We start from the raw sequence: 72,089 nt of genomic DNA on the forward strand, positions 1-72,089 counted from the left end.
TGAAGTATACCTTTCTAACCCCATGTGCCCAGATATATTTGTGGTCACATTTACCTTCCCTTGTCATAGGACAAAACAGTCTAAGAGGGCATATTTCGGGCCGCAGACTTCCTGGGCGTGCCCCCTGCAAGTTGTGCGGAATGGTTTTTTTTTTGCCAATTGTGATAAGCCAACTAGGCTGCAAGAAAGCCTTATTTCGGTTAGACTTCCTTTTGCGCCACGGACGAATAGCTTCAAAAGCACTTATCAAGCCGTCTTGCATTCAGAAACATACTCCCAAGCACTCAAAATATTGTACAAGCCGAGGTGCTCCGGCCCAGGTCATTGTACAGTGCACACGGGGAGGTTGAGAATTCTTAGAGCCACTGGAACGTTGGCACTAATCTCCCTCGAAATATTAATGTGGTAAAGTTGGTAGGCTGTCTCAGCGCTTTCTAGGTGCACAAATGAACATCAGGCGTGTGCACACACGCCTATTAACCTAAACTGACACCACCTCCTTCAGTGTCATTTATTAAAAAATATGGCGGAAATATTTTCCGAGAAATACACATTTCCAGGGTCAGAAGTCAAAGAAAGTGGGGTTTAATTCTACAACTTCTCAAATTAATTTTGAAATCCCTAACACCCTTGTCACCGTGGCAGGCACTGTTGCCCAAACGATGGGTGGCGACATTCGGTTTGCTGCTGCCCATAACGTTCATCTTAGGCACATAAAAACACCCGGACACAGGAGAGAAGGACAAGCGCTACCTCCAACTGAGTTTTGTTGAATCAGGGTGAAATATATACCAGCAAACAGACAAGAGATACAGAAAAGGACACGAATATACAAAGATAAGAATAACGAAATTACCCTGCATTGTCCCACATGTGTCAGTTATTACCACGACCAGTTCTTTTTTAAGAACGCTGCCTCCTTATCGGACAAGACTACCCATGTTGTTCTGACACACTCGAAACCACCTAGTTGCATTTCAGCTGCTTCCATTATCTCACGCGTGCGCTGATCAGAGTCATAAGACAAAATCACGGAATTTTGAAAGTACGGCTCACACTGGGGCCATTAACCGCAGTAAGGTAAAGGTTCGCATCCTTTCTTTTGTGCACATTATTTTGATGCTCGCGTAACCTGTAGTTGACACACCGTGCCGTCTGACCTACTTATACCCTTCCGCAGGCCAACCGAACACGGTACACAACCCCTCTATCGCATTCTACGTACTTGTTTTGTTGCCCAACGCTACAGCCAGGGTTTTGTTTTTGTACAGGATATGTATCTCTGCAAAGCCTTGTGAACCTGATTGGTGCGGACATTACAACGCGAACTCTAGGCCTCTGCCCTATTTTCTTCAGCCGATGTGCGATACCGTGCACACACGGTGTAAGAGCCGTCTTACGGCGGTCGTTGCCATCGTGCGCACTTGCTTCAGCCGCATTTATTGCCTGCTTCTCACGCCTGTGGGGAGCCTCAACGACTACCACAATAACGTGTTCAGGATACCCTGACCCTCTCAGCCGAGAAAGCTGCGCCTCCACAGCGCTCTCCACACGATGCGCGGCGCTCATAGAATATACTCTTTGAAGTAGTGAGGCTGTCGTATTCTCACTCATATTCCCCAACAGGACGACATTGTACGCTTTCCGGAAAACGACTTAAGCCAAGCAGATGTGTGCAAATGTACTGCGTTGGGATTTACATCTGATTTTTTTAAAGTTTGTTGACTGAAATGTTATATTTTTTGTTTCCACGATAGAACGCTCCCTAAGTATTCAAAATACTCTGTTCGGAGACATTTCTGCTAGCTCTGGAGCGATTTCACAGCAGCAAGAAAATTTGTATGAAAGACCAAAGTAGCGCACCTGATTCCGACATTGGAAGTCCTCGAATGGGTAGCGATGGCGGTTTCAGACGCAGCGCTTGAGGTTCATGCTCTCTAGTGACGCTTACCAGGCAGGCATCAGGTTTAGCAGCGTAGTTGAAAATTTCAACGAATAAATGCACGGAACTCGCAAAGACAACGAATTTGTGTTAGACGGAATGGACTTCATACAACGTAAATCAAGGTTGTAAAGTACCACAATTGGAAGTGTGAGGTATGAAGCTTTCATAAGTTGGTTCGAGTGTTTAGCTGACGTGCGTGTAAACAAATAAATTTCATTTTAACAATTGCATGTTGGCTTGTATCGCACCACCACTGGTGGCGAAGTTAGCGTGCCACTCAAAAATTAGCTTTATGACAGTTGTACGATGGTTTGTGACAGACAACATCAAACAGTCTACTTAGCACAGCACCTAAAATGTAGTGTGATGTGTCACCTCTCACACATCAATAAATACTCTAGTGAGCGTAAAATTTACTTTTATGACAATGTCATGGTGGCTTGCTATAGACAATAAGCGCTGTAGTTAGCGTATGATTTCATGTTTATTTTTATACTTTTATTTACAACAAAGCCGGCATTTTGCGACGTATTTTTCTTCATGTTAGATGAATAAGTAGAAATTTTATAGTTCGTCGTTTCTTTATAGGTTTGTACTTAAAAGTAAATTCTCGAAACCCTTTTTGCACCCGTCCACCGTAAAACGTGCTTTACCTCAATATTAGGCGTATATAGTGCATTACGCTAATTGAAGTTTATTTGAAGTTTTATTGAACCAGGGCGCGCTACATAGAAGCTACCGACAGAGCAATCTCTTTAGACCAGCTGCTTCTAAGTATCAGCCACGAATCTTCTGGTGCCTAAATAAAAGGCTTCCGGGGATTCATTAAACGCCACTGTTGTTTGAAACTGCGATAAACTACGTTTCCAATGCAAACATTCTAAGTAAGATTTCAGTAGCGGTCAGTATACAGCGTAACCAGGCCATTTATGTCCATGAAAACGAAGACTACTCATCACCAAAACTGCATCTTTCTAATTCACTCCCGTCCCTTGAATTTGCGTGTATGATGGTTTCACATCATTTTTGCCGTTTCCCTCTTATTTATTCCCGTTCTTGAATTCCATTTTGTTACGCAATTTTACCACCGGTCGTCAGTATTTTGCCGTAACCCATTGGTTCAACTCTGCCTAATGAATTCACGCTGACGTTTTTCTCACAAGTTTGTTAACACATGATGATGATGATGATGATTCCTATTGGTTTCCCCTTTGAAGCGGGGTGATGACATGTCATCTTAGCAAAAAGGACTAATATAACCATGTTTTACACTCTTGGTTTAATACTAGCGCTGCTTAGGGCAGGCACTAAAGCTTATTAGGCCCGAAATACTTTCTTTTCCCCGTTACAGGTGGTAACTGTCCTAGGCAATATTCCCCTCTCTGCTTTTCGTCCACCAGCATTCTAATCTTCTTTTCGTCCCTTCGACAGCCTTGAAGTTAACTTCCTCTCTGATACCCTTACATCCTCGAAACGTCCTCGAAACGTCGAAACATCCCCGAAACGTCCTCGAAACGTTGAAACATCCCCGAAACGTCCTGTTCCTCCCTTCGCATTATTCTTCTCATACGCCTTTGCGTGATGGGTTCGATTGGTTTCGTTGAAGATTTTTCGCCCGAGTGTTGGCCTTGTAAGGAAGGGCAAAAGCCGGACAGTGCGTGTATACTTTTATGTTTTCTAGCGGGAACCCAATAGTAAAATATTTGCTTGGGCTTGCAGGCACACGTCATTTCTGCCGTAATTTTTTAGGTTACAAAAATTGCGTAAATCATTCATTGTCTTACTTAAAAATAATGTGCTGAACCGTAGCTTTTATTTACGGCTTCTTGCCGGTTCTTTTTTTTTTCTGATACAAAACTTTTCACTACGAGGGCATTTCAGTGCCATTGATGAAGGCAAAAGTGCTTTGTTGAAGGGCAACGCAATCACGTTTTGTTTGTCGTCTTTGCATAATGAATAGCTGGGGCAGCTTCCCAATTACTCAATACTTTTGGGTTAAAATTGTGCACTCACTTTATTCCAACCCCTCCCTAGGAGACACAGGATAGACACAGAAATTATCCGAAACTATTTGGTAGGAAACATAAATACAGATACTATTACATGCTTTGAATTCCTAGCTCGTGGGAGGCGAGCTTTCAGTCGAATTTGCGAAGCGACTTTGGATCTACGTCGGACTTTTATCAACCACGCCTAATTTCGGATCGGCTTGTTGCCGTGAAATTCAAGTGTTTTCTACTGTGCTGTCGCAACGCAGAATGGAAGCCTGGTACAACCCCACCAGCGTGCTCAGCATACCCATAATCACAAATCTGGCACACACGGCTCTGCTGCGTACTTACTCCGGGAAGCCGCGCTCGTCCATTTCAACCGACGTGGCCCTGTACGCTCTTCCACATGAAGATGTCGATTACATTGTTTCCCACTCATCGAGACCGAATAAGTACTACCTTCTAGAAGAATCGGAGACGCGACTGCGGAAACTGATGGGGCTGGTGCGACAGTCGTGGCTCTACTGGGGCTGCGTGGTGACCATCAGCGTAGGCCTCATCCTGTCCTCATTCGTCGTCTTTCCGGCTGCAGAGGTACACAATGGCGCCCGTAACCTTCAGCTCATGACGGGTGTTCCAGCCTGCGTGTACCTCAAGGCGCACTTCTTCTTTGACCTGGTCTTCTACTTCGTTCCAATGGCGGCCATATACGGAACCTTCATCTACCTGCAGCAGCTTTCGTCGCAGACGATAAGTAAGCTCAGCAAGGCTATTGTCAAAGGCGTTCGCTCTGTATGCGACCTGTTTGCTTGGTAGGCTTCACATGATAACTATGGATCTAAAGAGAAGCTTTACAATGCTGTAAGAAAGAAAAATTTGGTGGCTACGCGAAAAGAAAATCTTTTGGAACTTGAACATCTGGATAGATACCTGACATTGCCAAACAAAATTTCGGAAGTAAGCTGCCACCCAGCTATAACAACGTCTTTATAACTACATTTACGAAATACATCATCCTGATAATCATAGTGAAACCAAAAAAGAATTTTTCCTGCGCGGTGTCTGCCTTAGCTCTAGTTTCCTTTGGGCAGCCCCTGGCGAAACTACGTAGAAACATTTTAGAAGCAGGTAGGGTAGAGTTATAAGAGCATTAGGGATATGTTGTCCATATGGCTTGTTTAGGATGAAGAAACGCCCAGTTCAGGTACAGCTAAAGGGTCGCATTCCTAATCAGTGGTTTTGCCTTCTCTCCGAATGGGTGATACTTTGTAGAAACAATCAAGGGAGGCCGCCTTGGATGCCGAAGGGGAGACTCCCGCACTAACAAAAATTTAGGAGCAGTGTCACTTCGTTTATGAGGCAAAGCAAGCGCCATAACCAGCTCGTAAGAATGAGTGTTTCACCCGTAGTTTCACATCCAGCAACAGAAACGGTAGCGAATTTCTTATGAAAGTTGCGGCAGTGCAGACGGTAGTCACTTAGCGATAGGACCTTCTCTTTCGGGGCAAAGATTTGTCGGGCCGTCTTTGCTTTTCATATTCTATGTGTTTTTGCTTTGTCGCAGTCGCTCTGGTGGCTATCATCGTCTCATTCGCACCACTGGGAATACTTTTGCCTTACTGTGTCACGGATTGTATCGAATCTGACAGCACCGCACACTCCGTAATCGTGGGGCTCTTTTCGATTGGAGGTGAGTGGAAAAGTAGTGCTGTATCAAGCTCCGCATGATTTTTGGCATAAGAACAGTTTTGCTAAAGAGGGACTCACAACTGGCAAGATGGAATCGCATGTAAAAAACATTGGTTGATAGTTACAAGCGTAGTGGTGACACCACCCATAAATAAACGTGGCTTGGCGAAACTAACAGATACTTATACTTCGCGTTGGCTTTATAAAACTGCAATAAAAAAGCCCAGTATAAAAATCATTTCTAGTCGACATGGGTATCTTGTAAAATAGCCATCTTTTTGTAAGGTACGAAGCATCAAAGTAATTGAAGGGAACTAGTTTCCTACCTAAATCAATATTATTTCTTTAACATGGTTCACCCTTTTCGAATATTCATGCAGCTGTTCAGCATTTTCCTCGTCCTTGTCTCCTCCTTTATATGCGTAATCTTTGGCACGAGGTTTTTACAGTGCTTGAGCTGCTTGCCTGCCTACTTTGAACAATTCGTAAGCTATTTATCTATCCAGAGAGAAGGTTGTACATTTACACACCGAATCTTACTGGTGACGCCTACCATGCACAACCTGCGTAATTGTAAATCGCTTTTGTTCCGAACCAAGTAGCTCTTTTCATGTCCCCGCCTTAAAGAGGTCACGTTGTCTTACCGTCGCACCTTTGCCCCCACTTGCCGTAGTGGCTCAGTGGCACAGGCGTTCTGCAGCTGAACATGAAGACGTGGGTTCGATACCCGGCAGAGGCTGCCGCTTTTATAATGGAGGCGAAAAGCGAAACCTCTCGTGTGTTCGAGATTTCGGCGCACGTAAAGATACCCAAATGGTCAAAGTTAACCAGGAGTCCTCCACTACCACCCGCCTCAGTGCCTGTGAAGCGTCGGCGCGTTAAACCCCACAGCCAATGAATCGTCTTTCCCCATTTTCCCCTATCCCCCGTTTTTTCATCGGGCCTACCCCGGTTGGTCCCGTTCTTGGTGGCGAGTGGATTTTTTTCCTGGTCTTCTTCGTTACCTATCGTTTCTAAAAGCCTTGTCTACACTCCTGTAACGGAATTCTCCCGGGGACTATAAAAACACACCTATAATGGTGAAATACTACGCATCCTCAACTTATGGAACAGCTGGTTGCTCTAGGAAGCTCAAATTGTGGCCACGAACCATATTTTAGCTTTGTTTCTCTCTTACCAGCGCATGCTCGCTCTCCGCTCTCACCCCGTCTTTCATGCGTAGAACACTTTTTCTTGTTTCCCACGCTGCATAAGCAATCTTGTTTGATACGGAAAGGTGTTAGGTATGTGGCCACTATCGCAGAAGCTGTTTATGTTCTGATCGACAGTGTTCTTGTTCGATCTGCATGTTTATCCGGAAAGGAAAGCCATTGGAGTGATTCCGTGCAGAGCAAGCGCTGAAACATTCGATTCCTCGACGTTTGACAGTGCACGTCAATTTATTGACTGCTTTTTCGACGCTCGTGTTTTTCTTCTAGTTTACTGCGGGGCGCAAGTTCGCTCCAATACATGCGATTCAGTTGAACTATGTTGCGTTCTCCATCGCTACATGACAGCATCAACAAACCGCATATGAGTGGATTAGGTATGAACAACATAACGCTAAATCACAAGGTCGATGGTTATGTGCCTGCCGGAAACTGCTGCGCACGCTCGTTCCACCAGTTGCTATACAGTTGGAGTGTTCCTCAAGGGGAGATTTCCGAGCATGCGGGCCATTGTAGTTCACGCGGACGGTTGGGACTATTTTGTTTTACAATACACGATGCATATGGCCAAAATTGACATAAAAGACGTTACACTCCTTGCCAAGGTACATTTTTACCATTGAAGTCATAGGACACGCGTACTTGCCTACAGAGTGACTGGAAAATGTTCATGTGGGCTCTATGACCACTTTAGGATGTCTCTGAGGCAATTAACCGTCCTAGAAAGAGATTCGGATACCGAAGTAGGGCGTGAAAAACAGCAACGGGATCATGAGTGCCAAGCTTCTCGGATGCTTTGAGCACACTCCTCTGTTCCCGTCAACTACCCAAGAAGCGCAATGGGACATGTTGCTGCCCAGCTCTCTCTGCCTACCCAGCTTCAGCTGGTGGACAGAGCACAGGCGGCGCGGAATGCATATGGGCTCCAGTGAAGAAGGAACCACTCCCCTGGCCCGCTCTTTGGGCCGTTCAAAAATCTGAATAAAAGTATTTCCTTCTCCTCTCCCGTTTCCTCCATCTCTCGCAAACGTCGTCGCCTCTGTCGGCGGCGGCAGAGATGGAGAAGTGAGATCGTCCAACACTGGGTTTGAGCTTCCTTTATTTTATAAAAAAAGAGTTTCCACTCATGTTCTACACCAATACATGTCAAACAAACACCATTCACGAATATAGCATTTATAACCCTTGTCAAGGAGTATCTCCGAAGTAATAAATGATGTCGGTAAGTGCATTTCACTTGCCTGTGGTTTCACATTTTGTAGAGCCACGGGTGTGAGTTTAAGTGATGTCGCATGGGTAATCATTGTGAGTGTCACTTGCGGCTTTGCTTTCCAAGCACGTTCACAGGGTAGATTGACGGAATTTTTTATACCCCGCCCGATTTTTGAATCAGAAAGCTGAAGCGAATATTTATACTTTTGTTAAGATACTTTCCGGCGTGTGGCTGGTGCATCTCTTTTAAAATCCAACGTTTTCATCGTCCATCCAGCCTCGGTTGTCTGTGCCGGAAGTTGTGGAGCAGCCTACCCTGTTTTTGTTTGTTTTGTGAATGGTTCAGAGACTACACTGAAATATTTTTCACTCTTTTCTGATCACACGTAAATTTTTAAAGCATGTTTGTACCATAGAAATTGTAGCAATTTTGAAATATACGTGGGCGAAATTGCCCACGTATGTTTCGAAATTCCTTCAAGTGCTACAGCAACCTTGAAGCAAACATGGTTCAAAGAGCTTTATGTAGGTACGCAACAAAGGCCGAAGAATTATCAGCACACAACGCACCCTGTGAGTGCGTATACATTGGTTCTACACCGTTACGAAGAGCCACTACCTATCGGCAATAAAGTTTTACCAGTGGGTGTAGTGGATCAATGGCGTCACCGTGTGAGCCGGTTGCAGGGTGCTCCCCATGCGGATGTTGAAGACAGTGGTGGAACGAGCGAGTCCTGCTTGCGGAACAACTTTTGGTCTGCTACCATGCGTTACCCCCACTTGATTGCAAACATCAACTCCCCCTTAGCAGCGATGTAGAGTGCGTCACGTCTCCCGATAGACTCGCAAATGTTTCACTACTATGCTCGCGATGCTTTGCTTTCACTCCAAGTTACACAACCACAGGTCTTGGAATTCTCTTTGATGATGAGCTTACGTGTTTCCTGTACGTTGCAAGTCCACAAAAATCGAGTTCCTCGTGACTTCTTTGGCGAATTCGCAGGATATAGTGAAGTGGTCAGCGCTCAATTCCTCTTGAAAACGTTCCCGTGCCCCTGTCACCAAGTTCTGAAATATTTCACCACCAATGGGTCTATGCGATAACTAAAAACGTATAAAATGTTTTATTGTCAGCCATCTACACTCTTAGGCAAAAAGGACTAAAAGTTCGTCCTTTCGGGGACTAACGGCCTCTGCCACAATCATTAGTCCCTTTGGGGACTAACTGCGAGGGGACGAACGGTTACTCCCCCACCCGGATGGTCCGTTCCGATACTACCCAAGGACGAACTGCGTAGAGTGCAGAAAAAATAAAAAAAACTCCTCCACCGGCAGGGATCGAACCCCCGACGCCCGGGAACATACAGAAGGAGCCTGACGCCCTATCCGCTGGACCACGCCGCCCGGTGGTTGCAGCGGTAGATAATACTCAAGTGTACAGCGTGTAGTTCTGTGCATAACGCAACAGATCCATTGACACTGGTGCCCGAATTTCTATCTGTGCAAGCGAACGTGACCGCGTTTTGCGCGTTGCACTTAGCGCTTTGCTAGGTTTAGGGACTATTGCTCAGTTCGATTCGAAGGAGAGCCTCACAACCATAGTTTTTCTCGTAAATAACAATCAACTCGTCGTTGCCTAGTTGAGATAGGTAGCTGGGCGATCGGACGACTCATTTGTTTCCGCACAAATTAGCACAAGCTAAGTGCTTTCTTAGTGTTCGATACATATGTTAAGTGCTCTATGTAACGTATGTGAAAGTTGTCGTCTGTGTGAGTGTCAGAATAAGGAAACATGCCATATTTTCCTGCATCGGCGAAAGCGAATTCGCTATTTCTTAGCCTGAATTCTTCAAATTCGCGTCGCTAGACGATTGCAACTGGGAAATGCAAGCGGGTTTTACAGCAGTTGCAGCATTGTCATAGCTTTGGTGCCCAAGGCAATTATGTGTCGAGTGTAAAAGATAACTTCGAGACGCTTACCTGTAGCGAGCATTTTTGTTTTGCAGTTGTCATCTGCAACATGCGTTTTTTCTCGTCTGTTAAACATATACATATTCAGTACGCTCAGGAATCCACTTTTGCTATTGTCACTAATTTTGCGTTACTGTTAAGGCGCTTGAAAGGTTTCATTGGCCGTTATTACCTCGCACGAATCGTATGCAACACAGCGTATCAGAAATACCTCGCCGAGAAGCGTATGGCAATCGCGCTTCGCCGCTCCTTGGAATTACCCGCCGCTCTACTAACCCTAGGCGATTTTCTTATAACTAACATCAATATTTTCTCCCGTGGCCCCATCTAAAGCACCCAGTGACTGCCATCGCTTGTGTTTTGGAAATATAAAACTGCTCGCAGACATATGCGCGAAAGGGCAACGACGACGCCATTAGGGGATTAACGACGCAGCAAAGAGACTAACTGCATGCGTTTCGTCTTCCCGTTACTCATTATAGATCGGCGGGGACGAACAGTTAGTCCGCATTTATGCACACGGCACGTACTCTGCCGCAGATACTCCCCTTGAAGATGAACGGTCGCCCGCGAAGACTAACGGCTGTAATTTAGTCCCTATTTTAGTCCTTTTTGCCTAAGAGTGTAGCAGTCGCCTAACTCCGAAGATTAACGTAATCGATTTATAATTACTGTATTCCAGAGAGCGGCGTTCTGTCAAAGGAGGGCTCCATGGAGCAATGTTTTATGTGAGCGTATCAATCGGAGTGTTAGCTGTGATCACTCATTCACTCGGTCTTACAAATTATCATTCGTCCTACTACAAGAGGACGTCGCTCTCTCCATTCTTTTATGTTTCTAACGGGTAACTTTTTTCGCAGTGGTGGTACTGGCAGAGTGACATTTTGCTCCTGTATTCTTAAAATAATGTCTAGTGTGTGTGATCGAATTCATTTGTCTGCCACGCAAGTTCAGTTGCTGGTTTTCCTGATTCCATCACCGACGCGGATGTTATCTCACTGCGTCGTTTTTTTTTAATTTTCACCTTCGTCGGGGGATTATACACCCATCTGATTTCCTTGACAAAACCATTTCACCATTGTCACCATAAAGACCGTGTGCTGTTGCGTTGCTTGTAGTGTGTGCATTGGCCATGTGAACTGCAGTTGAGCTGTGTTTTTCGATGTTATCGCACTTGTTGAGAAGTTGTTGAATGTTCTGAGCCTTCATCCAAAGTAGAAGATACATTTTAGTTATTTGTTGATATTTGCGATTTAAACCGATACAGCACCTATATCTTGTAGGTCCTGCCACCTTCCTTCTGTACATTCTGGTCGCCATCGCCACTGGCAGCGCCATTCCGCGGCTCCCCATGCTCCTGTTTCCGCCGTTCCTGCTGGGCGCCTCAACGATTCGTGCCGTCAACCTTGAATTCGAGGCTGAAATGTGCGAAGAGATGATTGATCAGGAGAAGCGCTATGGTTTTAATACAAAATTTTGCGAGGAAATTAACCCATTTGGGTCTGGAATTATCTACTGCTGCAAAAGTAAGCGATCCAGTTATTTGTTAGGGCAGACATCTATATGGAAATCAGGGCATGTGTGCGTAACCGAGCCTAATTTCTTTATTGAACAACTTCTTGATATGTGAACGCGAAAATTTTGTTGGGTTTGGATTTACCTAGACTCAACTTGCCGGCCGAAAGTTAAACGAACTGTGTAACGCAACATTTATATCCGCAAATATTTTCTAAATACTTCATCTTATAATTTATTTTATAGCTGTCAACATTGCTTTAAAAGAGAAAACACAGAAGTTTGAAGCAATACAGAAATATACAACTTCTACTTGCACTGCTTTTCAGTTAAAAATAAACGGGACCGAGCTTTTTCTATAGCAAACCACAGAATTGCAACACAAGTACGGTTGAAGCGCAAACAACCTCACAACCCCCAGCAGCACCTTACCAAGCAAAACAACAAAGCGCTCGCGCCTGAGCTTCGAGAACGAGGCTCGAGCGACAAGCACAACAGCAACAGATGTCCGACCAGATGGCCCGCCATACAGCTGCGCGAACGAGCGGCAATAGAGTTGACTTGACCAATGTCCCATTACTTTTGTTTGTGGGAGGACCAAGACAGGAGGGGTGGGCGCAAAAGGTGGGCGGGGGAGAGGGGAGAGGGTGTTATGTGTCTGCAGCACCAGAAGGCTATTGTCATTAGACGACATCTTGAGCAAGCCGAGCTGATATGCGGGCAATTTAATTATTTACTTGCTTATTTCAGCTGCAATCAGGGCAGCGAGGGCATTGCAAAGGGAGAAGGAAGAATAACGGTAAAAACTAAGAAAAATATCAGTGGCATTCCACACTACAGAAGGATGACCGGTGGAGCAGTGTGTAGGTTGCTACAGCGTAAACACACACCTGATCGAGAAAATGCGATGTCACACTGTGCTGTAACATCATGAACGCACGCCCAACCGGTTGAACGTGACGCACTGCGCGAACAAGTCAGGTCCCCACGGACACAGACACCACGCATGAGCGACTCCTTATTGGTTGACCACAAACTATCGCTTCAACTGCGTCACCGAGCTGGAGAAGCATTCAGCGAATTTGTGGCCACGCAAAGGCCTTGGTTTTTCCGCTACGTGTTCATCAGCGTGCCTAAGAGCATCGCTGTTACGCTAGGCGTCGTGGCCCGCTTGCCGTCGGGGGTCTCTTTCGGACCCAATCGCGCCAATTGCCGTTTCTCCTCACAACGCGTTCCTCGAAGGCACACCATTCTTCCTCGCTGCGAACAACTAGCGTCCATCCGCTAGCTCAACCCAAACGAAACTGCGATAACTGTGCTAGGCGACTTCTGTAACAGCCCATAGCGACGCACATTGAGGAGGCACAATTGGCGAGAGATCGCGGGAGGCGAACATTTGGCCTCTGTTGAAGTGAGGCGGATAATACACAAGGGCTTTTCTCTGCCTAAGAAATCATAAAATAGGTAGCTGTACTATAACTGCTCCTTTGTAAAAAACGTAGTTACAGCAATGAAGGGGCGCAGTATCTGCAGCATCAGCGAACTGTTGTTATTGTTATGAAGCAGTAGAACGCAGGCGACACAAGCCGGGTCGAGGTGAGGACAAATGTTCAGACAGAAATATACGCTGGAGATAGTCCTTTCTACCAAGGAGGACTATGAAGGGGTTGGTAAACACCGCCCTATGGAATGACGCATCTCCCAGGATACTTAGAACACACCGAAGAACAGGGCTTGCGAATGTCATCGTCCAATGGGCAGATCTGTGCTGGTCATATCGGCTGTTCCGAGCGGTTCCCTGCAAATCAGAGGTTGAGGACACCACGTGCGCTTTGGTGCGCATTTCGGTTACCGGGGCTAGGGCGGGCCGACAAAATTCAAGCGCCTTAAGTCATCGCTTCTGAAGCAAAGCCACAGTGAAGCTGTGGGCACGTGTGGAATGGACAGCGTACCCTGCGCCAAAGATGCTATGTAGCGGTGGAACAAAGCTGCCAGGAACCATAGAAGATGCGAGCGATGTATCCTGAGATATTTAAAATTCGGCCTTAAGCGAGTCCGAGTAACTCGTCATTTAAAATATATCTTCGTTGCCATCGCCGAAAGATAGGCAAAAGTAAAATCGAATAAAAAAAATAAAAAGAGTTGTAGGCAGTGCAATACTAGAGTTTTACTAGAAGAGAGTGAGAGAACGGAAGATTGAGCGTCAGGCGGTCAGTGTGTTTGTCCAATTTTCCTTTAACGTTTTTGTGAAGTTTTGAAAGTAGCACTCATACTGGTGAGTGGTTTTGTGCAGAAGTTCTTTGTATGAAATAATGAGGGTATCTTGTGTTTAAACAATGACTGACACGGATTTTATAAGGATAATCGGACATGCACAAGGCGATATACGAGTAAGTTTTCGTGGTTCGTCTTCCACGTGGAAGCAAGCACATTCATATAGGTGGAATGCTGTAAGCCTGATTTTGATGTGAATTATAGTGATGTAACTTGAAAAACGACGAAAGTGGATGTAACAACTTTCCATGCAGTTCGAGAGTTGTAATAATAAGCATGGTCTCACGAGCCAGGATCCGAGTTAACGAAACGACCTTTGTGGTTTTGTGTCGCTTCGCCACCATTGATAGTTACAGCAGTACGCGAAGAGGCCCATTTGTGTAATTATGGCAGCTGCGAACGAATGTTCCGTGGCGATGATTACCCCTTAGGTTCGTGCTTCGCCAGCTTTGCTGACGCGCCATATGTTACCACAGAAACGCCGCTTTGTTGCCCAATACGCCATAGATATCTGGAATATGCATGGGATACGAAACCTTAGACGACTATTCACTTAGGGTAATGCGCGGGCAGCACACATACCTTTTTGGCAACCTCCCCTTCACGCGCCATGAAGGGTTTTCACTGTGTGACTTCCACCTGTGTATATAACCCCATATACATGCTTTTCTGGCCTTCAAATAGTCTTGTGAAGTGCGTGACAGATTTTGCTGTTGAAATAGACAACAAAAATGGGTATGTGCGCCGTCAAGTGTGCACTCTTTCTCACTCCATGTTCGCATCTCGTTACAGTGCTCTCGATTGAGCAATCAAAAAGGGAGCTGTTGCTAGTGACAACGCCCTTTACAGTCGACTCGTACGGAATCATGTTCGACCTAAGCATCATGATCGTGCTGGCAGTACCGGTCTTCTGCGTTGTGTTTTTCAACCTGAACAGCGCATACGAAGGTGAACCAAAGCCACGCGACCTCCACACGCCCGAGCTAGACGACGATGTAGCCGAAGAGAAAGAGCTGGTAAACCGTCTCTGCCGCAAGAAGAAGTTTCGCGACCACGTCATGCTCGTCCGGAACCTGCACAAGTTCTTCGGGGAGTTCTATGCAGTGCGTGGCGTTTTCCTGGCCCTGCCGCCCGGCGAATGCTTCGGCCTGGTTGGAATCAACGGTGCAGGAAAGAGCACCACTTTCCAGATGCTGGCCGCCCTTCTTGAGATGAGCGACGGCAACGCCTACATGAACTCCCTCGTTCTCTCGAAGCAGCCACGCGAGGTGAACCTGGATCAAAGCCTCCATATATGCCTTGAGAATTGTTGCATCGGACGTACGCATAGGAAAATAGTTAACATAAAAAAACTGGCTTAATATGCAATGAGAAATGTTGCATCGGACGCACCCGTACGAATTTAGTCAAAATAAAAAAACTGGCTTAATGTACACCCTGAAGTGTTGCATAGAACGTACACGTAGAAAGATGGTTAAAATAAAACAACTGGTTAATATGCACTGAGAAGTGTTGTATTGGACTTACGCGTAGGAAGATATTTGCAATAAAAGAACTGGCTTAATACACAACTGAGAAATGTTGCGTTGAACGTACGCGTAGGAAGAGAGTGTAATGTAAAAGAACTGGCTTATTATACACTGAGAAATGTTGCAACGGACGTACGCGTAGGAAGAAAGCTAAAGTAAAGTAACTGGCCTAATATACACTGAGAAGTGTTGCATCGGACGTACGCGTAGGAAGATAGTTAAATAAAATAACTGGTTTAATATGCACTGAGAAAGAATACATCGGACGTACGTGTAAAAGGATAGTTAAAATAAAAGAACTGATTTAATATGCAATGAGAAGTGTTGCCTTGGACGTACACGTAGGAATAAATACAAATTAAAACAACTGGCTCTACATGCACTTATAAATGTTCAATCGGAAGTTCGCGTAGGAAGAGAGTTAAAGTAAAAGAAATGGCTTAGTGTACAATGAGGAGTGTTGCAATGCACGTACACGTGGGAAGATAGTTAAAAAACTGGCTTAGTATTATTGAGGACTGTTGCATCGGAAGTACACGTAGGAAGATAGTTAAAATAAAAGAACAGGCTTAATATGCACGGTGAAATGTTGCATCGGAAGTACATGTAGGAAGACAGTTAAAATAAAAGAACTGGCTTAATATGCACTGAGAAGTGCAGGCCGACTTTACGGTGTCAATGGGAGGGGTTATTTTCTTCCGCTATCCAGTTCGTGATTTCCCTTTTCTCACCCCTGCGCTTTGCAGTGGCAGGCCTTCATCGGGTACTGCCCTCAGAGCGACGCCCTCTTGAGAAAGCTGAACGCGTACGAGACGCTCCGCTTGTTTGGACGACTACGCGGCGTTCCGGACGACCAGATGGACAGCATGGTGGAGCGGCTCATCAAGTTGGTTGACTTAGAAGACCATGCCAGCGAGCCATGCGAGCACTACAGGTACTCGACCCAGAAGTTGCGATAATGTTTGGAGCTCCGCACGGTGTCGCAGATTTCTTTACCGTTCGGTATCAGCCTTTTCATTTTCGATCTAGCCAAAAGTTGGTCGGAAGTGCGCAACTCTAAAAGACCTTTAAGGTTCGCAAGTGCAAGAAGTGTTTGTGGAGCTGCCACTTTTTTACTTCCGTTCTCAAGTCCTCTAAGTGGTCAAACTAGAGGTTCAGATCGGCATCATTGTTATTATGAGAGTGCAACATTTGAAAGCAACGATTTACGGATCTCGTAGAGCGCTTTCGCCGCAACAATAGGTTTGGCCTCTATTTGACCGCAGCTGCGCCGTATCCTTGGCAACGCACCACGTGACTCGCCGGGCCGCGTATTCCCAAACCATATCCCGTAGGAGCCCAGTCCGACCACACCCCCTAAGCAGGGGCGCAGCCAAAGAGATTAAAAAATTCCAATTTTTTAACCTCCTTGGACCCAGTACCGTGACGTCTCTACCTATATGTGCGCAACTTCATGCGAGGCGGATTTCTTCTTTTTTCCCCCTCCCGTCGTTTCGACTGCTTGGCAGGCGGCCGATGGTTTCGCTCCGTGGGCGGGTCTGGCCTGCGGCGCTGGGAAAGCTGACGCACATGTGGTAGAAGCTAACCTTTTGTACCTGAGCCCCTGATCTCTCCGCGCTCTTCTTGCGTACCTGCAAGTTGACGGTGACCTCTGATCGTGTTCCTAAATAAGCGCTCGGCTCGGTGCTCGAAGTGCGCGCACACGGATGGACGCTTTCACGCGCATGGGGCAATTATACACGATCCGGAAAGCAAACGCCCTCATTGAAGGCTCATTCTACAGCACACAGAAGGGTATACAATTGAGTTGGGTACTCTTTCACTATATACAGAGCTCAAAACACCATTCGGTGCTGCAGGTAAGGATTACAAGAAAGGCAGCCAATTACCCATGACTACATTTACAAACTGTCCTACTCTTGCGAAATATTACAGCTGCATGAGCTGCTACATTTTGGCACTTTCATAAGCACTATTACATTGAATTTCGTTAACATTAACTTCATTGCATTATTCTTTATCATGAACAGTGCCACTAAGGAAAACATTGACATTTTGTTAACAGCAATGGAAGGTGTGAATCGTTCTTGCAAGGGTCATACATTGATAAGAAAGACATCAGCTCAAACGTACACGTTTTACACTCGGTCATGCATTCTGCATAATTTACACTGCTGGTCATAACAATTTAGGGAAACAATATCGGAAATATATACCAACCAAGGACTCAGTAATAGTTGGATTGTACAGCAACTGAAGTACTCGAGGAGTTTGATATATGTCTTCTGTACAGGGCTATTGACCACAGTCTCTTCACTGAAGCCACCAGGCCGAGTTTGATATCAGTAATCATGCGTGCTACGCACTCACGCTGTTGCCAATGTCGATTAGTTATTTTTAACAATTTGTGCTTCATGCACACATAGATTTTGCTGCATAAGATACGTTATTTATAAATAGACAGCTCCAGCAGGATCCGAATAGCGCTGATTCCCCCCTGTAATCGGGAAGGCACACCAAATCGTTACCACTTAATTTGGCTCTGTCCATTATTCGACCGTAATCGCCACCAGCTTTTAACTCTAGGTCCCGCCCCTGCGACTGAACAGGAACATGTTAGTCGGGTCCGTGACGATCCCACCGCACTAGAAGCAATTACTGAGTACGCCCTTGAAAACAGACTCTACAAATTGGTGTAGCAGCCTAGCCGACTTTCCCGTTCGGTATACAGTGTGAACTGTCTGCAGCGTGCACTGTTTTCAGTGTGAACCGCATTGTCCACAGTGTGAACAGTACATTTAAGTGTGAACTGTGCGTTTTGCTGCCACTGACTGACTTTAATGTGTTCATTTTGCGATTAGGACCCCAAGACTGCAACTGTGTTTATTGTGCGAGTTGTGACCTTCCCCTTTTCTCCTCATCCTTGCTCCACCAGGGCCCCATGGCCTCTCATTTAATGCAGTGTTTCACTCACTCAGATACGTATATTCTTCTCGCTGGGACTAATGAGTAGTTGCCCGTGAGCTTGAAGTCACGGTAGTCGCAGCAGAGATAAAACTAAGTAAAAAAGTTATTTCGTTGGCGCACTATTTTTACAATAGTGATCTCGGAGTCCAAATAGTGGCAAAAAATTGTCACTTTTAGAGATCCACTGATGGGTATAGATGAGCAGTTTGTGTCTGTCTCCTGCGACGCATTTCTAGCTACCACATATATATATTTCTGTAGTGTCTGGCCTTTTCATTCGCCAGCATTGTGTCACAGCTCGTGCCTCAACTGTAAGCCACACACACGCAAAAAAGTATACAAATGTAGAAACAAAAAATAGCAGGAATAAAAATATAAATAGTACAACGCAAGTTGCCCCCGGAGCGAAACCATCGGCCACCCGCAAAGCAGCCGAAACGAGGGGAGGGGAAAAAAAATCCACCTCGCATGAAGTCGCGCACATATAGGTAGAGACGTCGAGGTGCTGCGTCCAAGAAGGTTAAAAAATTGCAATTTTTTAACCTTATTGGCTGCGCCCCTGCTTAGGAGGTGTGGTCGGTCTGGGCCCCTACGGGATATTGTTTGGGAATACGCCGCCGGGCCGAGCTCTGCAGCCCGAGCTCCGTTCGCCCCCTAAATACGGACAAAAAAGGGCCGCGTCTGCTGTACTGCCTCCGCGACCGGCTTGGCGCAAGCTTTCGCCGCAGTTGTTTCGCGCCTGACAACGTGACTCAGCACTTGCATGCCAGGTTGTCCATGAAAGGGATGGAGGCCGTGCCATCTTCTCTGAGTGCAATGCGGGCGCTGTAATATCGCCTCCTGTATTTTTACAATGCCAACCGCATCAGCCCAGACCGGCCATTTGAGCCCTCTCCTTCTACTCCGGCCACTCTCCCCCAGTCGGTAGCCTTCCCAGCGCTTCAGTATTGGGACCAGTTCAGCTTCGGGCGACGCGTGGTGGAGAGCGGCAACGTTGCCAAAACATGCTCCGCCGCGACTCTGAGCTTTCTAGCGCTGGCCCGAGCGCCATTACTTTGACAATCTCAAACCCAGGTACAAGCCGCTCTCAAATTCAGTTACGGTTGCGTGAACCACTCCCATTGGGAAGCGCGCGATGTGTTTGGCATTGTAAAAATACAGGTGGCGATGACTGGAAGCGTTGTGCCGTCATCAACAACCAGCGTCTGACAACGCCGCCTATATCTCCCGGCTTGCCCATCTGCTCGAAAAGCTCCAGAAGTGGGACCACAACCGTATACAAAGACAGGCCTCGGATGAATACTATAATAAGGACACCTTACTCAAAGGTTAACTAATTCAAAAAAGACTTAAACACGCTAAGCCAGGCTTTTGATTTGCATATCAGGGGTTGGTGAGCTAAGCCTCATCCATTGTTTTAATAAAATAATAGTAGTGTCGGTCTGTAATTGACTGCAGGAAACTTTATAGCTACATTAGGATGAAATAGAACACGACAGCAAGTCTGAAATTCGGAGTACATTGAACTCCTAGGGATACATTTCTTTCGGAGCAGATTTTTGTTAGCACTTGAGAAATTTCCGAATTACGGTTACAGCAAGCAAACACATTGCCGCAGGGCCCCAATAAGCTAAGACGACATAATCAGCGGGTGCTAAATGCAGAATCACATTAACCGCTCACTGATACCTTTATTAAAAAGCAAAAAGGGATGATGTTAATACAGGTGTCAGTCAAGATTTCCGAACAATCGACGTTTAAACTCGTGCAGCGGTGGCCAAAAGCGCAAGCTGTCCATAGCGGTGGCCATGGTCGGCTACCCCCCGGTCGTGTTCTTGGACGAGCCGTACGCAGGTGTGGACGTGCTATCGCGGAACAAAATGCGTGAAACTATGACTGCCCTCAAGGAGTCTACCATGACCTCGATTGTGCTCACGTCCCACAAGTGAGGACTTTTTTCTTGTCTTTTAGTTCTTATATTTTAAATGCAAGCCTGCACTGATGTGCCTGACGACATACATATTGGTTTACAGACGGCAACCCATCTAATGAAATAAACATACAGCCTCCTCCATTACTACTGTGGGTTCAGCTCAACAATTATACTTTTATATTTAGGGAATGTTAGGCAATCATTTGACAGTGTATACCTTTAAGCCATGAAAGTAGAATGTTTTATAAACACGCGTGGTTTAATGCAGATGTAGCTACATAAATCCTATTTCATATAAGAAACAATAGCATACGCAGCCAGAAGTCGAACAAATAAATGTTTTTTGTATTTTGAGAAACCTTCAATAATTGTAAAATCAGGTTTTGCTAGCAGAATTTACTCAAAAGTTCACCACGGCGTACAAGAAACTAATTATTGTGTGCTACAATTCGTTTGTATTGAGAACGCTTGAATGAACGTCCAAAATATCCTGCAGAAATGTGGTTCTCCACTTTTAATAAACATTGCGAGTTAAAATAGTAGTTATTAATTTAAATCCGAAGTTTTAGAATTTCGGGAAAGAAATGGAACGTTGCCAGAAGATGCTTGATTTTGTCTTCCCATCATCACTGAATGTAAAGCCAAATTGGCATCTCCGTCCCTACCAACCTTAAGAACAAAGAAAACAGCGGGTTATTTTTAGCAGGCTGAAAGCCGCCGCTTTAGGACTTTCAACGAAGCAGTTTCACAAAATGCGAATCTGTGTTTTGCGGTGTTTTGCGAACAAATATCTTGAATGCGAATGGCAAGTTTCAAGGGCTATACGAAGAAAACGATCACGGAAAAGAATTTGGCTCACTATGCTTTAAGTAATCCGCAATCTGCCTGACGTATATGTCAGCTGTTTTCTCCAACTTCGCAGCATGGCTGAATGTGAGGTGTCGTGCGACCGCATCGGCATCATGGTCAAGGGTCAGATGACCTGCCTGGGATCGTTGCAGCATTTGAAAACTAAGTTCGGCAGAGGCGTCACCATCCAATTCGTTGTGCCTCGGCGTTCGAAGGTCGATGCACACGCCCTCAACATGGCTGTCGTTGCAGCGCTCCCAGGCGCAAAGCAACTGGACGAAAAGCACGTGAGTACCATATGAGGGGGACAACATATTGGCACCTGGTCGTTGTGTGTAGAAAGGATCCCTCTTCATCTTACCAATCATTTCTTGCTCATTTTCTAATTTTTTCCTATCGCAATTACATTGCAGTCCCATATCGTTAATTGGGATCAAGGTGGTGATGATATGGAACGATAGATTATTGTCATTCCCACCACCAGCAGTAGCCTTTGATTAGGAAAGCTGATGCGTCCCTCTTTGGGAAAATGCCTGCGTCCGGAGTCGCCCAGTTGTGAAATGGTCCGAAATATTGCCGACAGTGAGAACGAAATTTGCACAAATCTTTCTGCAACCTTTAAGCTTGTGTCGTGGAACGTCTACATGTGACTCAAGCAGCCCTGTTTTGATTTCAATGCATGGTTTATAAACTGCATAGAGAACTAGAAGATAATGCACTTAATTAATGGGATATCTGGAAGGTAGCGCACTTGAACACTGACACAGCGAAAGAAACAACAAACCACAGCGCCGACTCACAACTGATTTTTTATTAGAACAGACACACACCTAAATACTACAACAAAAACCCATGTGACCACTCATCGTACATACGTCACAATCCAGCGTATTATTTACAAAATATGACAGGCATGAGAGAGACTGTGTGGTTTAGGGCGCGTGTTGTATTTCCATTACAGTACGATTTAAAAATTCAAACTCACTCTCATGTAAATGAATCGACTGCTCACCAAAGCACCACATACCATTTTTTTTACTATATGTTTCAATAACTTCTCGTGTTAACGTATACCTGTGCACAGATAATATAATCGTTTCCTGGAACGCATGCTCGCACTTGCACTTAGATACGCGTTGAGAAAAAAGGGGGTGTGGTGCTTTAGTGTGCCGTCGATTTATTTACAGGAGAGTGAGTTTGAATTTTGAAATCGTTCTCTAACGTAAATATAACACGCGCCTTCAACCACACAGTCTGTTTCATGCCTGTCATGTTTTGTAAATGATACCCTTGATTGCGACGTATGTATGATGTCTGGTCACATGGGTTTAGGGGTTAGTATGTAAGTGTGTGTCAGTTCTAATAAAAAAAATCAGTTGTGAGTCACCGCTGCGGATTGTCGTTTCTTTCGCTAGTGTCCGTGTTTAATTGCGCTACCTTCAAGATGTCCCATATGGATTACCAACTAGCCCAATTGTCACTTCTTCTACTACCTTATTGTTTTAGGGAGAGAAGTTTTTAAATGCCTATTTTTACACCTCGTTCAGGTAAAAGTATATTGCTGTGTGGATCACTGCCATGGCTGCGAGCAGTTGTTTTGGCTGCATATGTAGGGCCGCTGGAAAAAAAAACCTGAGGGAATGCAGGCAAAGTCTACTGATGCGTAGGATTCTTAATTCGCTCATGTAGAGGGTGAGTTCTTTAGAGCCACATTTGTACGTTTTTTTAATATTGTGTTCGACGAATTACCTCCATTTACACTAATATAACAATTACAGGAGGAACTTCAGCCAAGTCTTCATTTTTGGGGAAATGCAGGGCTTTACACGGTTCGCCACTTTTCGCTATTTATTTCGTTTACCTATTTTGTGGACTTTCCAAATTCTCTTCTATTCATTTTCTACATTTACACTATCATTTCAACTATAGGTAAACCTTCCCCATATCTGCATTTTGGTGAAATGTGGGGCGTTAAACGGTTCTGGTGTACGGGTACTCGGCAAAGAATACTGCGCATTAAAATTCCGGTTTAGGGCACGTTCAAAAATACAAGTTTACCCTTTCAGTGGAGATAGTTGAGGTACTTTTACTGCACAAAATTCGGTTGGCATCATTCTAGAAAATCAACTTCTGGCCTCATGAGGGCACCACAAGCACCTGCGGCTGCAGTGATGACTTTGGAATTTGCCGCCCAGTCTTAAAGCCACGAGACACCTTGGCATGATGTCACCCGTGTCCGCGTCCGGATGATTCGCTGCAGGTGTACAGCGACGTTTGACATTTACGTTCGCGAATATTCGGCAGCAACGACGATAATATTCTGCTAAATTGGCATGCTTTTGCTATGAAAAAGTTTTTAAACACGCCTATACTAAGCCAGGAAAGGTTTTAGCCGCAAGCTGCTGCAAATGCGTCCCAGTGTCTGTGATCGCATAAAAGATGGCACAAGCATTCCTGTCGACAGAATAAGATTTTTTAAACGTCCGAGTGCGCTTATCTGAGTGCATTCATGATTCTCTAAAAAGTTGTCCTGCCTGTCATTCCTTTATTTCTTACTACGCGGTGTCTGATTGGTCGCAGCAGTTTGTATTATTGTATACTAATATACAAGGTCTCGTTCTCGGTATCACTGCGTTGTAGATGAGTTAGCATAATATCCGCATACCTCTTCAACTCCTTGCCTTCATATAGTCTTTAACAGTCTATATAACAAAACATCTGGCCTTCAATTGGTTCTAAGCTTACCGCTTGGACCTTGCACGATAAATCATATGCTTTCTTTGTGTCTTCATAATCAACTCACTTATCAGCTGTTTCGAAGGTTCAATAAGCTTCCGTTGAAAGTTTACTGTGCTGATTTGAGACCAAATAGGGGGCCGTAATCTACGACAACAAAATTGCTTTGTATCACCCGGGGCTAAGCACGATGCGTCAAAATCTCAAAAGCACGTTTTACGGTTTTGTCATCTATTACAAAATACTGCTGTGAATCCAACCTACCAATGCATGTTATTAATAATCAAACAGTTTATTCAAACCGAATGTATTATTATACTTTATTGCTTGAACAACGACGGTGCATAGTATTGTCCCAAAAGGAGACTTGAAGATAACAAATTGGTCCCAGCTTTTTATTGGCGGGTGTCACCAAAAACTGTTTCCAAATCTCAAAACATGGAACATTTCATGGTGGTTCGGGAATCTTGCAAATATAAAAGGTATGCGCTCTGCAAGATTTTATTTACAGTTGTATATGAAAGACATCAGAAACATTAGCAGCACTGTGTGATCACCTTACAAAAATCACCTTAGGATTAACCCCTTTTTATGTTGTTATAAAGTTGCCTTATTTTGGAAATTTTAGGGCGCGTTGATGCCACTATATACTGGGAAATACCGTCGCAAGAAAGACAGAGAGAAGATGGGAGACATCCATATCTGCGCATCTTTTCTGTCATCTTCCCTTCCCGCAGACGAGTCAAGACAAGAAGTAAAATTATTTTTTTATCTCTCATCTGTTCCACGCAGCGTTCCTCTTTCCTGTGTGAGAGTTGTTTTAGACTCTGTTCTTAACGGAAGTTTTCAAACTCTCGCTCTCCCCAGGGCCTCCGTTTCATCTTGGAGCAACGTCCAGCCTGGAGTGCGCTGTTCCAGCAAGTGTCCGCCTTGCAAATGACCTTCAACTTCCAACACATCATTGTGACGGACACGAACCTCGAGGAGCTCTTCCTCGGCTTCGCCCGCAAGGCTCGGGCAGAAGCCAAACTGGCCATTAACGACTGATGGCGGGACTCTCAAGCTGCGCACTCTGTTGGCCGCGGAACTCCTTTGCCGCGGTTATATGTAAAAGTTGTCTTCTGGATGCGAATATTATATAATGCCACGTAAAACTGTAATTGTTTTGCTGAACTTTTCTTCATTACGGTAAAAATAAAGTTAACCTGTAGAAAAATGAAATCCGTTTTGAATACGGGGTTGTCCTCTTCACAGAAATATGGTGTAATCAGTACTTCCAACAGAAACGCATACTTGGACAATGTCATCTCAATCATAATATATTCCACTACATCGGGGAAACCCCACGCAAACCACCCATGGGGACTTCGCTGCTTTCACAAATATATATATACACACACACACACACAAACACATATATATATATATATATATATATATATATATATATATATATATATATATATATATATATATATATATATGTATATATATATATATATATATATATATATATATATATATATATATATATATAGAAATGAGGGGCTAGTTGCAAATAACACAGAAATAAGAGCTGGCAGTCAAGAAAACTTCGGAAAGCAAAAGAGAGGATGTGGTAGGTCATTGAAACAGATAAAGAATTTGGAAAGAAAGAAAGAAAGTGGAGAAATATGCCCGCCAGGTGGGATCCGAACCCACGACCTCCAGAATACCGGTCTGGTGCGATAACCACTACGCTACCGGAGGGGCAATTTTCCCCTCCACTTTCTGGGGTATTTATGTTTAGGTATTTTTGCTTCCTGTACTTGGGGGTGGTAGCCAGCGCCATTAGGACTGCTCGGGGTGAAGGGGACCTTCTTTTTAACCCCCGGCCGTGACTCGAGTGTCTACGGTATGTAGAGAGTGGTCGACCAGCGTTGAACCCTCTTAAGCTTCTTATGGCACCTAGACTGCCAAGCTACAACTACAAAGCCCATGCCGCCACGGGCAGTGAGCTTACATGCGCGTCACCGGTTACAAGGATTAACTACAGTCCGTCTTCAGCAGCAAGGTCAAGAATGCAAGGGGTGCCCTTTACTATATCTGAAGACCAGGCAGCTTCCGCGACTTCGGGGGGTCCCACAAATGCCAGTGGGGGAGCCCGTTTGAGGCGTCCCCTTCCCCGCCTTCGCCTCCCTCTGTATGCGGAGTCACGTCGTGTCACGCCAGATCAATGAACCGCGTAATAACTGTTTGCACTCGGCCTGTCAGCCGCACGCGTGGACCCCTGGGCTTATTCCACGAAAATATGTCGGAGCGGGGCCATTTGTAAAAACATGAAGTCAAGAAGAGAGAGGCGACAGTCGGTGTGTGCCATGCCTCCGGGGCAACCAAAAAATAGAAAAGAAAAGAAAAAGAAGGCAACAATAGAAAAGAGAAGCATAGCAAACATGAGCGATTAGACAGGAAGGACGCGCGCACCCCGTGAGCACTAGCATTGGGGATCACAATGTGAATACAAGACACCCGAGGTATAAGCCACAACAGACACCAAAATAAAATACTTTTTAAATGGTCGGTTGAAATTGGAAGCTTCAACATTCGATTTCACATTTCCAAGGATAAAATGAGTATGACATCTGGTGACAGAGGCAATGGGTACAGTCTGGCTATTAATGAGGTGTGTTATGGTTCCTAAGTGCTGATACAAGTAAATGAGAGACAAAAACAAAATAAAAAATAAAAATATAAAATAGCTGGGGCGGGAAGGGAAGTGTTGGTAGGGGGTCGGAAGCGGACGAGACAATTATAGTGACCGGCGGAACATAGCGGCAGGTAGTTGGCGTTTCAATGCACAACCTCACACCGGGAGCAACAGGCTGCCTGTGCACGTCAGACAGTGCAATTACCTTCGCGGGGAAGGCCGATGAACACGAACAGTTTAATGTAGGCATAGCAAAAGGACAACAAATCTACAAGGTCTCGTATGTCCCGGGGTCACAATGCCCCAATGGTCATGCAGCGTACGAATTACAACCATCGTTCCAGGACTCTCATTAAGACCCCCCTTCAGGGTAATAAATCCATAGATTAAGTAAGACTGACATTGTTCTTGCTCCCTAAAGCTAGAGAAACTGATCTGAAGAAGTGTGACTTCAATGTCTTCGAAAGAGTGATTTTGCATCGCTAGGTGTCTCGACAAGGGAAGGTTTGGTTGTGCTTTGGTGTGATAGCGGTGATTGTTAAACCGCATTCGAAAAGGTCCCTCAGTCTGGCCTATGTACTGCATAATACATCCGCCAAACTCCAATAGGTAAACCAAATTGGGCGAGTCGCAATCAAATCACCCACGCACAGAACATCGCAAGTCCGAGTGTGTGCTGATTTCAACCCTCGAGGTCTGCATGTGTTTACACACCAAACATCTGTTTTTTTCCACACGGCCGGCAGCCGAATTGCTGGGTGTGCCTGTCCTTGGCGTGGACAAGATAGTCCCCTATGCGTTTTGCGCACCTGTATAATACACGCGGAGGATCACTGAAAATTCTGGAAAATCACTCGCTTTGCTGGAGAATGTTGAAGTGCTTTTTAAAAACTTGATTTATGTTTGGAGGGCTAGTAGTAAACGTTCAGACTAAATTGGAGCAGGAGTTCTTCCCATCATTCACGTGTGACCCCTGAGCAGTGTGTTACGATTTAAACTTGCCCCCCTAGATATGGCAACGTCAGCAAGGGCCGACGGGTAATGCTGTTTGACGAGGACGCCCCACATTCGGCTGGCGTTCGAGCGAAAGTCTTCATCCTTGGAGCGAATTCTTCTAAATCTATGTGCCTGGGAATAAGGGATAGCCGTCCTGCAATGACGTGGGTGGCAGCAGTCCAAGTGCAGGTACTGTTGGTGGTCTGTAGGTTTCCTTTACAGACTCGTCTACGGGAAGCTCACCCGCACATGAACCTGAACGTCCAAGAAACTAATTTCTGTGGGAGAGTACTCGTAGGGGAATGAAATATTAGGATTAACTGTGTTGAATTCTTCTATAAAGGCAATAAGTCGTTGCTCAGTGTCTGTCCAGATCAGGAAATTGTCGTCAAGGAATCACTTGTACAGTGCCGGTGAACTGTGTGAAGTAGAGAGAAGTTTTGTTTCTATATTGTGCATGAATATAGTGGCGTAATTGGGTGCCATTTTTGTTCCCATCGCAGTGCCACTTGTTTGGAGAACGTATTTGTTTTCAATATAAAAACTGTTGAGTTCTAACATGAGGTGCGTCAATACCTCAATAACCCTCGGACTGGGAGAGTCGGCTTCGTGGTGTTCGTTGTACGACTGAATAAAGGCATTGATGTCATCGCTGTGCGCAATGTTGGTATAAAGGAAAGTCACGTTCAATGTTACGAGAAATGGACCGTCCAGTAGAATTATGCCCTCGATTTCTTTGAGAAAATGGTTTGTGTCCCGTAAGTATGATGGAAATGGAGGGGGTATATTGTGAAGGAGGTAATCTACGTAACTTGAAATTGGCTCTGTGATGGTAGCTATTCACGATATAATTGGTCAGCCGGGGTTTCCAATTTTGTGTAATTTTGGAAGCATGTAAAATCGGCCAACCACTGGGTGGGCCGATGTTAGTGCCGCGGTAAGTTTTCTATCAATTTCTCGGGCCCCCACAAGTTGCTCAAGTACGTGATTTACAATGTTGTGGTGTTCTTTAGTAGGGTATGACATAAGGGGCTTATAGAATTTCCGGTGGCCTAATTGCCGATCCACTTTTTTGACGTAATCATTCCGGTCGAGAATAACAATTACCCTCCCTTGTCAGCTGGTTTGATTACAATGTGCAGTTGGTTACTCAATGCCTTGAGAGCATCCTGGTCGTTTTTTGTGATGTTGTGATGACGGGTTTGGCGTGATTGGTATGCCTGGAAAACGTCTTTCTGGAAGCACGAATATACAAGTCGAGATTTTCCTCTCTTTGTGCACTGGGAGTCCAGTGGGGCTCGGCGACGAAAGAAGGTTTGGCGTTCTCCCCATCACTTCTGTCGAAGAAGTACTCTCATAAACGCAGAGTACGGGCAAAATTATCTAGATCCCCAAGGAGTGCTAATTCTGAGTACTTCTCGTTGCTCGGGCAAAATGTGAGACCCCGCGACAGAACAGAACAGATATCGCAGCGGCGCCAAATTTCATCTTCCAATAATTAACGATGTTGCCACCCCCGCCGCTGCAGTCAACCCCTAGCGGTGGTTCCCCCAGCATACTGACAACACCCTTCTCGCAGTCAACCGCATCCACAAGAGGCAGACTCGATTGTTGCCTCACGCGCCTCGTATGCGACGCGCCATGCCCCGTACCGTCATCCCTTGCGAGTTTTTTGTCTTTGTGTTTGACACCTCGAGGGTTTTTTGGGGCCCAAACAAATTCAGCTCCTCGAGTTCTGCCGCAGAAAGTAAGGAACTTTCTCGGACTCGACGTTCCTCTTCCACAAGTGACGTCAACATTTTTTCAGAGTGCTCTATTATGACGGGCACTAATTCTAGACAAGCGGTATTTAGCATTCGATTCCATTGTTCTACATCCTCGTTAGATAGGCTCTTTATTGAAGGAGGCAGTGAAATACGAAACACTTTGGGGGCAATATTTCGTTGCTTATACGTCTGAAGGGTACGCACATGAAGGTCATAGCATACACGCTTGTCTACAAGTTTCCTGACTATAAGAAGTCTTTTGATTTTATTGTTACGTCCCCTGAGGAAGAGGAAGTTGGCTGGGACTCGGAGCCATCAACTCAAGCAATCTGCACTCGGCGGGCCGATCCAGAGAATTTCCTAAGGTTGTACCTTGGAGCTAGAGTTTTGACAGCGTCCTCTATGTCCCCCGTGGAAAGTGTGTGCAGCGCTGCGCGATGTTTCGGTGCTATCCTCGACAGCGGTTGCAGCGGTGTTGACTGGTGGGTGCTCGTTGTGGGTAACTCGGGTGACGTGTGTTCATTACCCCGTCAGAACTCTACGGTTGGGCCAGGGCCGAGACACTTTCGTCGTCGGACGCGTAGGGAGGGTGACTCCGGTCGTGGTGCGGGTCCACTCGAAGGGCTTCAGGGCTCGCACTCTGCCCTCATGGTCGGCGTGGGGGAAGTATCTCCGGTTGTGAAGCTGGACCCTCAGGAATGGCAGCACCTCTGGTGGGCGTTGCGTAAAGGGAATGGGGAGGGTTAGGACCGGTAGCTGGATTCGGGACAGCTACACGGATCAGTGGGGGCCAGTCCGAATCCAAATGCCGCCTTCGTTCAGTTTATAGTGTGGCCTGTGCGAACGTAGGCTCCTGTGGCGTTTCACGAGCTGGTAATGGTGACGCATAATCTTGCCAGTCTATATATATATATATATATATATATATATATATATATATATATATATATATATATATATATATATATATATATATATATATACAGAAAGAAATGCCAGCGTCACTCAGACTACACGGGGAGAAGGGGACCTTCTTTTGAACCCCCGGGGCGTGACGCGAACGTCTACAGCCTGCCATAAGCGGGTAACTGGCGGGAAACGCTGTTATGCTACCTTGGCATCAAGGCTGCCAGAACCGAGGCCCTCGCTAAGGTTTCGCACGATAAACGGGTTTGGAAATGAAGGCCTCGTTAGGAAATACAGAAAGAAATGCCGGCAGTCTACAATGCAAAAGAAGGCATAGGGGAATGGTTAGACTATTTTTTGCCGTTAGGGACGTTACAATATTTTGTATTATTATTACTACGTAAGAAAGAAAAAAAACGTGCGCCCAGAGTGGGGACGAACCCACGCCTTTCGATTAGATCTCGAATGTCTTACCAATTCGGCTATCTGGGCGACTGTGTTCTCCTTCACTTTCTGGGGTATTTATATTTACTACAACGACATCTGACCCTTGAGGGTGCTAGCCACCGTCACTCAGACTACACGGGGAGAAGGGGACCTTCTTTGCAACCCCCGGGGTGTGACGCGAACGTCTACAGCCTGCCATAATCGGGTAACTGGCGGGAAACCCTCTTATGCTACCTTGTCATGAAGTCTGCCAGAACCGAGGCCCTCGCTAAGCTTTCGCATGATAAACGGGTCGGGAAATGAGAATGTCGTTAGGAAATACAGAACGAAATGCCGGCAGTCTACAACACCAAAGAAGGCACAGGGGAATGCTCAGACTATTTGTTATCGTTAGTGACGTTACAATATATTTTTAATAATATTACATGAGAAAGAAAGAAAAACACGCGCCCAGAGTGGGGACTGAACCAACGCCTTTCGATTAGATCTCGAAGGCCTTACCAATTCGGCTATCTGGGTGACTGTGTTCTTCTTCACTTTCTTGGGTATTTATATTTACTACAACTGCATCTGACGCTTGAGGGTGGTATCCAGCGTCACTCAGACTACGCGGGGAGAAGGGGACCTTCTTTTCAACCCCCGGGGCGAGACGCGAACATCTATATCCCGCCGTAACCGGGTATGGGCGGGAAACCCTCTTATGCTACCTTGGCATCAAGGCTGCCAGAACCAAGGTTATCGCTATGCTTTCGCACAATAAACGGGTTTGGAATTGAGGGGCTCGTTAGGAAATACAAAAAGAAATGCCGACAGTCTACAATGCCTAAGAAGGCATAAGTTGACAAAGAAGTCAAAGAAGGCCCTACTAGCGTCCTTCCTGCCCTCCCCCTTCCCCTGCGGCTTCGGGCCATCCTTTCTTAATAAAGTTTTCTTCATTCCAAAAACCGAAGCTGACTAACTTAAAGCTGCAACTCCTCATTTTTTCCATCAAAAAGGAGGTGGCGAGGAAAATTTGTGGTAACGCACTGCAAACGTGTACGCAGATATTAGTTCGTATCGAAAATGAGTCAGATCCTGCATTTTCGCGGGTCAAAATGGGCCAGCTTCATCTGCCCAATGGTAGTTTGCTTTTCGCTTGACTGTTCAGTGTATTTCATGGATATATCTATAGGATTTTTTTGCTTTTCGGTCCTGCATTTTTACGAATTCCGAAACTAATTAGGGCACTGCAAAAGATCTGTCGCCAAACGTTGGCGACAAAACGGAGGGAAGAAGTGAACGAAATGAAACTGAGAGAGTGAAACAACCATTCATCTGGGCTGCCCTGTCCTTAGGGCATAACTTTGGGTATATGTTTTCAACTCCCTTAGTTGCCCTTTTAGTGCTGGGCTAAAAATCCCCAACTTACAAGCCATGGCAAATTATTCGCCCCCGCCCCCCCTTGTGAGGGCACGAACGATAAACTACAAGCAGCCTTCATGTGAAGCATTTGGGAAATTGCGTGCAAGGCAATGAAGAACTTGCGTACTTTGTGAGTGCCTTCAGGCGGGCTGAAGAAAGTTATCCTACGAAAAATTTCCAAAAAAGCTTCCAATAGGGCAAAACGAATGCACCAACACTCCCTGTAGTATTCTACTGTTCTTGAGACCATATTGCGTGGGTTTTATGCCTTTTCCTCCCAAACTCCATCTCACCATTCGATAAACTTTAAAGTAGTGGAGCGGTCACCCGACGTCGTTGATCCAAGAGATGATCCGATAAAACAAAAACTCGCTGGCTCGTTGGCCGACGGCACATAGCCGACGCCGCTCTACTCCAAGTAAACTCAAAATGTACAATATGTACACTTTATTTACACTACCTATTTTTAACTGGTGGCTCGTGATCGCAAACAAGAGGTCGGGCAAGGCCCGCGTCGAGCAGGAGCTCGCCGCTCTACTCTCCTCTCTCCCTCTCTGGCTCTCTCTCTCCTCTAAAACATTGAAATCTTCATTTTTACCACCACAACCCCGCCCAAAAATAGGGCGCAGAACTTGGGAGTGAGGATAGCTCATTGATTACACCACACTGGGCCACTGATTGGCCCCCGTGACAAACAAAGCTAGGGGGTACAGAATAGCCACGTGACCCACCTTTCTCACTCTCATACAGAAACCCAAAAATATTCCGCAAAACACAAATGTAAGAGAAATGAAAACCAACCAACTAAAACCAGACCCAACTTCGAGAATCGGTTCTCGTGGACACGTCGTAAAGTATTGTCATGCCGTGCACGCCTATGGTTGTGCTCCGCGCCGCCAGAATTCATTTTTTTTTTGTAGACGCGTGGAGCTCCCAACAAACCCTGGTCGCCTAGTCTATCACGCGTCCCAGCCGCCGAGTGCCATAGACTGAACCTCTGGTCACCAATGTTTGACCCCTTGTCCACCCTTCAGCTCCCGTCCGGTTCGGGAATTTTCGTGGTGGTAATCGCGGTAGTTAATCTATGAACGGTCCCCCCCCCCAACCGCTTCATAGACGAACACAAGGAAATCCTTCTTTCGAAAGCTGACATCGCTTTCACCTTTTAAGGAGTGGTAGTCGCGTTTGTATGCGTCATCTTAGGGCCCGCTCGTTGGGTGGACAGAAAAGCGATGCGTATAACAAAGAAGCCTCCGCGGTTTCTCCTTACGCCCGTCGCGCCTAAATCAGCTCTGCCGGCGGGGAAACAAACACAGTACAGGTAAACAAGCTAAACCCAGTGGAAGATGTCTAGTTGCCCGGCGGTTTTAATTTTTATGTGAGGGGCCCCAACCTAGCACCTCCCCACAAAGAATGTTGTCCGTACACTAGCTGTACGTACAACATATACTCTGGCTGTGGGTTTTAAAAACCCCGTACACGAAACAGTTGTAGCATCCCAGAATGTCGGCGGCTGAAGTAGGCAAGAAAGCAGACGTGGAGCTTTGTTTGCAGTTTCAAGGTAAGATTGTTTGTTGTCAAACGATGCGTGCGCCGAGAACTTTCCCCGAGGAGGGACAGAGAGGGACCCCCGTGTCCTTCAAAGGCGAGAGAAAGAACGCTTCCCGAGTGAGCAGAGGACAATGGCGCCAGGACTAATTCCAGGTGTCGGCCGGACAGCAACAAAGCGCTCCCCCGGAAAGGCGACCATTGAAGAGCGCGGGGGAAGGACCCCACGCTGGTGGTGGCGTCGCCACGTGTCTTTCAGAAAGGCGCAATCTTGTCAATCCGGCGGCATACCGGATAGAAAGGAATGCGCGCGGGTGCCCAGCACCTTCCACTACAGAGGCTCCACCCCAGATTGTGGAGCTTATAAAGAAAGGCAGCAGTTACCGGCTGAATGGCGAAAGGTTACAGTCCACTGGTTATGACTCAAAACGCACGTGAGAGGCTGCATGAGCAGAAACCTCAGTATGAGCAGTGTTGGCGTGGTCGACGGTGCCTACTACTCGTTAGCCTCACACGTCTATTGTGATGGCGTTGTTATTACCTCCCAAAACACTGAAAGGATCGAATTACGGCGGCATCAGGGGAGGCTTCCTTGCGTAGTGTCGCACAAACACATGTGTAGCTGAGTCCATGTCGGGAAAAGTGAAAGCCTTTCGGTCACGAACGATGCGAAGTGCTGTTGGCCGGAGTTGCGCAAGCCATGCGCACAGCTTCTCGATGTGGTCGGAGGCTGCTGGGGCGGAAAGTTTCTGGTCGGAGAATTCTCCCGGGAGGCGCACTGTTGAGCCGTACACCATTGCCACTGCGCTGAAGCAGAGGTATTCCTTCAGCGTTGAGCTTAAAGCAACCAGAACAAGCGGGAGCTTTTCCACACAATGCTGGCGATCGAGTTGCGTTGTTGATACGTCATCACCATCATCACCACCAACAATTAAGAAATCATCATCATCGGGATTTAGCTGAGTGGAATAAACCAGCTTCCATCTTACCATGTCGTTCGTGGCTGGTGCTCTCAGTATTATTCGCTCGGTAGAGATATAGCAGTAGCGACGAGGATGGGATACTCTCGGCGGCGGGTTTTCGCATGTTGACGTCTCCCGCCGCCGAGGCGGTAGCTCCCCTGCTGACATTGCGAAAACGACAAGGTTCCGACGGCCCCCTGACCGCTACGGCTTTTACCCTGAACTCTTTATCTATTAAGGGAGGAAGAGATGATACATCATCATCAACATCACCTCTACCAACAATCAGGTAATCATCATCAGGATTTAGCCATCTGGCCATGTCGTTCGTGGCTGGTGCTCTCAGTATTATTCGCTCGGAAGTGATATAGCAGCTGTAAACGCAGCTTTGATATGCGTGTGCAAGCGCTCCTCCATTCCGTTGCCGGCGGGGTGTTAGGTGGTTGTATGCTGCAGCCTGGTACCGAGGATGGTCGAAATAGCGGAAAAGAGGTTGCGCCAGAACTGCCGCCCCCGGTCAGTTGTTATGCGGGCGGGGCAGCCACAGCTGGACACCCATGTCTGAATAAAGGCCTGCGTCATGGTCTCAGCTGATATGTCCGCAATTGGTATAGCTTCGGACCATCGGCTGTATCCATCGATGCATGAGTGCAGGTACATTAAACCTTGGCAGGGTGGTAGTGGTCCCACCAGGTCCAGGTGAACGTGGTCAAACTGTGACTAAAGAGTCCGAAGTTTCTGTAGTGCAGCTCGAGTGTGGTGAGACACCTTCACTTGCTGACGCATTTCACATGTACGAGCCCAACGTCGCACATTCACGTGGACGCCAGGCCAAACGAAACGTTTTTTTTCACAGCCGCTGTCTGGCGTGGACACCTGCGTGGCTGATAGAGTAGAAAGTGTTGAATACAACGCGGCGAAAATTCAGTTGGACGAAAAGTCGCGGGGTTGCCTGGCAGGTATCGCAGGTTGTCGTAGCCTGGGCGCAGGAAGGGCCACCACCGAAAGTGCGAGTGAAGATCGCCCCACTATTCAGTCTTGTCAACTCAGTGTCCTCCCGCTGAAGCGCGGCCATCGCCTCGACTTCAAGGACTTTGTGCCGGAAGCGTTGACGCGAGACACGGCGTCGAATGCTTCATGTTCGACCCCGGGAACGTGGTGGATGTCTGTAGAAAAGTCACTGATGAATGAGAGCTGACGACGTTCCTGTTGTGAGTAGGAGGAACTGTTGTTGTAGAGTGCGTAGGTGAGGGGCTTGTGGTCTGTCAAGATAGAGAACCCACGGCCTTCGACTCAGTAGCGCAAATGGTTATTGGAACAATAAATTGCGAGCGTCTTCATTCAAGAAGTGCTGTACCGTGCTTCTGCAGGCTTCACGCGTTTCGAAAAGAACCCCACTGGCTTCCACTGTGCCTCTGGCTGCTGCACTGCTCCGACCGATAAGGAGGAGGCGTCCACCCTGAGGCGTGTGGGAGCGTCAGGCAGTGGATGGATGAAAAGGGTAGCTGGGGCCAGTTCACTCTTAGCTTTCTTGAAAGCCTTCTCGTGTTCATCAGACAAACAAAATTCTGGGGACTTTCTGTCGTCTCAGCGCAGCAAGTTGGTCAACGGCTGGAGTACTTGAACACAAGACGGAATAAACCGCCGGTGGAAATTTAAGAACCCAAGAAACTCTCTAAGCTTGAGGAAAGATGTAGGAGCAGGAAACTTGTTGACGGATTTTTCCATCGATTCCAATGGCGTAAGGGCTTCAGCACTGATGTGGCGGGCGAGGAAGTTGAGAGCTTCGACACCAAACACGCACTTTTGAGGTTTCGACACTAGACCGTACTCATCCCGACGCTGAAAGAGCTGGCTAAGGTACTGTTCGTGCTGGCTAGGAGTTCTGGTGGCCGCCAAAGTGTCTCATACAGGTAGACAAAGACAAAAGGAGGACCCTGGATGACTTCATCCATGAACCTTTGAAAGGTCTGTGCTACATTTTTCAAGCCGCAGGGCATACAAACAAGCTCAAACATGCCGAATGAAGTTGTTATGGCTGTTCTTGGTATGTCCTCCGGTTCGACAGCGATTTGGCGGTATGCCGTTACGGGGTCGATCTTCTGTATATTTTTGCACCTGGCAGCCGTGCACTAAAATTGTGAATGTGTGGCAGAAGATACTGGTCCGGCGTTGTTGATGCGTTCAAGGCTTTGCAGTCACCGCACGGGCGCCCGTCGTCCCCGTCGTCTTTAGGCCCCATCTGCAGTGGCGATGAATGGTTGCTAGACGAAGGATCAAAAATTCCCACCTCAAGCCTAAGCTAGAACTCACTGCGTACAGCTTGAAGCCTGTTGCTGGGCAGCCGTCGTGGCCGGGCTGTTACTGGCGGCATGGTGGTGACGATGTGGCTCACTGAGTCACGTTATGTTTCACTGCCAGTTCTGTGTTGCAGGGCTTGGTTAGAAAAGGGAATTCGGCCAAGACGTGGTGTTAGGCATATACTTGCTGGAAGGCACAGATGCCAGATGAGCAGATGTTTGACTCCGAACCACGTACTTTGACAAATGTGTTGTTATCCTTGAGGCAACAATCACGTATGCTCACATCAAGGTTGAAGTGGCTCAAAAAGTCTGCTCCGAGTATGGCGAAAGTAACCACCGCCACCACGAAGACCCAGCGAAACAGGCGCCTGAGTCCGACGTTTATTGTCAGCCAGCGGAAGCTGTACGTAGCGATGCCAGTGTTCTTCATCGCCTCCAGCAACGATATGTTCTTGCTACGTCGGCGATCCTCTGGGGTTACCGGGGCAATGGAGATTTCGGCTACTGTTTCGGCTAGCAGTCGCGAGTTGCTTACGCAGTCGACTACGAAGAACAGGCGGCTGGGTGGAGGGGCGATGTCGTAAGCCACCGTTAACTACTGGCCGGAGCGTTTCCTGGAAACCAGCAAGGTTGAGTGCAGCGGCTAGCACCCGCGCCGAAACGACGGTGGTACAATCAAACTCCGTCCTGCCTATCTCGTGACTGGCTTCTCTGGGAAGAGCTTGGCTCTCTTGAAGGGGATCGGTTGCATCGTCGTACGTCCTGTTGGAGAGCGCCAGACAGCAAAAGCTGCTGCATGGTCTCGGTAATTTGTTCACATTCCCGTCCAGCCGCCACAGTCGATCTGGTTGTTTGTGTGTTCTTGCAACAGCTATGGGCGCGGAGGTTGGAGTAGAGTATTCCGTGATGCGATCGGCAAGCTGTGCCAGTCGATCAAGGGACGTCTCATCTGAACCCCCGAGAACCACGCACACCGACTGCGGCAGCCGTTGCAGAAAACGTTCACGGAGATGTGGGAGATGGCCGTCCTAATGCGTGTGCACACCGAGTAGTTGCCGCATCCGGTGCAGCAGTTAGGAAGGTAGTCGGTCGCCCAGCTCTTCCCGACATAAGAGCTGCTTAATTCTGCTTTCTTCAGGCGCCTCGAGGCGGTACAGTACCGTCTTTTTAAGGGTGTCGTATTCCCCTTGTACGGGTGGTGAAACCAAAATGGCGTCGATAGCGTCGACGATTTCGGGAGGCAGGGCTGGGACAACAAGAAGGTACTTCGTCCACTGCGAGGTGATGTGCCGGAGTTGAAAACGGCCTCCACTTGGCCGAACCAAACTCTTGGATTTTTAGGCCAAACATTTGGTAGCTTTAGTTTTCTGTCGAAGACTGCAGGCGTGGAGGCAGCAGTGTTGTCGTCGGAGCTCGTCGCGGCGTGTTCGTTGAAGCGTTGTTCGGATCACCAACTTTGTAGCAGCGCGGAATGTCGGCTACTGTAGGATGCGATAAAGCAGACGTGGAGCTGCTTTGCAGTTTCAAGACAAGACTGCTTATTTTCAAGATGCATGCGCTGGGAGCTTTCCCCGACCCGGCAAAAAGGGCAAAACCCACGTACTTGAAAACAGAAAGAAAAACTTAGTGCCCTTTCACTTGTAAAGAAGGATGACTTGCAAAGCTGGACGCAGTCCACGCAGTGAACAAAACAAAACACCTTTATCTTAATTTGCGATATAGCATACTTCCTAGCCAATTAGCGGAATGAACCTCTGACTGATCAAAGCTTTGCTCTGGCAACTGCCTGTGTCCCTCCTGCGTCGTAACCACTTAGTGTATGTGTGATGTCAGGTTCAGACTGTTGCCGCAACTGTCGTAATAACTTTGAAGAATGACGTCATTTGACGTCTCAGCCAACTGAACAGCGTGACATGGCATTTTGTTACGTCCATAGATCATGATACGAGTTTTGCGTCGGTAATGTGAGCATAGCCTAACACACAAACCCAATCAGCTCTACCACTAAGGACTTCGGACAGGTCGAATTGGGCTATTTAATGACCGCGTTTAAATCTCGCACCAGCATAATCGACATGTCACCCATCAGTACGGACTTGAAACCTACAGCGGCTCATAAGCGCCTCCCCTCCAGCACTCCCATTATTCTCCACTACAAACCTGCGCCCGAATAAACCGGCAACCGGCAAAATATTCCCTGAAAGCCCTCTAAAGAAGTGATTTTGCCTCACGCCACCGCTGCAAAGCTGGAAATTCGCCATGTATACGAGAGGGGTTCGCCGCTACTCCACGGGCTAAACTTTAGGTGATAACAGCGCTGCCAGCCGCTTTCCGTTGTTGTTGCCCACATTCGCGCTTGTGTTCGGGCCAATCTTCGAGTCTTGCTATTCTTCCTCCACACGAATGGCATGCATCCGTCATATAACGATTTAAAACCTGGAAGACCTTCATCTCTATTCTCGCATGCAAACACATGGCTGCCCGTTTTTCTAACCCCTCTTATGCATCTTTCTATGTTTGTAAGTTGTCTGTGTAACACACTAACCCATACCCGAAATTCTCGATTGAGGAGAACAACCGGCTAACAGAATTGAGCCCTGTAATTTCGACATCTAAATACCTGCACAAACGGCATTTCATCCGTGGCGGCATCAGGCCTAGCTGTGTGTGCACGCCACCCTATTCGTCCCGTGAACCGTAGATCCATAAACCAGCAACCGGTGATGGCAAATACTTAAGCGTAAAAGATACTGGCGAAAATGTCCCTTGGAAGGCCTTCCAAGATCAAAAAGAAATATGGGCTCAAGCCAGCGTTCCAACTGTGGAAGTTTATATTCTACCGTGAGGGATTCGCACCTATTTGTCGAAAAGAATTTAAACAAAACGGTGAAGGTGGATTTCAGTTGTTTTAGGGGGCAGCCCTTTGGCAGCCGTCTCCTGGGCTTCGCGGGAGCGGCGTCTGTTAATGGCCGCGTAACCGATTGAGAGACCGCAGCAGAGACGAAAGAAAAAAAACGGAGAGGAGCGTCTAGCGAAGGATGAAGGATGAAGGCGAGTACGACCGGCGCGGCTACAGTGTCATTTCGCACTGCCTTTCCCTCACGTATGTTTCATATTTCGCCACCAAAGAGCGCCCTCCCCCTGACCGTGACATTGTGCGCAGACGCCGTTCCATTCTCCGCTAATCGAAACCACGTGACGTTAGCGCGGGAGGTTCAATCACGATATGCAACAACATGCTCGCTGCCCCCTTCTGCGGCGCTAATCCAAACCACGTGACATTTGAGCGGAGGATTCAACCACGATTTGCAACATGCTGGCAGGCGGCGGCAGCGCACTGCAGAGAGCACTCCGCTACTCGTTCGGTGATCACGCGAACACTTCGTACGACGCAGCAGAAATGCGCCGTGACAGAGGAGACTGCCGCTCGTGCTGCGCACAAATTTCATAAACCGAAATGTAGTAATCGTCAGTGCATTGTTTACGCTCATCCGTGCTGCTTTTATTTTTCCCAAGCATCTGATAACCACCTACCGCCGTTAAATGCCAACTGCGCAACTTGCCAAAGGGGCACGGTGGAGGCGAGGGAGAAAATAGTTGTGGTAGAGGTGTCAGCAGTGGTGAGGAGGAGCACCGGAGCGGCGCCGAGTAAATCGATGACAACGGATTGAAAACTGTGGGGGTTTGACATATACTGCTGTGCAGTAAAAAGCGGAAGTCTGTTACCGGACATAAATACTTAATACATTCTGACTTGTCATCCTGTTCATTGGTCAGTTTCCCTGTAATAACTGCGCTAAAATACACACACTTCAGTAAACGAAGAGAGACGAAAAGGGGCAGAATATAAATTACTTTTAATTAAATCAAGGCAGGTATGAGGCGTCTTCTTCTCGAAAAGAGCCAAAACCACCTAAAGCGAATTTGAGAAAAAAACAGTCCCTTTCACTACGTGAAGAAGGATGACCTGCAAAGCAGGACGCAGTCCACGGAGTGCACGAAACAAAACACGTTTATGCTATTTTGCGATAGAGCATACTTGCAAGCCAATTAGCTAAATGAACCTCTAAAAGATCAAAGCTTTGTTCTTGCAACTGCCTGTGTCCCTCCCGCATCGTAAGCACCTTGCTGTATGTGTAATACCAGGTTCAGACTGTTGCCGCAACTCTCGTAATAACTTTGAAGAATGACGTCGTTTCACGTCTCAGCAAACTGAACAGCGTAACATGGCATTCTGCTACGTCCATAGATCATGATACGGTTTTGCGTCGGTAATGTGAACATAGCCTAACACACAAACCCAATCAGATCAACTGAGACTTCGGACAGGTCCTATTGGGCCATTTAACGACCCCGTTTAAATGTCGCACCAGCACAAAGGACATGTCATCCATCAGAACGGACTTGAAACCTACAGCTGCGCATACACGCGCCCCCTCCAGCACCCACCACTATACTCCACCACAAACCTGCGCCCTAATAAACCGGCAATCGGTCATGTGCGCGTGCTTCGATGGGACAGACGCCGTCGAAAATATTCCCTGAAAGCCCTCCAAAGAAGTAATTTTGCCTCACGCCGGCGTTGCAAAGCGGGAAATTGGCTGTTCATACGGAAGGGGTTCGCCGCCACTCCACGGGCTGATTTGAGGCGGTAACGGCGCTGCCAGCAGCTTTCCGTTATTGTTGCCCGCATTCGCGCTTGTGTTCAGGCCAATGCTTCGATTTTTGCTCTTCTTCCTCCACACGAACGGCATGCATGGGTCCTATAACTATTTATTTATTTATTTATTTATTAGAGTAGCCTCAGGGCCCTTAGATCATTACAGAGGGGGTGGGTACAACATTTCATAACACACAAATGAATAAAAACAAGGAAAAAAACAAAGAAGAGAAACAAGTGTCAGAAGCACAAATTACGAAGGCAACATAAATCAACTGAAAAAAAGAATACATTTGTAGTAAGAATTCAAGCATATAAAAGAGAAAGATAATGGAAAGCTCATAGAGTTACAAAAATTGCTGAGAAACTGCAGTCTTAAACAACAAAGGGTCTGTTATTGTTACAACGGAAGAGGGAAGGTGGTTCCAATCGGCACACGTTTTTGGTAAGAAGGCTGCTGAAAAGAATTTCGTGCGGCAAAACGGAATGGCAACCTTATGCTGGTGATCAATGCGTGATGAGTGATACGATGGTTGTGAAATCAGGTCTGGCCTCATTGATGGGTTGTGAAAAATTATCTTATGAAAAAAATGAAGTCCCGCCAGTTTCTTCCAGACAGTTATATTAGGTAGGTCAAGGTAAGCTTTCATTTCTGATATGCTAGCAGTACGGGAATAATTAGAACAAATGAACCGAGCTGAGCGGTTCTGAACAGATTCTAATGTGTTGATTAGATTGTGCTGCGCGGGATCCCATATAGCGGACGCGTACTCGAGCTTTGGGCGAATTAGTGATCGGTATAGTAGAATTTTAAGGGACAGCGGAGCGCGAGAAAAGTTGCGGCGAAAGTATCCGAGCGTTCGGTTAGCGTATTACAGATGTAGGTAACATGCGTGTGCCAAGATAGGTTGTTGGTAATTTAAACGGCGAGGTACTTATATGAAGAGACATTCTGGAGGGGGACTGCGTTAATTCTGTAGATACAAGAGGGACAAATAGATCGCCGGGTTATTGACATGCACTTAGATTTGTTAGAGTTGAGTGTCATAAGCCATTTATTGCACTAGGTTGAGACAGTCTCATGGTCTGCCTGTAGGAGTTGGTAATCTGATTCGTTGGTTATTTCGCGGTAAAGGACACAATCGTCAGCAAATAGCCTTATAGAGGAGTTAATACTGTCGGGGAGATCATTAATATATATAAGGAAAGGTAAAGGGCCTAAAACGGAACATTGCGGTACGCCAGATGTTACTTTAGAAAGAGGTGAGTTAGAGTCATTAGTTGTTACAAACTGAGTGCGATTAGTCAAAAAGCATTCAATCCATTTAAGAATGATCGGGTCAATGTTTAAGGCACTAATTTTCAGGAGGGGTAATTGGTGAGGTACTGTGTCGAAAGCCTTTTGAAAGTCAAGAAAAATGCAATGCACAAGTGAGCCGCGATCTGGAGCTGATGCTCTGTCATTAGTAAAATAAAGAAGTTGGGTTTCGCATGAGTAACTTTTTCGGAATCCGTGCTGGTAGGGAGTAAAAAAGGAGTTTGATTCTAGGAATGAGACAAGGTTGGAGTAAATTATATGTTCTAACATTTTGCAAGGAACACTGGTTAGGGAAATTGGTCTGTAATTGAGAGGAGATGTGTTACCAGGCTTGTGCAGAGGGACCACCTACCCCACTTTCCAGTCAAGCGGCAAAGTGGAGCTCTGAATAGATTGCGAAAAGATTAGGGACAAATAAATTGATGAATACAGTGCAGTATTTTTTAGAAAGTTCGAGTTGATTTCATCTACACCACAAGAAGAGGATAACTTAAGGTTGTGAATTAAATGTTGCACTCCAACGGCATCAACGGTCACAGGATACATAGGTAAAAAATCACGACTAGGCATTTGTGGCAATGCAGATGCAGACAATTCGAAAAAAAAGTAACAAAAAAACCATTTAATGCAATGCAACAGTCTTCACAGCGAACTGGCTGCCCGTCTGAGTTCGTAAGCGAAATGTTTTTCATTTCACTAGGTTTAACAGTTTTCCAATACGTAGAAGGGTTGGTTGCAAGGATTGAGGGAAGGGTATTATTACATCAGACAACAACTTCGCAAAACATGGCAAACACACTGGAGCGAACAAACAGACAACAAGTTACACGTAATCAAACCAGACTGTGGACCATACACCACCGACACACGCAATAGATACACTGAAGTCGCCTTGGCTAGCTTACGGATAGGGCACACTCATGCAACATACTCGCACCTTCTCACTGGATCTCCAAGACCTCTATGCAGCAGGTGCGGGGAGGCCCTATCCGTGATGCACATCCTCATACAATGTAAGGCACTCGACACTACACGACACAAACACTTCCCTCAACTACACACACGACATATTCCACCACACCCGTCATACTTCTTAGGAGATGATTCCATGTTTTCTGTTAAGCGCACCTTTAAGTTCCTATCAGAAGTTCACTTTTTACAACTCATCTCATAGCACCCATAGCTTTACCCCTGGTCCTACACCCCAGCCACCTTATTTACTTTTAACCACTCTTGTTCTTCACCCTGGCCCTTTACACCAGCCATGCTCATAGTTTTTAACTAATTTTATTTCGTGTTCTCTCCTCATCAAATGACTGTGTGTTTGACGCTATTTGCCCATATCGGCCTTGCGCCAATAAAATCAAACCATCATCGGGAAGGGTATTATTAAGAAAAACGCGCATGACTTCCTTGATAGCTGCTCTGTATTCGGAAAGGACGGATTTGTACACGTGCCAACGGGCGAATGAGTTAGTCTGCTTTGCCTGACGGAACAATCGTTCCTTTTTATTCCGCATGTTTTAAAAATCAGTTGAGAACCTAGGGGAGCGTTGGCGACCCTTGATAACGTATGTGGGAATGTATCGCGTGATTAAAGATTCAACTTTCGTTCTGAACAAGTTCCAGTTTTCTTGAACAGTGCGATCAAAAAAGCCATGAGCAAAGCTCTCAAAATGCGATTCGAGTTCCCTCTTGATTGAGTCATAATATCCGCGTGAGTAGTCTGTTAATGTTTTCCGATTGTTTGACCGACGCCTTAAAGAACCTGTAAGATTGAAGTGCAGGAAACAGTGGTCACTTATGCCTGGGATATATGAAATAGAATGCACAAGGTCTGGTACAGTGGTGAGAATCAGATCAAGAACATTTGATGAAGTAGGGCCTTTTCTTGTTGGCTGCGTTACGAGTTGGGTGAGGTTAAAGTCTTCGCACAGTTCCACAAAATGTAAACTGTCGGCTCAAGTTGTGCTTGACGAAGAACAAGGAAGTGACCAGTTTATTTTCGGGTAGTTAAAATCGCCTAGGAGCAGAACAGGTGTATGCGGGTGGCTTTTGACAATATCATTCAAAACATCATGCAGCTGCTCGCAAAACACTGGTGTCGCACTCGGAGGGCGGTTACAGCCACAAATTATGACATTTTGATAGTTGACATGGAAGGAAACACAAACAAATTCTGAAGGTGATGTTATTACTACTGGGCTAGAAACTATATAATCAGCTACGGCTATAAGGACACCACCTCCTGGCGATTTGTCTCGCTCACATCTGTAAATGGTATAATTATTTTTACAATCGAACATTTCTACACTTCCAATGTTAGGGGTAAGCCAGGTTTCCGTTAACACTACAACATCAGCGGCGCAGTCATCAAAACTTCAAGATAATGCATCGCGTTTGTTAAGAACACTTCGTACGTTAGAATATAAAAATTAGTAGTTACGATAAGTGGCCGAGTGGTGCACTTTGTTAGGATAAAAGCGTATCTCCGTCGGCATGCGTAGCGGAGGACGAAGCCTCTGATAGGTTCTGCGCATGCGTATGCAGCTCACAAATGCTGTCTGTCACCGGAGAGTGCACAAAGCACTTTTTGTTGATGTACAGTTAATTGTAATTGACGCTATACTTCTCGACACTCACCTTGCCGAATTCAAAAAGCTTTTTGCGCACGCTTCTTGGTGCGCGGCTGAAATCCTCACTGATTGATGCATTAGACTCGCGAAAACTACTTCTAGACTGCAGTATGCTTTCTCGGAACTTGAAAGAAGCAAATTTTACGATCACTGGTCGAGATTTGTCAGCTACAAACCTGCCTAGCCTGTGCGCGTGGGATATGCGGTCGTCGCTACTTCCCAAGTTTAGCTGCAGAACTTCGTTGAGGATCTGGCAAACTTTTTCTTCTGATTGCGCCCACGTTTCCGATGCGCAATCTTCAATTGCATAAAAAATCAAGTTTTCTCTGCGAGAACGATCTTCAAATTCGTCAAGACGCTTGTTGACCGAAAGTACCTCTGATACCTGTTGACGATTCGGCTCACTGTCTGAGACCCGGACACATTCCTCAACGGCGCATAATCGGTTGTCTAATTCTCCCACTTTTTGTTCAAGAGACACTTGCGCCTCTCTAACTTCGTTAATGGATTCCATAAGTTCTTCGTGTTTTGCGTCTATCGTAGAGTGCAGCCTCTTAATCAACGAAATTAACTCGTTTTATTGCTTCCCGGTATCTTCTTTTGGCGGGCCCGGGATTTCCTCAACATCACCGGACATAACCAGAAGCCTAACGACATGAACGCACTCGCAAATGGACATAAGCGAAACTTGTGTGCATGCAAGCATCAGCCAACGAACATTGCTTTTTTAGCATAGAGGGAAACCGGTGAACTAACCTGCACAATATAACAGATGGGTGTCAGATGCGTGTACATCTTCGCTGAAGTTCCATGCCCACTAAAGGTTTAAAACCTGGAAGCCCTTCAGCTCTATTATCCCGTAAAACCATATGGCTGTCGGTTTTCCTACCCCCTCTTATGCATCTTTCTATGTCTGTAAGATGTCTGTGTAACACGTCCACCCACACCCGAACCAGTCGATTGAGGAGAACAGCCCACTAATTAGAACCGAATTGAGCCCAGTAATTTTGTCAGCTAAATACCTGCACAACCGGTATTTCATCGATAGCGGCATCAAGCCTAGCAGTGCCTGCCCGCCACCCTATTCTACCCGCGAAGCGTACACGCATAAACCGGCATCCGGTGATGGCGCATACTTAGGCGTGAAAGATACCAGCAAAACTGACGCTTGGAAGGCCTTCCAAGCTCAAAAAGAAATATGGGGTCAAGCCGGCGTCCAACTGGGGAAGTTTGTCTTCTACCGGGAGGGATTCGCACCTACTTGGCGAAAAGAATTAGAACGAAACGGTGACGGCGGGTTTTGGTCGTTTTAGGGGGCAGCCCTTTGGCAGCCGTTACCTCGGCTTTGTGGGAGCGGCGTCTGCTTATGGCCGCGTAACCGAGTGAGCAGACGCAGCAGATACGAAAGAAAAAAAACAAAGAGGAGCGTCTTGCGAAGGAAGAAGTCGAGTACGACACACGCGGTTACGGCGTCATCTCTCATTGCCTTTCCCTCACATATGTTTTATGTGCCTCTACCAAAGAGCGCCCTCCGCCTAACATTTTCCCCAGACGCTGTTCTATTCTCCGCTAATCCAAACCACCTCACGGTTGCGCGGGAGGTTCAAACATGATAAGCACAACATGTCGAAGGGATCAGCAACAGTGGAAGTTTTTCTAAAAGACTTCGTCTGCAAGAGCAAATGTCTTTTCTACTAATTTTGCACTTTGCTTCAAAAAAATGCGCAACTCGGATTTGTATATCTTTTGCGGACCAACTACACCCCACAAGTATAAAAAACCGGAAAGCTGTTTGCGCGGGAGGCCAAACCACCATTCCTGACAAATCCTGTAAAGCTATCTAAAAGTTTGGAATAAAGCTAGCGATTCGCGCGCAGGTTAATAATTTCCGGAATCGACCCTCCTGGCGGCAAATCTTTTCTGCTAGTCTCTGTCGACGGTTGCCCTAAATGTACCTCGCGCGTTGTGCCACATTCGATATACTCCCAAATTATTTTTGATGTTATTACCAACAAAGAAAGAAGCGAGCTGTGAAACACCGATATAGTCCCAGCCCCCGACGACGAAGAATGAATTCAACTTTGAAATTAGGACCTGGACTTAGGTCCTGCGGAAAATAAAGTTTGTTCTCTCTCTCTGCGGGGGCGTAGTCTGTGCGAGTTCTCTCATGACAGCGCATATTGAAAATATAGTGCTGACATCTTTCACGCTTCGTGTCACCTGTTCTCCCCTCATAACTGGTGGAGATTTATGACCTGAGCACGCTTTTGGGATATACCGTTTGCGATTTGGGTGGAAAGTTCATGTGAATTTATTTTATACGCGAATTCGAAGGAGCTCCGACATAATTTCCATACTAAGGATTAATTGGAACTGGATTCAGACTCTGTTTACTCCAACCGGCGTAACCCAAATCTTGAACTTTACGTCTGTTACGTTTTATGCTACGATTGTTCTTGAGAAGTATATCGAAACGATCAATGGTACCGTTGAAAGCTCCCACCTAAACCTCCACATGCGTAACCTTTGACACACTCTGGAGCGGTTTTCTGATCAATATTGATCTCATATTCAAAGCATTGCAATTTGGTGAAACTCAAATAACAATATAATATCATTCGCAAATACCAGAACACTTTGCACAACGAGAAATGGCGGTGTCTCTGCCATCGACTAGGTACGAAGAGACGGCTCGCAGGCGCTTGGAAAAACTTTCGTGGCAGAGGTGGGAAGACAAAGACCAAGCTGTATATCATCGAATACATCTGCCTTTATATGGACTACACTGGTGTTAAACAGGACGTCCTGAAAACGTTATTCCTCCACACCGCATCCGACGCCAGTTGTCTACAACCCGCCGAGCTCAACTATTGGACGATCAACCCTTTACACTTGAGACTATTCTAGGAGAGCAACCACTACAATCAATTTCGCAGAAGGCAAAAAAAACCCTTTGCGTGCTATGAAAGAAACAGTCTTATCCGAAAGACTATAGTGCCCGCAAAGGGTCTAAAGTGTGTGCGGGGCCCTGCCCCTTTCCCCTCTTTTTTTCAGCCTTCTCTTTCATCCCCTGCACACCCCTTCCCCAATGTCGAGTAGCAATCCGGGCTCTAAGCCTGGGTAACCTCTCGGCCTTTCCTTTTGCTTTTCTCTCTCTCTCGCTCTCTTTCTGTAATTAGATTCCCTAAACTGAGGCTTCTCTGTTGACTGTTGTTACGAAGTGCCATCCCACCACTGGAAGCCAGTTGTTATTCAAAGGGAGACGACCCCGAACAGGGCTCCGTCGTGTCCGTCATGCATGTGGTATTATGGTGGGCGAGCGGCCACAAAGGTTGCTGCCTTGGTGATGACAGTAAGAGGCCGAAGGCCAACTTAACTGGTTTATTGCATAGTTAGAGATGAGGCGAAGCAACACATGAACAATACCTTTCTGGGCGAGGTTGTAGCACAGGACTCGTGCAGAGCGACAGCACAAATTCGCTGCTCGAAAACGAAATATTTCTGCGTTCGGAGGCACCCCGTGTTTATGCCCATTGCGCTAACGGTCAAGCATATCTGCGAATGATTTTTGCTCGCGGTCCGGGCATAATACTGACGCGCACAACACTCATCCTTAGTTCTTCAAGGCGGGCAGTGGCGGCTCTCGTCGAGTCTAAAACAGGAAAAGAGCAGGTCTCGGCTGCGGCGTCCGCATCCTTCGGGGCAGGTTGCTACACGATCCGCTTTGCAACCGCCGAAGTTTGAATCACCGACCCTGAGGTCGGTGAATCACCGACAAAGGTTGGAAAAGTGTCCTCATCGCAAGCGCCGATGGCCTCAGTGGCTGTCGACGGAATGCGCGCACCACATTCTTTTTCTCTGCACCACTTGGCAAACCACATGTCGTACTCAACGCGGAACGCCTGTTCAGGATTAGTCGGCGGCATGCGAGTAATTGAGCCGTACATCAATACCAAGCTGCTGCAAATCATGCTAGCTCCGGAAGTGCAACTAGCATGTGCTAAGTTAGACGGCAACAAAGAAAAGAGCTGGAATATATTCAGCGTCTCAGATGGAAATTTTTGGATGATATCCATGATCATATTGTCCAACAGAGGCACGTAGATAGTGTGCTTGAAGTAAGTGGCAACGTCACTCATGGGCATATTTTGGGAGCAAGCCTGTCTTTTCGGTGCGCGGTTCAGGCAAAGATCTGTCCCGATCTCCTCACCGAGTGCCGTGGCCTCGTTAAAAATGTTAAAAAATCCACTTTCGCTCAAACGTCGCTTTCCCCGCAGTACTGTCAGCGTGTTTTGTACAGCGTCTTGAGCCGTCTTAACGTCTATTGATGGCTTTTAAAACACCTTGCAAAAGATCCTTTAGGACCACCAAAACAATAATGAAGTGGCTATCAGATGCCGCAGCGAGAAGTGTTGCAGCTCTAGACGCACTCTGGCCTTCCCTCCAGTGGGCAATGTTATGTAACGTTTTGACGATCTTCGGGAGAGAGCTGCGGAACTGCTGAACACTTTCATGGCGCTCGACCCTTCGGGTTTCGCAGAATCCTGAGAGTGCCCCTCCAAACATCTGTTTGAGAACTTCATCCCTTTTAGACGAAGCTGGGAAGAATGCAATTACTTCTTTTATCAGAACGACAGCGTTTCGGATATCTTGCACTTCAGATGATCTCAAAATTGATAAATTAAGAGCGTGATTGTAGCATGGGTATCTTAGAGCATGCGACGCACTTCTTGAACCTTTGCTACCGCTCCCTTCGTTTCAGACACCATAGTTCTACAACCATCTGTCCCAACTCCGACACAGTTTTTTAAATTCAGTCTATGCCTTTGTAGGATGGCGAGGACAGTGCGCCCCAGATCTTTACGTGTAATGGTTGGCTCGTGGACACTTTGATTCATGGTCTCAGAGTGCTCGGCAGCTGGCCTTCTCAAAGAGATAAATTCAAGGAAGTCCTCGCGGAGTACGCCGTTATGCACGCAGCGCAACACCAGCGCTAGTTGCGATTCGTGGCCTATATCCGTAGTCTCATCAAACATGATGCAGTATAAAACCGCAATTTTAGCCCTTTCTGTGATGATAGAGCTGATTTCAGTACTGCAACAGGATATAAGCTCATTCTGGATGGTCTTGCTGATGTACGTCTCCCGGCGTGACGAACTAGTGAGGTGTTCAGCGAGCTTCTTGTCTCCGCTTTCAATCCGGAAACGTCAAAGTTCCCTGAAATTTACTTTGTTCGCGAAAGAAGAAAAGTTTATTTCACCTTCTTTCAAGGAACCATGAAGAGAAAGCCCAAGTTTGGTTCATTCGAAAGATTGCCTCGTTCGGACCATACTGACACCACTTTTAACACAAAATTCGCTCAAATATGCTACATAATTAGGAAAAAAGTGAATGACCATGCGACCCACCAGCTCTTTTCCCGCCACAGAACCTATGATGTCACACGAGAATGCTCTGCGATTTGCGCAGGCCGGCAAAAGCAAATGCAAGTTGGGCAGGGCTTACCAGTTTGCATAGGGAGCTATAGGCCCGTTAAACATACTGCACATTCCTTTATGACACTAAGAACGTTAAAGTAAACTGTTGAAGTTCCGAATAAACACGCAAGCGTGTACGCCAATGCATACGAAACTACCGCAAGCCGAACTCGACATCTCGCCGTCGCCACCGTCGCGCAGACGAATTTTCGGGTTCCAGGCTCTTCGGGGCCAATGAACCGTCCCAGCACGCACAGCCGCGACCTTACTTGGTATAGTAATCCCTTCACAGGAGGTTGGCCGTCATATCGCCAACCAGCAAAGGTAAAAATAGAAACGAGGGTAGTAAGGAACAGCAAGCAGCGACGAGATAGTGACAGTCGTCGCAGAAGTTTCGGAATGGTCTTGGCTTGCTGCTGTTGTTTGGAGCTCGTTTCCAGTTTACAACCACTGAAAACTTCAGTTTGTTCGAGTACATTGCAATGAAATTTCGTTGCTACGTTTTGAAATGCCCATCTAGTACGGGCAAATTGTCGAGCGAGTGCGACATCCCCGCCGGTGATGAGATCTCCTTTCATGTGCTGCCCAACGACGAACCTCGGCGAAGCAAGTGGCTACGTTTTGTGAACTTTGCAAACGGAGGGGAAAGAGAGCTAAAGGAAGTACGAGTGTGCTCGCTTCATTTCGAGGAATTGATTACGGCAGGAACCCTTACGTTAGCTCACTCCTGGGACATGCTGGCGCTCATCGCCGACTTCGTCAAATCGCCGTCAAAGCGCTCTGACCTTGGAGGAAAAAAATGCCGCATACACCGCGCCTTGACGCTCGTATCTTTCTGGTCAGAGCAGAGAGCTCGGGCGAACGGCTTTCCATACACGACAACGGCCAACTGGCCTAAGCGATACTGCTACTGAAGTTGAACTAATAATACCCGTAATAAAAATACGGCACATACGTACGAGTCTGTATTCATCCGTCGCGACGGGGCTGACGAGGCAGCGGTACCGACGGCTTGGCGTTCGTCTGTTGTGGCTATCGCGGAATGGTCGCTTTCGGGTCCATCCGCGTATACCACAACTCCTGCCGCTCGTGCACTTAGAATCATTCAGCGTTCGAGTGGTGTGAGGTTGTTAAATGCAAGACCGAGCTTCTCGGCGAGAGTTTTGTTCTCCCGATAAGGCGATTCAATGACTAGGACTGCGGGTGCACTAGGTTGTACTAGTATTTTTAAAATGTCCGCCGTCTCGGTTTCGGTATGAGTTTCTTGATTCCCGCGTGTGGGTGCTATATTGAGTCGACATATTAAGTATCTGTTTCATAGACCGGCTCGTATGACGCCATTGTTCACGTCACAAAATGTGCAATTTAGCGGGAGATTTAAAATTTTGCCCTAAAGTACCTTATTTCTCAGTGAATAAAGCATCATTTGCTTCCGGGAAAGCGCTTATGGTACTATGAAACACCTAATCTTTCGAATAAAACAAACTTTTGTTTTCTCTTCATGGCTCCTTTCAAGAGTGCCTTATCATCTCTGTGTCCCCGCAAAGAAATATTTTGCCGGCCAAGAAAAATTATAGTATTGATGATTGGCAGTAGCTTTCGTGGATTTTCTTTAACCTGACACAATCGATGGGCGTTGAGCTGGTTTTGTACGCTTCTCTGAGGCGTGGTAATGCGCTGGAGAGACTTCTTTCCTGCACTCACAGCTTTTTTTTTGCGTGAGTAGTCAGGCTACCGTCCTTCTTCAGCAAATTCTTGAACTGCGTTAGTGGCTTGGAAACCAGCTGCTGAAGAGGCACCGTTTTGTGCTTGCCGCCAACGTTTCCCGGCACAAAAAAGGCGCAGTACTTGCAGTAAAACCCTTTGTGAATAACCGAGAGGACCAACCACTCAAACCTATCCAAATGATCCTGTGTGGCATTACGTCGAACATCTTTTCCATCTTTTTTATGAAGAGAAAAAGGAAATGTGTAGCCTTTTGGGGGTTTCTAGTGCTCCTGTACCAACATTTTCTTCCGTAAATCATCAAATGGCTTGCCGATACAGCTGCCGATATCGTTCGGAACTCCTTGTATATTCTTGCTGTCCGCTGCGGGAGACTTAATGTAACCTGGCGGGTCTACTGCTGCATGTGGGATACAGGAGGCAGGACTGTAGTCACCGTGATCTGTTGGTTCGCCGCAAGAAAAAGCTGAATGAAAAAAATCGCGCCAATGCACCCCGTGAATGTGGTTGGAAAGCAAAGCTGTAAACAGCACCCATAAGGATTACCCATGCAACGTCACTTAAATTCACTCACATCGCTCTACAAATAGCAAAACCAGAGAGAACTGAAATGCACTTAACCACACCATTTATTAGTTCAAAGAGATATTCTTATTAAGGTTAAATCAATGCATGAAGCATGAACGGTGTATGGTTGAGTTCTATTGGTGTAGCACAAGAGTGCAAACTTTTTTATAAAACCAAAGTAAGCTCCAATCCGGTGGTAGACGATCTGTCTTCTCCGCCTGTGCGCCGCGGACGGAGGCGACGACATTTGCGGCAGAGAAGGAGCAGGAGGAAGAAATACTTCTGTTCAGATTTCTGAACGGCCCCGAGTGCAACCCTGGGGAGTGATTCCTTCTTCTGTGGGGCCCATATGCAGTCCGCGCGACCTGTGTTCTGTCCACCCGCTGAAGCTTGGTAGGTAGAGAGGGCGTGGACAGCAGCATCTCCCATCGCTCTTGTTGGGTAGTTGACGCAAACAGAGGAGGGTGCTAAGAGCTAAAGTCGCACACCCCGATTACGCGGCGGAGTGTTCCTACTTCAGAGCAAAATTTACATTCAGCGTCGTAGCGCGTAGGCTGTGGGAAGGAGCCCGGATTGTATCAGCCGTAGGGTAGTTGGTTGTTCTCTGGAAAGGTCAGGGTAAGGTGAAGGTACGGTCTGTCTCAGACGACAATAATGCTGGGTTATCTCCCTGAACGTGACAAGCGGGTGACTGTCCTCGTGCAGTTCCATAGCACGGAAGGTAAAAGGGCAGGCTTGTTGGGTGGGCGTATTTGTTGCCCTCTATTGAAGCATGAGGGGGTGTCCAGATGAGCTGAATGGAACCATTTGACCTGAATGGAATGGTTTGGGGAGTGTTTTTTTAACACGCGCAGAGCAAGTCAGGACACCCAACCCTACTGGTAATTTCAGTAGGCTTGCTGGGAATCGATGACTACCCTCCGAACCCCTGGTTGAGTGAGACCCAAGGGGATGGCTGCCTCTTCTGCTGCCGTCATTTTTTGGGTCCTAAGTGAGGTACAGGCAAGGAGGTTCGTTCTGGAGGTTGCCACGATGATGGCGTATTGCTGCCCTCGATGTTTGGAGGCCTCTGTGTAGGTAACTGCATGATCCCTACAGAGGGTGGTGTTTAGCGCTTGAGCCCGTTCTTTTCGGTGACCCTCGTCATGTGAGGGGTTCATATTTATAAGCAAAGAGAGCATCTTTAGTTTTAGTCGCCAAGGCTCTGGTAGTACGTCAAGCGGAGTGACATTCTGGGCTGCCGTGTCAATCTGGTTACCCATCGCAGTTCTGAGTCGGACCTTCTGTTTAGAAAGATGGCCTTCTATCAGCTCTTCCACCGTGTTGTGGAGCCCCGTGCTAAGAGCCTCTGTGTGGACGCACTCATAAGAAGACCAATGGCCTGCTCGACCGCCTTTCTAATCATAATATAAAGCATCTCTATATGTTCCTTGTCGAGAACAAGACAGGGGTTGACGTAAGTAACTCTCGAGAGGACAAAAGCTTCAATTAATCGAAAGTTACCGGATTCCTTTAGGCCTCGCTTCGTGGTGGCAACTCGCCTGATCATGTGAATGATTTGATTAATGCTGTTTTTGAGGCACTGCAAGGAGACAAAACTTTGGGTGTTAGCCTCGAGATGTAGGCCCAGGATCTTGATGCTGGGGATTGGAGTGATGGCCTGGCCATCCAGTAGTATTTGAATGTATTCCTTGGTTTGGCGTGAGGCCGGACGACAAGGAGCTGTGATTGTTTACGTGAACACTGGAGGCCTCATGCTTTAGCCCATTGGCGTACTAGAAGTGAGATGTCATGCATTGGTGTGAGCTTCCTTTAATTTTTGTAACTCTTTGCACATGAGCAAAGTGCGCACAGGGCCGCTAGACGGGCGTGAGTGGTCGCGTGACGTTTTCAGGTGGCATTGAGCGAGAACGCAGGAGGCAAACCCGTAGATGTGCTTGGTGAGTGCACCACCTGTTTTCCCAGGCTTCGCTTGAGCTCGTAGCTAAATCGGTAAGACAGCGGGGTGTCGCTTTGTTAGTCTATTAGTTCCAGGTTCTATTCCAGGCGGTGCCAGTAAATTCATTTATTTGTTCGCTGGAGTTTTCTGGTGACACCAACGGTCGCAAAAGAACCCTTGGGGGGTAGAGGTAAAAAGCTTTGCTTTAAAATTGGTTCGGAAGAGCTTGCAACGCAAGAAATATGGACGTCTGGAACCATCGATGACGTGAGTGCTGCCGGCAGCAGTGGTAACGCTGCCTTCAAGAGGAGTTTCCCTTGCTAGCCGCTTGAGAAGCTGTCCAGGGTTCTCGGGGCTGGCCTCTTGAGTTTTCGAATGGTTCTCTCCACCTCTACAGAAAAGAGTACCATTTAAAATATGTGAATCACCAAGCATAAAAAATATTAACCAATATTCAATGTTCACCGTGTAATGACCAAGCATGGTTTCACATTCAAGAAAATTTCAACAAATTGTTCACATCTTCATTTATTTCCTGCCTAATGGGGAGTTTAATGCTAACAACAAGAATACAATGAAAATACTGTTTCAATTAACACTTTTTCAAATAGCAATTTATTATTCACTGGTTTGGTGCGCTGTTCACAACTAATTTCACCACAGTATGTGGAAAAAGCTATTACGGACATTGTGTGAAAGGGACAATAAAGAACGGAAAATCTATATCACTCGTATTGGTAAATTACCATTGCACAGTTCCAAAAACACCACTCTTGCCGATCAAAGACTTATAATAAACCATAACATTCACAAGAAACAAAACGAAAAATAAAAACAAAGTCCTCTACAGGGGTTATCGAGATGCGTAAACATTTCCCACTAATCGCCTGCAAGCAAGCGATTCGTCTTACGTTACGTGTGGACAGACAGATTTACGCTTGGGGTAGGCATAGAAATACTCACGCGTTAAAAACAGATGGGAAGTGAAGACGCCTTGAAATTCCGGCACTATCTCGCTATCACCTCATAGATTTCAACAGCGTTTGCTGTGGCCTATGCGATTTGTTATCAGTAAAAATGAAGTACATTATTGCGTTTTGAGGGAGACAGGGACCTAACATGCGAAGTTTGTGGAACTTTCATTGAGCCATCGTCACCAAAATACGAAAACAACTTTGGAATGGCACGAGATAAAAAAAATGGCCGCGTATATGCTCGCTTCTCTGCAAATGGCGTCGAAACACGATAGTCTTCTGCAGCCACTGCCACGCCATACATTCCCTCTCAACCCCCCCACCCTCGAGCTCTTCCCCGCCCGTTCCCATGACAAACGCTGTACATTTCAGCTAAATTAAATTCAATTTTCCCGCCCGCAACGGTCCCGCGCCCCCTGTCGGAACCTGTTACTGTTTGGGTTGGGGTTCCCCTCGCGCTCGTGGCTCACGCGCCAGCTTATTATTTTTTCATTTTTTGGTCAGAACAATAAAACATTGTTTTTACCTCGCTTTCTATCCATTTGCTGTCGTAAAAATCAAGGCCACGTCTATTCTTGATTTCAGCTATTATTCTTATTTCATTTGCTTTATGCGGCGCAGTTCTGGACTTCCCAGGAGCTGCTCAAAACTGTTCTGGACAGGCAAAGAGACCAAAGGTGTTGCACAAATCTCGGGAGCTTTCTTTTTTTTTTTGCTCAGTCTTTGTCGTCTGCATCGGCGCGGCCGGGCCGTGCTCCCTTGATCATGGCCTTGGCGGCTGCTGTGGGGCAGCGTTTGACAGCAAAAACCGCGGAAATGGGAAATATTGAAGGAGCCGCCGTGGTGGGGCGAGGGGGGGGGGTGAAATGCGTGCGGCGCAAAGTCGACATGTACCTGCTATGAGCCCAAAGCCATGCACACATGGAGGAACATTACATTGTTGGCGGATGAAACGGATGGGTGGAGATGGGTATGAAAGGGGGAAGCAAGGGGGGTGAACATGTGCCTTGGGGGAGGCCCCGGCCCCTAGGGCCCCCCCTCTGGATCCGCCACTGGTACAATCAAGGTTATATAATGCTTTCTCAGTTTGTGCTTCAGTTCTAAGAGAAGAAATAACACAGTCATGCTATATTCAAGACATTTGAATTTTATTTCAGGATAAACATAAAACAACTTTACCACACTACAAAATCAGCGCGTATACAATAAGAACAAAATGTTCGTGGGCATTACATGCATTATCATTTTCCTTACGCTCCGAAAAGTTGACTTTACCCGTAACACATATTATTATGAGCAATTAAGGGCACAGGGTAAGGCGAAATTTTGAAAAAAATGACTTTTTATTTTTCTTCGCAATTAGTGAAGTTCAATTCCTTGTGCACATTTTCCATATTCACACTTGCCTTAAAAAGTCTTATTTCTCGCTAAAAAGCAGTTTTCCTGTAAGCAAGTAGCAAGTGCCCACATCCTCGTAAGAATGTTCTCAGGGTTTATTGTCATTTTTTTTCATCAAAAAACTTCCAGTTTCAGATCAAAATGCTTTTCTGGAACCAGCAGTATTAAGAAATTGCTTAGCAACCATCGCATAGCTGATTTTTCAGTGAGGGCAATTCAAAGACCCTGTTGCAGGTTTTTTCCACATTTGCCCTTCGAAGCTGCGCACAAAAAACATCTTTTTTGGGCTTCACACTCTAATGATTGCAACATTGGATGCTGTTCTTTCATTAAATGATGAAGCAATGCATGAGCCAGCATTTTGAAATCATTCAGACGAAAACCTGGGCGCAACACCACCATCAAGTGGCCCAAAGAGGTTGACCAAAAGAAAAATACTTTGTGAACAGATCTGTACGATGGTGCACAAAATAGTCAAGGAAGGACAGACGACCGGGTGAAAAGCAAAAAAATGACTTTGACAGTGATTATGAAGCTGGTGCTTTTTAAATAAATGGCTCCAGTGGTGTTTATGAAAAAAAAGTAGGGTTTTTCACCTCTTTTTTTAGTTTAAACTCAATTATCTCAAAACAATGTTTTTTCTTACATAGGTACCATTATTTCCTATATCTTCCAAGACAATGAGCTGATTTTTTTCCCATGTCATCTACATAACTTTTCATACCTGCTGTACTAGAATTAAAAATATGCACGCAACAGTTTTTTTGGTACAAAACTTTTAATACTAAAATAATGCCAAAATTTAGGTACTAACAAACAAAAAATTATAAAAAACTGAATTTTTTATGAATGTTCATAATTATAGTACAGTTAAAAGAGCACGAAATTTGAAAGAAAATGATATATAAGTTATGTAGATACCTTTCTTAGATGCCGAGAAAAATGTACCTCAATATGGCCAAAAATGCATGGGAAGTATAGGGCTTACCCTGTGCCCTTAAAGCCTCAACAGCAGAACTACTCCGGAACAAGAGAAAACAACTAAGCTCTGCATCTTGACGCAGAAAACCGGGCCGCAGGAAATGCCGATTCACGAAATTGCAGCGAGCACACCGCAGCTGTCCCGTCGTCTTATCAAGAAGGCATGGGTTTCTACATAACTTCACCGAGCATTTACGCCTCCAATGTCCTTGCTGGATTGTTTAAGCAAGCGTAGCAACAGATAAGTAAAACGAGAAAAAATGGAACAATGCAAAAGAAAGTGACGGCAGTATGTAAAAGCCCATAGCAGGAAAATCTGGCAGCAGCGCAGCACGGCGCAGCACAACACGGTACTGCGATGGAAATAATACTTGCACATAAAAATTCGGTAAGCAACGATCTCTACAAGCGTTTTAATGCAATAGAGAAGGAACTAATAGAGAAGGCACTGAGATGGACAATTAAAACGAATCGTTTGAATTCGAGAGGGAATACGCTGAGAAGTAGTAGTGTAAGTGACACCACTTGCTCCGAACCTGAGGTGAAATCAAGAGATAATTGGGACATAACAAAGCTTTAGACCCTTTTTTTGAAACACCACCACGTCCCCTTACACAACGCCCGTGCACGTATTAACAATAGTATAGTTTAGCGTTACCTCTGGAAATGGGGCGAAAATGGTGCAGTGATACGCCAGGCGTACGGGAGTTGCTGCTGCAACCTTGTACAGCACATTGTTTCCGCAGGTACCGAGGGAAGCGCTCCGCTCCAACCGTTGGCACCCTCGTCCCGTAGTTCACCATGCCCGCCGGGCACGGTAGTAAACATGTCCACCCAAGATACAACGCACCTCGCCACTCCACGCACAGCGAAAAATAAGTGCACACCAAATTAACAAGGAAAAACGAATGCAAATGCGCACTACCAAAACAAGCGAGGGCCGTTCCCAGCAGACGTATTTTAGGCGCGCCGTTCCGGACACTACAAGGACTGCATCGCAGAGCAATGACATGTGCCAGTCTTCGGAGGGCGCGGCATACCGTACGGTACGGTACGACAACTTTATTGATAGTGCCTGCAGACGGCTGGGTCGCCCTGGTCTTGTTAGGGTACTTCGCCGCAACGCGGCCGTGACGTCGTCTCGGTTGGTGTCGCCTCTACTTTGGCCGCGGCCCCGCTACTTCCTCGGGTCGACCACGCCTGCTCCTGGTCTGGAGCGGCAGCTTTCCCTCGGGTTCGCTGGGTCGCTGCCTTTCGAGTGCGGCCGAGACCTGCTGGATGGCCTGGATCTGGGTCTCCCTGTCGTAGCTCCTCGTCGCTGCTTCTAGCAGCGGCGGGATCGTCTTCCTCATTGCCGCTTCGTGTGGATTTTTGCTGCAGTCCCATAGGACGTGAGCCGCTGTGGCTATCTCCTTCTGGCATGTGCGGCATAGGTCACTCGTGTACACGTCCGGGCACACGTGCTTCATTAGGGCTGGGGTGGGTAGCGTCCCCGTCTGGAGTTGCCGATATAGTACCGCTTCCTCCCTGGTCAGGCCCGGGTGGGGCGGTGGCATCGTTCTCCTCTTGTGTCTGTACCACTTCGTTATCTCGTTGTATGTGGTCATGTTGTCTTTGGTCTCCCACCACCACGTTGGATCGACGGCGGCAGTTGCCGCAGCGCGGTTAGTGAGGCCTCGCGCCACGGCGTTCGCCGTCTCGTTGTGGTTTGCGTACCCTCTTTCCGATAAGTCCTCGCCCATGTGTGCAGGGAAACATTTGATCGCCACGTGGCGGCTCTCGATTTTTGTCGCTCTCAGTATTCGCGCGGCTTCGCTGCTCACTCTTCCCCTGGCGTAGTTGCGTACTGCCGTTCTGGAGTCACTGAGTATGGTCGTGCACTCGGAGTCGGCGATGGCCAGGGCGATGGCCACCTCCTCTGCCCGATGCGCCTTCCGTGTGCGCACGCTTGCTGCTGCCTTAGTTGTCCCTGTCGTGGTTTGGACTACGACTACTGCGTAGGCTTTCTCGTCTCCCGGGTATTCGGCCGCGTCCACGTATACGGCTCCCTCGTCCCTGGCGTGGAGGTCGATGAGTGCCCTGGCTCTCGCCTCTCGCCTTTCCCTGTTGTATTCTGGATTCATGTTTCTCGGTATTGGGAGTACTCGTAGCCTTCTGCTGATGTCTTCTGGGATTGTCTCTTCTGTTCTGTTTTGTTCCCTCAGGCTTATGCCCAGGTTCCTTAGTACTTGTCTTCCTGTTCTTGTTTCTGTAAGGCGCGCGAGCGGCGCCGTTCTTTGCGCCTCTGCTATTTCTTCCAGCGTGTTGTGCACGCCGAGGGCCAGGAGTGTCTCCGTGCTCGTGCCGTCGATGAGCCCGAGTGCCGCCTTGTACGTCTTGCGTATCAGCACGTTGATTTTGTTCCGCTCGCATTGTCTCCAGTTGTGGAATGCTGCCACGTACGTTACGTGGCTTATTGCGAAGGACTGTACGAGTCTCATGAGGCTCTCCTCCTTCATTCCTTTTTTCTTGTTTGATACTCTCTTTATGAGTCGTATGGCCGCGTACACTTTGGCCGTCACTCGGTTGACCGCCTCGCCGTTCACCCACTTCCGTTCGATTAGCATGCCGAGTACCCGAATCTTCTCGACCTCTGGGATCGTGAGGCCGCTTCTCGTTTTGATCCTGATCTTGTCTCTCTCTCTCGGATTTGTCTCCCTTTGTCCTTCCGGTTGACCTCTTTGGTGGAATCACCAGTAGCTCGGACTTGCGTGGGGAGCAGATGAGGCCGGACCCGTCTAGTTGCTCTTCGATGGCCTCGACTGCTTCTTGCAGCGTGCTCTCGATGTACCCGTCACTCCCCCCCGGTACCCACAGCGTCACGTCGTCGGCGTATATGGTGTGTCGAACCCCCGCGACTCGCGAGAGTCTCTCTGCCACCCTGATCATTACCAGATTGAAGAGTAATGGTGAGATGACCGAGCCTTGGGGGGTTCCGACGCTGCCCAGCAGCTTCTCGGGTAGCCGCAGGTCACCGGCGTTGATCTCAGTGGTTCTGTTCGTCAGGAAATCTTTGATGTACGCATACGTCCTGCGGCCCATGTTTAGCTTCGCCACTTGCGCCAGGATCGCGGAGTGCCTCACTTGGTCGAAGGCACTCTGGAGGTCCAGGCCCAGTATGGCCTTGTTGTCTCTCGTTCCCGTTGTGTCGTCGAGAATATCGTGCTTTAATTGAATCATGGCATCTTGGGTGCCGAGCTTATTCCTGAACCCAATGATGGTGTTGGGGTAGAGCCCTCCGTCTTCTAGGTACCTCTGCCATCTGTTCAGGAGGACGTGTTCTAGCACCTTGCCTACGCAGGACGTCAACGAGATTGGTCTGAGGTTCTCGATGCCGGGAGGTTTGCCTGGCTTTGGGATTAAGATGGACTTGGCCGTCTTCCATTGTCGGGGCAGCGACCGTGCGCGCCAGCACTTGTTGAAGTAGGCCGTGAGGTTCTCGATGGCCGTTTCGTTTAGATTTTTGAGTGCTCTATTTGTTACGCGGTCAGGTCCCGCCGCCGACTTTGTGTTCAAATCTTGTAGGGTGGCCCTGACCTCCCACACCCCAATGTCCCGGTCCAGCCACTCGTTTTGTTCCCCCTGGTATTCCGGGTGCGCCTCGGTGGGTGCGGTCGGTAGGTACTTGTTGTTGATTCTCCTCTTCGTCTCGTCTTCCCCGTGCTCTTTTCTGGCTTTGTGGATGATTCGGGCCAGGTTGTCGTGCTGGTGGGATTTGGTTGCGCTATCGTCTAAGAGGCTTTTCAGCATGCTCCAGGTCTTGCCGCAGTGCATCTGGCTGTCCGCCTCGTTGCACACTTCGTTCCATTGTTGGGTGCACAGCACCCTGCTGTGGGCTTCTATCTCCCTGTTTAGTTCGGCCACCTTCTTGCGCAGTTTCCTGTTGGTTCGCTGCGTCTTCCACCTTGCCTGTATCGATTGTTCGGCTTCGATGAGGTGGGCCGGTCGGCTGTCGATTCTACCGACGTTGTCTTCTGTCTCGATGGTTCTGGTTGCTTCCTTTTCCTTCTCCCTGATTTCGTTTGTCCACTCTTCTATGCCTGTGATGTCCGTCTGCTCGGTGGGTAGCAGCTTTTGGAAGGCGTCCCAATCCGTGTGTCGGTGCTTTCGGTGGCCTCTGCGTGTCCCTCCGTTGCACCCGATCGGGATCGTGACTTCCACGATGTAGTGGTCGCTGCCCAGGTTGTTTCCCGTGTTGCGCCACTCGAAGTCTGCCCTGTCGTTTTTGCCCTTTCTGACGAAAGTGAGGTCCGGCGTTGTGTCTCTGGTGACCGAGTTGCCGGTTCTTGTGGGCTGGGTCGGGTCCGTGATTAGATTTAGTCCCAGGTCCCTGTCTCTGCCCTTTGCTAATGTCCTTTGGTACCCCCACGCTTGATTCTGTGCGTTGAAGTCTCCACATATTATCAAACTGTTGTCCGGTCCCGCGATCTTGCTCGCCTTGTGCAGTAGAGCTTTGAATTTCTGCTTCCCGTGCGACAGACTACTGTATACGTTTGCTACGTACGTGCTTTCCTTCTTCTTCTTTCCGGTTACACTTCCACCATTGTGTGCTCTATCGTGCTATTGTTGAGAAGCTCGTGCTCGACAAACGTGATGCCGTTCTTCACCATGGTGCAGACTCCCCTGCCACCCCTCCTGGCCGTTCCCCGGTCTTTGGATCGACTAGCAACGGATCGGTAGCCCGGAAGTCGGACGTTTTCGGCACGGGTTTCCTGCAACATGATGATGTCCGGCCTTCTCGTTACTTGTCTCAGGTGTTGTTGCAGTGTCGCTTTCTTTGGGTCGTATCCGTTGCAGTTCCAGTGCCAGGCCAGGAGGCCTCTCACTGCTGTTCCTGGTGCTGCGGTTGTTGTCCTGTCCTTGCTTGCTGGAGGTTCGCTATTTGTAGTGTTAGTCCTTGTACTGTCGTCATTAGTTGTTGGCACATTTGCTCTAGTGTCGCTAGTCGATCAATAAATGCCTGGAAGGACGCACGGCTGTATTCTTCAAATCGGTTGAATCTGTCTTCCAGGTTGTCGATTCTGTCGCTGAGCTTGCGCTCCTTGAGATTTTCGAATGCTCTTCTCTTTGGTGCCGGTCCAACCGCTGCTGTCGCTTTCGGGTCCATTTCCATTTCTGTTTCCTCCTTCGTTGGTGTTGCTGCTGTCGGTTCCTGTTGCTGTGGTTGCTGTTGCTGCGTTTGCTGTTTCTGTAATTGGGCTTCCATCTTTCTCCGGTTCTCTTCTATGTCCCTGTTGATCTTGTTGATCTTTGCCTCGAGCTCCACGTATCTCTTTCTCCACGCGTTGTTTTCTTCTTTGAGGGCTCGCAACATTTCGCTCTCTCCTTGGTTTCTCGTGCAGCTATCCGGGCGGCGACTTTGCTGCTGCGACCTTTTGGGTGCCTCCGTTTTTGCCGCCCAGCTGACTCGGTCCTGGAATTGGTATTGGCGCTGGCGACTCGCACTGCGGTCTCGTTTTCGGTCCGCACTTTCATTCGCTATCGGCCGCGATTCTCGGCTACCCGCTGCGCTGCTTTCTCTTGATGTCATCAACGGCGGGAACTCGCTCGGGGCCAGCTGCTGTCTCTCCTGTTGTTCCGCCATCTTGCGTTCCCATTTTCTCCTTGTCACTACGTAGGGGGTCTTGTACTTGTTTTTACACTCCCTGCAACCCGTTGGGTGCTTCCCTCCGCACAGCTTGCAGTTCGGGTTGCATTCGCGTTCGTGATTTGCCGTCGGGTTGACCGTTCCGCAGTTGAAGCACACCTTCGCATCCGGGTTGGGGCAGGCCTTCCTTCTATGGCCTACCTTGTCGCACTGCTTGCAGACATCGAAGTGCTTGCGGTATAGGCTGCATCTCGTGAGTACCGGGCCGTAGCGTACGTAGTTTGGGACCTTTTGGCCTTCAAAGACCACAATGGCCGTCGTCGAGGTGCCGATTCTCTGCGCTCCTCTCGCCAGCGGGTTCCTTGGGTTGACGATGCTTCGGTCGATTTCTGCGGGGGTGTCTTCGACGGGAATGCCGCGTATGACTCCCTTAACCGTGCCGTCTGGCGTGGTTTGATAAGCGCCTACTTCGTGCGTCTTGTCTCCGATTCGTATGGCTTGGATCTTGGCGTAGGACAGAGCTCTCCCCTCGTCGGGAGTACTCACCAACATGATGTTTTGGTGGAAGTTGGGGCAAAAGGTGTCCGCCGCGCCGTCTTCTCTCGCAACCCTTGCCGCCGCCATGATTGCCGAGGCGACGGTGACCGTTCGCGCCTTTGCGATGTTCAGCCCTCCTCGTGGCCTTACGATTATCTTGATTTCCTCTCTCGGTAGCGTGTTCGGCATCCTCGCTGCCCTCGTCGTCGTCGCGATCGTCTTCCTTCCGGCATTCTCTCTTGTTTTTGGTCGAGGCTGGCGAGTGTTACCGGTTGCGCTTTCACTGCTCGCCGCGGTTCTTACTCTCCTGCCCACGTGTGACCACCCGTGGCTTTCGTTGAACTCTTCTGGGGTGATTTCCTCACCCTGGACTGCGATGCGCACTTGCCCGTCACTGTTGCTGGGGCCTGGGGTCGCGGGCATTTCCGGTGATGACGTCGTCGTCTCCATCTCCACGCTGTCGCCTTGTTCCATCGCAATGCCGGCGTTAGGCCTAGCCCGTCTAGGCAGGCTTAGCGGCCGTACCCCTCGGCCACTCGGTTAGGCCTGGCGGCGGGTTGCCGCTGCCGCGGGAATAAAGTCCTCTTATTCCATAAAATGGACGTACCGCTTGGTCGAATCTGGTACCGGGCGATGCCCCGCACCTTCACGGACACATTGGTACTGAATATACAGCGTTAACTGTTAATTAGCGTTGCGAAAATTAGCATAAAAGCCGGAGCCGATGTGAGCACGTCCTCTTCCTTCGGCCCTAAAGTAAAAAAAAACGGGCGCGACATAAATAATTTTTCAGAATGAACAACATTTTCAGAAATTCTTTGCACACTGTGCCTAAATAATTGTGATTCAGAAATAAATATCGTTCGTAAAATATAAATGTTGTTCTATTGTTGAATAAAACTTGGTTTTTTGTTAGTACTGTTTGTTCCCTCCTCAGCTAGTGGCGCTTCAGTCACGACTCCCATAAGCCCCCATGTTGATGTCGCTAGCAAAAGGTTCTGAACCGCTTCTCGCCCGAACCTTCGCAACCATTTATATTTACCTTGGGCAATTTGCGATATCACCAACGCCTCTTGTTCACGTTACTACGAAGTGTCACGCACGTAGGGCTCGCGAGCGATAATAGGGGCAAATTAAACACTCGGCGGACATGACACAGTGAGCAGGTAGTAAAAATCGCTAACCTTACTCACTAAGTGTAGTAAATACGCATGTTTATAGCGGCCGACAAATGTCAACAACGACGACAACAACGGCATATGGTAAGCGCACACTACACGTTAGCGCTTTGCTGTTATATTTCATTAGCGGGACATAGGAAAGAATAGTAGCGCTTTTATTACCGTTAAGACACTTGCAGCAAAAGTCACAGGAATAAATTTAGTTCACTGAGTGCCTTTATAACCCTCACTTGTCCTGGGTGAACGCAATCACAACAGATGGGACACATGAAATTTTTTCTCTCCACCTCCTTTCCTCCTGGAATTCGAAAGTTTGGTTCTGCGTTCATATATTTCGAACTTTTAATTCTGCCTAAGGAATTGCTCTGCGGAGCACAAGGTCGCGGGTTCGATTCCCGGCCGCAGCGGCCGCTTTTCTCATGGAGGCAAAAAGCAAAAATGCCCGTGTGTATGACATTTCGGCGCATGGTAAAGATTCCCAGGTGGTCAAAATTAATCCGGAGCTCTCCCCTACGGTGCGCCTCATCGCCTACATTGCGTGGGCGCGTTAAACCCTAAAATCAATCAATCAACTTTTAATGCTGCACGTGTTATCTTATTTTTGTTGGTTTTTCAATGAATAACACAGCAATTTCTTATTTTTTTTTTGCAAGAAGAGGCGCTGATTTTACGCTACCTTATAGCTGACAAAACATTTGGGGACGTCAACGCCTTAAGTGTACTCCGCATACGTGGTTGTATTTATTTACTATGGCGATATAAGCACACGAAATATTAGAGGGCGCAAATAGAGGCGCTGAGTAATAAAATAAGCTGTTATAACGGTTTATGGGAGCCTTTGTTTTGAAGAAAATTAATGGACATTTATGTGCCTTTACCCCTGCTAACCAGCCTGCTACCCAGCCCTGCAACCAGCTGTTCGTACAACTCAGCTTACTGCGGGCTTTGCAAGATGGAGTATCCATGGCTGTCTATCTGCAAAAAATATTCGAAGGAAAACCCACGGAAGAATGCAAAGATTGGAAGACAATCTTCCCAGCTGTGTCAACCTACGGCTCGGTAGCATAGCAACAGCATTTTATCAGCTTCCCGTTTAATTGGGAGGCTTCTCCATACAATATTGTCACGAAACCAAGGACGACGCAGTTGTCTGAAAGGAGAAACAAGTTTATTGGAGCGAACTTGTGCTCCCCTAACAACTCAAAAGAATACAGAGGCGGCGAAGCAGCGGTCAACAAAGTGACTTTCGTCGGCGAGCGTCGCAGAATCGATTGCCGTGGCGCCTGCTGTGCAGGCTTTTATCTTTCGGCGCGAGAGTTTCTGGAACCCTCGACTCACATCCAGAACATTGTAGATCACAGAAGATTATTCTGGACTAGCGGCGTTAGGGCGAAACACTCTGCTTATCTGAATGAGATAGCCCGTGCGGCATAAAAATAAAGAATGGAACACGCGCTTCGCTGGGGACACAGATAACAGAGCCGGGCGCGGCCGGGCATCAAAAACAAACAATAAATAAACAAACCCGTACATGGTTCGCGGCATTACCCCCCTCTAAGAGTGCATCGACCCGATGCTAAAATAAAACGACAGTCCGAACAAACAGCCACAACAAAACGACAAATAAAAGAGTTCGTCATCTGGCGAAGTACGGTTTGAGGCGAACCATGTGGACGACTTCGGGTCGCGTGCGTCGTCGTGATGTGCCGGAATCACCACTGGGGACCACTTCGTAGGTTAATTGACCAACACGTCGTAGAATCTGGTAGGGTCCGAAATACCGTCACAGAAGCTTCTCACTGAGTCAGCGTCGTTGAATGGGAGTCCAAACCCACACACGATCCCCTCGTTGGTACTCGGCGTCTCGGCGTCGGAGGTTGTAGCGGCCGGCATCCACCAGCTGCTGGTCCGTTATACGAACTCGAGCGAGCTGGCGGGCCTCCTACGCACGTTGAAGGTATCCTTGGACGTCGGCGTTGACGTCGTCGTCTTATACATGCGGAAGCATGGCGTCGAGCATCGTAGTCGGCCGTCTTCCGTAGACAAGCTCGAACGGTGTCATCTGCGTAGTTTCCTGCGTCGCTGTATTGTACGCAAACGTGACATACGGGATGGCTTCGTCACAAGTCTTATGTTCAACGTCGACGTACATGGTCAGCATATCCGCAATCGTATTGTGCAGACGTTCCGTTAGTTTGTTCGTTTGGGGGTGGTACGCCGTCGTTCTTCGGTGATCCGTGTTGCTGTAGCGTAAGATTCTTTGCATCAGCTCCGCGGTAAAGGCTGTTTCGGCGTGCGTGATTAGGACTTCAGGGCTCCATGTCACATCACAACCTGGTTTATAAAGAACTTGGCGACTTCTTGTGCTGTCCCCCTCAGAAGAGTGGCGGTCTCTGCGTATCGCGTCATGTAGTCTGTTGCTACGACAATACACTTGTTCTCTGATCGTGACATAGGGAACGGGCCTAGAAGGTCCATTCCAATCTGTTGAAAGGGTCTCGACGGGATGGCGATCGGTTGCAGGAGTCCGGCGGGTCTTGTCGGCGGCGTTTTTCGTCGCTGGCAGTCATGGCAACTCCAAACGTAGTGGGTGACGTCAGATGTAAGGCGGGGCCAGAAGTACTTCGCCTTACGTTTTGCAATAGTGCGAGCTGTGCCGGGATGTCCGGAAGACGGGTCGTAATGGGACGCTTCCGAAATTTCGTCACGAAGGTCTGTGGGGATGACAATTACATAATTCGTTCTTGTTCCGGGGCTGAAATTCTTCTTCACGAGGACGGAGTTTCTAAGGCTGAATGCTGGTAAGTTCCGCTTGAACGCTCTAGGCACGGCGACATTTCGTTCTTCGAGGTAGTCGATCATTACGCGCAAGACGGGGTCGGCACGCTGCTGGTTGGCAAGGTCGCTCTCCGTAACAACTCCGAAGAACGCGCTGTCTTCATCGAAGCCTTGTGGTGGTAGGTCGACAGGGGCGCGGGACAAGCAGTCGGCGTCGGAGTGTTTCCTGCTGGATTTGTAGACGATTGTAACGTCGAAATCTTGCAGGCGCAAACTCCACCGCCCAAGACGGCCAGAGAGTCCTTCAATTTGGCGAGCCAACACAGCGCATGGTGGTCTGTCACAACCTTGAATGGTCTACCATACACGTAAGGGCGAAATTTCGAAATGGCCCATATGATTGCCAGGCACTCTTTTTCTGAGGCAGAGTAGTTTTGTCTCCTCTTTCGACATACCGCGGCTTGCATAGGCGATTACCTTTTCGCACCCGCTTTGCTTTTGGACGACTACGGCCCCCAAACCTATATCGCTTGCGTCCGTGTGCATTTCTGTTTCGGCGTTTTCGTCGAAATGAGCGAGCACGGGCGGCTTTTGCAGGCGTTGTTTCAGCTCGCAGAATGCTTTTTCTTGTGCGTTTTCCGAGGCGAAAGGGGAGCTACCTTTTGTCAGGTGCGTGAGTGGCTCTGCGATGCGTACGAAGCTTGCGACGAAGCGCCGGTAGTATGCGCACAGTCCGAGAAATCTTCGCACGCTCTTTTTGTCTTTCGGTCTTGGGAAGTTCGCTATGGCTGACGTTTTCGCCGGGTCAGGCAGGACTCCCGCGGCGTTGACGACGTGTCCCAAAAAATCGAGTTCCTCGTAAGCGAAGCGGCACTTTTCTTGCTTCAGCGTTAACCCCGACGTACGGATGGCCTCGAGTACAGATTCCAACCTTGCAAGGTGTTCGTCGAAAGTCCGGGCGAGATACCGCAACGTCGTCGAGGTATACGAGGCAGGTGTGCCACTTCAGGCCAGCTAGCACAGTGTCCATGACTCTTTGAAACGTTGCTGGCGCCGTGGACAGCCCAAAAGGCATCACCTTGAACTCGTATAGGCCATCCGGGGTTATAAATGCGGTCTTCTCTCGGTCTCTCTTGTCCACGTCAATTTGCCAGTAGCCGGTCTTTAGATCCATCGATGAGAAGTACTTCGCATGGCAGAGGTGGTCGAGGGCGTCGTCGATTCGTGGCAGGGGGTATACGTCTTTTTTGGTGACTTTGTTCAGTCGCCGGTTGTCAACGCAAAACCTTAATGTGCCGTCTTTTTTCTTCACCAGTACAACCGGCGCAGCCCAGGGGCTTTTGGATGCCTGTATAATGTCGTCGCTGAGCATGTCGTCGACTTGAGTCCGGATGGCTTCCCGCTCGTGGGAAGAGACGTGGTACGGTGACTGTCGGGTAGGTCGGGCTCTACGGTTATTATTTGGTGCTTCGCTAGAGGTGTCTGACGTAGTTTTGAGTTGGACGAAAAACCCTCCCTGTAGCGACGCACCAAAGCCAATAATTTGTTTCGTTCTGCTTGCTGTAAGTTCGGATTCACGTCGAAGGGATTCGGAAGCTTGAAGGTATCTTCGGGTGCGCGTTCAATTTCGGCAACCGCGATCACGTCACTTGCTTCTTGCGTTTATTCGAGGTACGCAATTGAAGCGCCCTTGTTTAAATGCTGGTACTCGTCAGTGAAATTGGTCACCAAAACGTGGGATTTGCGCTGCTTAAACCGCGCAATGCCTCTTGCGACAGACACACCGTGGACGAAAAGCAACTTTGGTCACTCTCCACGATAGCGTCAACGTCAGGAGCAGCACGCTCACAGTAGACGGTGATCATCAAACTTGGGCGGGGTGGCAGGGTGACATGATCATCGGCGATCCCTACATCTGCACGGTGTTCGGGGTCGGTTCCGGCGTCATGGAGTGATCGGAGGAAAAAGTTATCGACCTGGTCTGCAGATCAATTATTGCGCTGTTGTCCGTCAAACAGTACATTCCGAGAATTACGTCGCGGGAGCAGTTGGGCAAGATGACGAACGCGGCAGGGTACGTCGTGCCGTCAATAGTGACGCGGGATGTGCACGTTCGACTTGGCGTCACGAGGTGTCCTCCCGCTGTGCGTATGTGCGGACCGTCCCATCTAGTCATAACTTTCTTCAGCTTAGACGCAAATGGTCTGCTCTATATTGAGTAGTCGGCTCCCGTTTCTACGAGGGCGACTACGTCAAAGCTGTCGATGGACACCTTGACGTCGGATGTCGCCTTCCTCGAGTTCCGGGTTGGTCGGGGCGTCGCATCTCGGCTTTTGTGTGTTGACGGTCGGGCACTGTACGTCGTCGTTGTCATCGTCTTCTCAGCGGACGTCTCGGTCAGGTCGGGTACGCGTCGTGCCGTGTAGCTGTCGTCGTGTTCGGGAGTCTCGTCAGGGTTAGGTCGGGTCGTCGGGATGTTGGTATGTCGTGAATCACTGTCTTCCGTGAGTCGTTGCGTCGTTGGAGGGTTTTCATTTTCCCTGGATCGTGCAACTTTACCTCCAGAAGTTGCTGCTTTTAGTTTCCCCCGCGTTGGCTGGGGGACCTTCCACGTGCGAAATCAGCACGGCTACGGTGGTTGGGCGACTGGTATGGGTAGGGCGATGGCGATCGGTTGAAGCGGGCTGGGCCTCGGTTAGTGTTGGACAGGTATTCGTCGATCTCAGTAGGGCGCTAGCCGGGTTGGGGGTGTTGGGCGTCACCGGATAAACCACGCAGTCGAGTCTCCTGTACGGGCAGCGACAGTAGTTGTGATCGGCCTCTCCGCAGTGGTAGCACAGCGGACGATTATCGGCGGTTCGCCATAAGTCCGTCTTCCTCAGCGCCTGGTATTGGCGTGCAGGGGTCGGGCGGGCGACAGCGGACGGCGGTACGGCGGGACTTCTTGAAGACGGGTTGGAGCAGGGCGGTGTCGTCGAACAGCCGCGGAAGACGTCATAGCTTGAGGCTCACGTGGTACTTTGGGAGGTTGTAGTAGTCCCCAAAGCGAGTTGAATTTCTTCCCGAATCACGTCGCTCATAGAGGTGACTTGGGGGTGCGGCGTTGTTGGGAAGAGTTTCCGCAGTTCTTCCCTGACGATAGCGCGGATTGTATCACGCAGTGTGTCAGAGCTAAGAGCCCCGGCATCGATCGTGCCCGCAACTAGCGCATTGATGGGACGGTCATACTGCCTCGTGCGCATTTCCAGCGTCTTCTCCGTGGCGGCCGCCTTGGATGCGAATTCCGCCACCGATTTGAGGGGGTTACGGACAAGGCAAACAAAAAGTTCTTGCTTTACTCCTCGCATCAGAAACCTCACTTTCTTTTCTTCCGTCATATCTGGGTCCGCGCGACGAAATAGTCGCTTCATTTCCTCAACGAAGATTACGACTCCTTCGTTCGGGTGTTGCGTTCGAGT

General features: G+C 47.7%; 1 protein-coding gene across 1 annotated transcript; it reads left to right on the top strand.

The window, feature by feature from the left end:
* The first annotated feature begins 4,203 nt into the window (after window positions 1-4,203).
* Window positions 4,204-24,882, top strand: LOC144180062 (ATP-binding cassette sub-family A member 7-like). The gene is made up of 8 exons (XM_077708469.1): window positions 4,204-4,690; window positions 5,501-5,626; window positions 11,300-11,542; window positions 14,598-15,073; window positions 16,081-16,268; window positions 20,073-20,246; window positions 21,157-21,370; window positions 24,687-24,882. The coding sequence occupies exons 1-8, from the start codon at window positions 4,204-4,206 to the stop codon at window positions 24,864-24,866; spliced, it is 2,088 nt and encodes a 695-aa protein (XP_077564595.1). The 3' UTR covers window positions 24,867-24,882.
* Window positions 24,883-72,089: the final 47,207 nt, after the last annotated feature.

This window comes from Haemaphysalis longicornis, unplaced genomic scaffold, assembly GCF_048455015.1.
Source record: "Haemaphysalis longicornis isolate Haplotype H1 unplaced genomic scaffold, Haemaphysalis longicornis Haplotype H1 scaffold_4, whole genome shotgun sequence".
NCBI classification, from domain to species: Eukaryota; Metazoa; Arthropoda; class Arachnida; order Ixodida; family Ixodidae; genus Haemaphysalis; species Haemaphysalis longicornis.

Bases quoted from the DNA above. Each gene is read 5' to 3' on its own strand.
- LOC144180062 (XM_077708469.1), top strand. From the start codon at position 4,204: ATGGAAGCCTGGTACAACCCCACCAGCGTGCTCAGCATACCCATAATC. The intron at 4,691-5,500 runs GTAAGCTCAGCA...GCTTTGTCGCAG, and splicing joins GCTTTCGTCGCAGACGATAA to TCGCTCTGGTGGCTATCATC. The intron at 11,543-14,597 runs GTAAGCGATCCA...ATCTCGTTACAG, and splicing joins AATTATCTACTGCTGCAAAA to TGCTCTCGATTGAGCAATCA.